The sequence below is a fragment of the Macadamia integrifolia genome, unplaced genomic scaffold, assembly GCF_013358625.1.
Source record: "Macadamia integrifolia cultivar HAES 741 unplaced genomic scaffold, SCU_Mint_v3 scaffold1537, whole genome shotgun sequence".
NCBI classification, from domain to species: domain Eukaryota; kingdom Viridiplantae; phylum Streptophyta; class Magnoliopsida; order Proteales; family Proteaceae; genus Macadamia; species Macadamia integrifolia.
Window position 1 is genome coordinate 28174 of NW_024868249.1, and position 72089 is coordinate 100262.

General features: G+C 40.1%; 2 protein-coding genes, 3 long non-coding RNA genes and 1 other non-coding gene across 8 annotated transcripts in view; 2 read left to right on the forward strand and 4 right to left on the reverse strand.

Moving 5' to 3' along the window:
• LOC122064132 (L-type lectin-domain containing receptor kinase IV.2-like) overlaps nt 1-5418 on the forward strand; it is a 9926-nt gene extending 4508 nt beyond the window's left edge. Inside the window, exon 2 of the mRNA XM_042627841.1 lies at nt 3479-5418. Within this exon, the coding sequence (XP_042483775.1) occupies nt 3479-4552 (1074 nt within the window). The 3' untranslated portion in view covers nt 4553-5418. The remainder of the gene's footprint in view (nt 1-3478) is intronic.
• A 5370-nt stretch (nt 5419-10788) lies between these two features.
• LOC122064130 lies at nt 10789-12413 on the reverse strand. The gene is made up of 3 exons (XR_006135596.1): nt 12360-12413; nt 11547-11729; nt 10789-11011 (listed from the first exon to the last, which is right to left on the reverse strand). It is a non-coding gene; the product is annotated as an uncharacterized LOC122064130 (long non-coding RNA).
• An 11339-nt stretch (nt 12414-23752) lies between these two features.
• Nucleotides 23753-24487, reverse strand: LOC122064133 (L-type lectin-domain containing receptor kinase SIT2-like). Its single transcript, XM_042627842.1, has one exon. The coding sequence runs from the start codon at nt 24485-24487 to the stop codon at nt 23753-23755; it is 735 nt and encodes a 244-aa protein (XP_042483776.1).
• A 3807-nt stretch (nt 24488-28294) lies between these two features.
• On the reverse strand, nt 28295-28401 carry LOC122064134. Its single transcript, XR_006135598.1, has one exon. It is a non-coding gene; the product is annotated as a small nucleolar RNA R71 (small nucleolar RNA).
• An 11898-nt stretch (nt 28402-40299) lies between these two features.
• LOC122064129 lies at nt 40300-50194 on the forward strand. Of its 3 annotated transcripts, XR_006135594.1 has the most exons (6): nt 40300-40434; nt 40519-40668; nt 40751-41250; nt 41334-41398; nt 41470-41558; nt 48929-49372. It is a non-coding gene; the product is annotated as an uncharacterized LOC122064129 (long non-coding RNA). The 3 variants fall into 3 exon arrangements; XR_006135595.1 differs by lacking the exon at nt 48929-49372 and adding an exon at nt 49886-50194 and having other exon boundaries at nt 40751-41398; XR_006135593.1 differs by having other exon boundaries at nt 40751-41398.
• Nucleotides 50195-50878: 684 nt separating this feature from the next.
• On the reverse strand, nt 50879-52981 carry LOC122064131. The gene is made up of 2 exons (XR_006135597.1): nt 52875-52981; nt 50879-51146 (listed from the first exon to the last, which is right to left on the reverse strand). It is a non-coding gene; the product is annotated as an uncharacterized LOC122064131 (long non-coding RNA).
• Between the last annotated feature and the right edge of the window lie 19108 nt (nt 52982-72089).

A 72089-nucleotide genomic window follows, 5' to 3' on the forward strand; every position in this document is an offset into this window, starting at 1 on the left:
AATGAAAAAGATGAGTGGATAGAGTTAAGGGATGTAGAGAACGACACGATCTAGATGTATCTTGTGATTAGGAGGTCACTGGGTTGATGAAGCCGGAGGAAGTCTAGGTAAGTTCAGGAGTAACGGAGTAACAACAAGTCCATATTTTATTTCTTTTTGAGGAAAAAAAAAAGTTATATGATCTTTGGCTATTAGAGAGACTCAAGTTTACGGTACACTTGGATGAGTTCAACATGATATTGATTTCAATTTGAGCTCTATTAAGCCAAAAGAAAAAAAAAAAAGATATGCGATACCTCTCTTTTTGGCTTCGCTACCTCCTTCATTTGATCATATTGTGACTATATTATTGTTCCATAAGGATATATTTTGGTGTGCGCCTCCCCCCCGGCTGGTTCAAACTTAACACTGATGAATGCTCCTTAGGGAATCCTGGAAAGGCTGGTATTGGGGGGTATTATGAGAAATGATAAGGCAGAGATTATTTTAAACTTCAGAAGGTCTATTGGTGTTCAGACAAATTATGAAGCTGAATTTTGTGCTGTTATTTCTGGTATTGAATATGCTAAATCTTATAGGGTTTAGAATCTTTGGATTGAATGTGATTTAGTTGTTATGGTGAATCTCCTTGTTAGAGGCATGGTTCCCTTGTTTGTTCATCAGTCGCTAATTTTCTAGCAAAATCGACTGCTGTTCATGATATTTCTAATCCAGTTTCGTCTTGGTCTTGTAACGCCCCAAGCCTCGAGTAATAGGAATGGTGTTTTCTTCACGGGCAATGATAAAAATATCACTAAGTTCATAATTTAAATTCTAGGGAAAATCTTATAATTAGACCTTAATAAATACACATCAACATTTCTCATTCATTTATCTATAATATCTCAGACATTAAGGATAATAACATTAACATTTCCAACTAACAAAGTACTGGTGGCTACTAACTAAGGAAAACATTTGTTAATTATGTCTATACATTCGACTTTAAATTCACTATTGCACATAACAGGTTCTCACAAGTACACATTACAACAAAATATATACATCTCCATTGTAGTTCCAAATAGTAAGCAAAAATCTGCTCAACTGGCTCTCCCTCTGAGCCATGCCACACCTCTAGTGATCTGGGGGGAAATAAATAATAGAGTGAACTAAACAGCCCAATAAGATAGAACATGGCATAAACACAACCAATACAAAAACATAGGCATCCACAAATCTTTCAAACACATACATAATCTTTTCTTGACTTAAGATATAATAAGTCAAAGCATTTATGAACTACTGTAAAAAGCTTAGGGAGTATTTGAGAAATACTCTTTTTAACTTTAAAACCAAGAATTCCTCCTTTAAGTCATTGAGATAAACTATCAACTGTAATCATAGAGGCATCTCATATATCATAGAGTCACAGTCCAGCCTCATCACCACGGGCTAGGTGGCATACATACGTGAAACCACGGGCTGGGTGGTACATCATATCTCATCCCATCCCAGATGGGCCATTTCGCTGGCTAGGCGGAGCATCCCACGGCTAAGTGAGGAACATAACATAATCTATGCCTCATCCAACACATAACCCATATTGGCAAGGGTTGCAGTCCTGTCACACTCAATCATCATTTCATTTTTTTTTTTTTATGCAGTCCAGTCACATTCAATCATCATTTCATTTATTTTCACTCTATTTCCTTAAATGTATTCTTGCAACATTCTCAAGTACAATCATAAACCACTTTCTGAAATTTTCATTTATATAAACTATACACAAAATCATTCATTAAATCAAACCCCATCCAGAAAAACGTTCCATATTATCATAGCACCATTCAAATTTATTTAAGAAAAATCCATACATGGATTAACATAAGGAAACAAGTGAATAAATACATTGGTGAATTACGTCAAGTTCCACTTACCTGTCAACCCACTTGATCGGTTCACTCAAGGGTACCACTATCTATACATACAAGCAACAATTCTTTTAGGATTCCAGTCTATTTAGAAAATTGAAATAAAATCTAACCCTTCTTATAATTCCCTTAAATACTAATTAATGCTTATTTATTTAACCCATTCTCCAAATCTCCACACGTGTATAGGGTTGTCCCTACTATCTAGGAGCTTCCCATTATAAGGAAACCCAATCGGTTTCATTCTATCACTTTTATTTATATTATATTTTTTTTATACCTTCTCTTACCTTCGTCCCTATTTTCTCTCAACTTCTTCACTCAAGACAAAAGAACAACCTCCCTTTCTCGGTTCCATTCTCTCACTCTGCTTCTTCCTATTTTCTCTCCATATCTCTCCTTCTTTCCCTCTTTTGTTTTATTTTTTTTTTAAACTAACCGAATACTCTCTCCCTCATTCCTTATTTTTTCTCTCTTCCCTCTCTTTCCTATTTTCTCTATTGTTTCTTAATAGATTAAAAAAATAAATCAAAACAATATCAACAATTTACCTAAACCGTCCTCCTCCGTCCTTAAATTTCTCTTCTTCTTCATTTTTTTTTTTTTTTTCACCGCTCACTCTCTGTTCCTCTTTTTATCTTCTTTCCCTTCTTCTGCAAGAGTTCAAAACCGCCTTCTCCTCTATTTTATAATGAAACCTCCCACCACCTTGGCTCTCTCTCTCTCTCCCTCTCTCTAAATCCATTATAAAATAAACCGCCTCTATTACTGATAAGTGATAACTAATAACATAAATTATTAATATATAATATATTATTACCTTAACATGTGGGTGTTACATGCCTGCTCTTATTCAGATGGAGATAGAGAATGACGCTCTCATGCACCATCCTTATAGGCTAGGAGTTCAAGTTTCTCTTCCTAATTTTTGTTTTGCCTATGGGCGCTGTATTTGGTTCTTCCCATTTTTTCATTCTTAATACATATTTTCTGATTTCTAGTGAAAAAATATTGTTTCATAAAGATACTCTTAAACTTGGTGGAAGCTATTTTTGTCCTGTTGATGAATTAAATATGACCAAAAAAATAGTAATGAGGGGGTTTCAATGAAGGTAGTGTCTTGATTACAAGTTAGTCAAGGCAGATGTGGATCAAATAAGAGACGGCACGAAAAGTTTAGCAAGTACACGAGTTACTTCAACTTTTAAGATCACAGAATAACTTATTATTATTACAAAGAGAAAATTCATTTAAAGAGAAACTATACAAGGTACGAGAAAGATAAGTACAAGAAAGATAATGAAGATAAATATTGGATGCGTCAACGCACTCTCATTGACCCTTTGCTGATGTAAAATCTAAAATCTATGCAGCGTAACTTAATGTTCTTCCTTTCCAAAATACTGTTAGGTAATATGAAACTCTCACGGGACCCACCAAGTTCATGTGACTTTCTCACACCCTAAGTCATACGGCATTATCACCTTGCATTACCACAGCATTTATTTCTCATTGACTTTGATAGTGCCAAGTTTCTAACAACATTTATCTCTAACTGACTTTAGTGGCAAGTTTCTAACAAAACTATTAAGAAGAAGTTCGCAGAAGTTCTCAAAGACTGGGAACTTGTATATGGACCTCACAGGTTCAGATATAAAGATCTCTACATCGCAACCAAAGGTTTTCATGACAAGGAGCTTCTTGGTATAGGTGGCTTTGGTAAAGTCTACAGAGGTATATTACCAACCACAAAAGAAGAAGTTGCTGTGAAGAGAGTCTCACATGATTCAAGACAAGGGGTGAGGGAATTTGTTGCCGAGATCATCAGCATCGGTAAATTGCAACATCGAAACATAGTAACATTATTGGGTTATTGCCGACGTAAAGGAGAGCTCCTTCTAGTCTATGATTTCATGCCGAACGGAAGTCTAGACAGGTTCCTCTTTGATCATAAATCCACAACAACAAAGACAACATTGAGTTGGAATCAAAGATTTCAAATTATCAAAAGCGTAGCATCCGCGCTACTATATCTTCATGAAGAATGGGAACAAGTTGTGGTTCACAGAGACGTCAAGTCCAGTAATGTCATGTTAGACAAGGAGCTGAATGCAAGACTCGGAGATTTTGGGCTTGCAAAATTATATGATCATGGAGGAGATCCCAAAACCACCCATGTGGTGGGGACGTTTAGTTATCTTGCGCCAGAATATGCTAGAACTGGTAAAGCAAACCCTAGTGTGGATGTGTTCGCGTTTGGGGTTTTTTTGCTCGAGGTCGCTTGTGGTAAGAGGCCTATAGAGGCAGAAGCATCAGAAGAGTGTATTGTGTTGGTGGATTGGGTGATATCAAGTTGGAATAGGGGTGCAATTCTTGAAACTATGGATCCCAAATTGGAAATGAATTATGAAGTGCAGAAAATGGAGTTGGTGTTAAAACTTGGATTGCTTTGCTCTCAATCCAATCCAACTGCAAGGCGATGTATGCGACAAGTTGTCCGGTACTTGGAGGGAGAAATTCAACTACCAGAGCTGCCATTTCTGACTTCAGAAAGTACTGGTGAAATCTCCTTTTGGTGTCCATCTCTTGAGACTAGAATGACATCCATTGTAGATTCTTTGCTCTCTGGAGGATGTTGACTTTTTTTTTTTGTTTTGCTAAATGGATAATTTATTGAGAAAGAAGATAAAAAAAACCAGCAAACAACAAACAAATCACAGAGCAAGCCACGAGGCCCCACCTTCGGCATAGCCATCAACAGGACCTAGGGCCGCTCACTACATAAATCTATACGAGGGTCTAGAAGATTCATCTCTCGCCATCATATCAGAGATATGGCCTGGAAAAACGTCATTGACTGTCGAGCATCTTGATTTTGCAGCTTTCTTGGCTAGGAAGTCTGCCACCGAGTTCCCTTCTCTATAGTTGTGAGTGATTTTCCATGTAATACTTCCCAGGAATTGCCTTAGATGGTTCCATCTCTGCATAGCCATCCATGGAATTTTTCCCTGATGAATTGACATAACCAAAGCCGCTGAATCTGATTCTACCCAGAGGAATGGAATAGCTAACTGTTTTGCTTTCATGAGACCATGCATTAGACCTTCTAATTCTGCTTCATAATTTTCTTTAATCCCCAAGTATATGCTGCAAGACCAGAGACACCTGCCATTATGATCTCTCATGATTGCACCTGCACCTGCATTACCAGGGCTCCCAAGAGAGCTTCCATCAAAGTTTAGCTTGACCCACCCCGTAAGCGGTTTGCACCAATAAACTTCCAGGGGGGGTTTAATGCCCGCGCTAAGAATGTTTAGAGTTTTGATTTTGACCTAAGTACTATTTCCTTATATGAAGCCATCTAGCAAGCCAATGCCTTTTGGGCTTGCATGGACTCAGCAAATTCATGCAGAAGAAGTCTGGCTGTGAGCTTTATTTGTTTAACAAATTGTCTTTTATTTATCAGTGCTGTACTACTGTAAAGTTCAATCGATTAAGTCAATTTCTACTTGTGGGTCATTTTTTGTCTTTGTTGTTAAGTAGGTTAATATCGATCATTGATGACTTCAATTTTTTATTTTACCAATACTTGGTTTTGGCACTTGTCTTTATGGAACCCATCAGGTATTAATCAATGGTTAGAGGACTAGGAGTCTTATTTATGTTTTTTTTTGTTACAAGGTGTTTCTGAATTAAGGAATCAGATAATACAAAATTCAACAAGAATAGATTATTGGATGGTCAAGAAAAATAATGTGAAATTTAATAAGATGGTAAAAAATCATAGTAGTGCACAGATTATATCAATGCCTATCAGATTTTTGAATAGTAAAAAACAGATCTCGGACCTCGTTGATTCCCTTTGTTCTCGTGTTGAGCATTCCCTTTCTCATTTTCAAGAGGTATTATCTTCCCTCCTCCCTTCTCTTATTATTGTCTCTTACCTTACGCCTTGTAGGGTGATATCCTAATCTTCTTGACGATGGAGGGAGATGAAAAAACTTGATTTTTTTAGAGTCACAACCTAAGCTTCAGGGCCTTGGACCTATTAGGGAGTCTAATTCGGATTAAATAATCGAGCTCGGATATTGACTCCATTTGCATAGTCTCTGCATGGTCAAGTAATCTGGTTATGGTTTTGATTTTAATTTTTGATGAACAATTGATCCATCTGGGCTTGGGCTTGCTAGTATGGGACTGGGCTCAGCTAGGTTTTAATGGATTTGAGGATTAGTGGTTTATCTCTAAACAACACTAAATAGTATTCGTTCGGTTGCTATTTATAAAATAGATTATATAATAACAAAATAGGTTTCAATTTTCACCTTCAGTTTTGAGCTTCGAGCGAGAGAGATGATAGCAGGAATTGGAGTTTTCTATTGAAAAAGTATAAAATATACTAAAGTTACCTGTTTACCATTGATTTTCAGTAGTTTAGCACAAGTGCTCATTTAAGGTAGAAAAAATAAACATAAATGATTTGTTGCCACAAATCACAAATAGCTTGAGAGTAATTTGTGATTTGTGATTTATTCTAATTTATTATAAATAGAGATAAATGCTATAAATTATATCAAACACTTGTAAAATTAAAAGTAAGTCAAATAAATAAAAATAGAAATCAAACCAAAGAGAGCCTTAGCTATTACGGGTGAGAAACTAAACATTAAGAATATATTTGTCCCTTTTTTAGTTATCAAAATATATGAAGAACTATTGTTTTGGATGGGCTTGGGATTGCTAGCATGGGACTGGGTTAAGCTGGGATTATCCTGATGGCCTTGACGATTTGTTGGTTATCACTAAACACCACTTAATAAATTGGGCTTCTTCAATAGTAAACATACTAAGCCCAAAGTACACATGGGCTAGATGAAAGCCCACTATGTACATGGTTCTGAGCTGAACGACCCTAAAATTACGAAAAGGTGCAGCCCAATTACAATGAGATTTATGCTGCCTTCAAGGTTTTTTTTTTTTTTTTTTTTTTAATTATATATATATATAATTTAAATATTTATTTATATTTAACGATCCTATACTATCATATTCTATTGGTGTGGGGGGGGGGGGGAGGGAATGAGAGATATGAACTAGGAGGCATGAACCCAAGACTTCCTGATAGAAATAGGCTTCTGAACACCACATGCTACCAAATGTGCTACGCACTTGTTCATGATAATTTAAAGAATTGTTAAGCATGAAATCGATAACATGAAATCTTTGTAGTCTATGAAAAGCTAGTTCGACAAATAGGTGAAAAGAGCAGTAAATAAGAAAAAAGTAATTAAGAATTGGATCCTCTACCTTGTGCCCCAAGTCTCCTATTCATAAGATGGCGGAATGATGTAACCTTAATCCCAATGAGTGATGTAAAAAACAGTCTATTGTCCTCATTTAGAATTATATTGATGGATAGAACCCCAAGTTCATTATGCCACAGAGAATCCACATCCCAAGGGAATATGATAGTTATAACTGGATTCTGTTTTGGTATGATGGTTTATTTTCTTGCTCATATAAATGAGAAGTTATCTACGGATGCAACCCTCCAGACCTAGATTCAGGTTTTCGAGATAGTAAGAGTGGGCCCCTACTGATAGTAATGCCGAAAGTTGGGGCCTCTCTATTCTTTCTTTTTTCCATAATTTTTACACCATTGATCTTTTAATTAAAAAAAAAATCTCTTGCCACACATCCGCAGTCCATTGGTAGGTTGGTATTGGGCGTATCAAAAACCAATTGAACAAACAATTTCCTTCCTTAGAGATTGGATGGTACAAAATTCAGCATGAATTGACGACTCCATCAATTTTTGAACATTAAAATATGGCTTCCAAAAATTCTATAATTACCTTTTTACTAAAAGATTATGTCTATTAAAAGAATAAAATAAGTATTACAAAAGAAGATTTAACCAAATACTCCAAACAGAAAAATCTATTACTTTACTTGTCCAACTTCAACATTACCATCAACAAAGAACACAACTAGAGATCAAAGAAAATGGAAGAAAAAGCCAACTATCGAGACTGATATCTTGGTATTTCCTGTGCATCTAAGCTCAAAGCATCCTAAAACCGACCTCTCTTAATAATTCAAATTTTGCTACAGATTTGGACAAGTAATCAGCTATAGGATTAGCCACCCTATAACAGTGAGTGATTTTCCGCTCAATGATACCCAAAAACTCAAGGAGAACCGTCCACCGTTATACAGACGGTTAAAAAAATATTCTGATTATACTTCCCTTTATTCCTGGAATCATTAAGATTTCACTTCATCAATATTTTTTATTTATTTATTTTGATAGAAGTTTATTTATTGTTTGGATGCATGGAATATGGCATTCCGCATTTAATTGACCCAATTGCGGTCTCCTGCCTTCATGGACCATTTTTTCTTCCTGGTCCTACATTTCTAGAAGACCAATCAAACAAAGATGTTGACAAAAAGAAATGACGATTCCTTTTCAACAAAAATCTTCCAAGGAGGGAAATAATTGAATGACTTTTTTTTGTTTTTTTTTTGTTAATCGTCCGCGAGTTGGTCCCTCCTTTTGATGGTAATACCGAAGGTGGGTGGGGCTGGCTCCGCTTTGATGTAGTTGTATTTGTCTTGTTATAGTTCTTGTGTATTCTTATCCTCTTCTTCTTATTTATTTTTTTTGATAGAAGTTTATTTATTGTTTGGATGCATGGAATATGGCATTCCGCATTTAATTGACCCAATTGTGGTCTCCTGCCTTCATGGACCATTTTTTCTTCCTGGTCCTACATTTCTAGAAGACCAATCAAACAAAGATGTTGACAAAAAGAAATGATGATTCCTTTTCAACAAAAATCTTCCAAGGAGGGAAATAATTGAATGACTTTTTTTTGTTTTTTTTTTGTTAATCGTCCGCGAGTTGGTCCCTCCTTTTGATGGTAATACCGAAGGTGGGTGGGGCTGGCTCCGCTTTGATGTAGTTGTATTTGTCTTGTTATAGTTCTTGTGTATTCTTATCTTCTTCTTCTTATTTATTTTTTTTGATGGAAGTTTATTTATTGTTTGGATGCGTAGAATATGGCATTCCACATTTAATTGACCCAATTGCGGTCTCCTGCCTTCATGGACCATTTTTTGTTCCCGGTCCTACATTTCTAGAAGGCCAATCAAACAAAGATGTTGACAAAAAGAAATGACGATTCCTTTCAACAAAAATCTTCCAAGGAGGGAAATAATTGAATGACATTTTTTTTTTTTGTTATTTGCCTGTGAGTTGGTCCCTCCTTTTGATAATACCAAAAGGTGGGTGGGCTGGCTCCGTTTGATGCGTAGTTGGGAATTGTTAATAGTTCTGTATTCTTATCGTCTTCTTCTTCTCTTTCTTTTTTTTGTATTTTTCTTGATGTATATTGTTAGAACCAAAAAAAAAAAAAAAAAAACAGAGACACAAATTCACACACAACACAGATTTACCGAGGTTCACATAACCCTCTGCTATCACAGATCTTAGAAAAAATCCCATTCGGGTTGTCATTTTTAAAATGGATCAGGAATTCTAGACAAACAGATCTCAGAAAAAATCCCATTCGGGTTGTCATTTTTAAAATGGATCAAGAATTCTAGAAAAACTTAACATATATGATATTTTAGCCACAAAAAAGGACTAATTCTTGGAGAACGACGAAAGAGAAAGTAATAGACACTGGTTCTTGAGTTCCTGCTGTGGTTTCTTCTCTTGGGGAGATATTAGGCTTCACAACAAGAAGATGTTGGTTTCACTTACAATGGATTTCGAGGAGTTAACATGAGCTTGGATGGCTTAGCACAGATTACAAACAATGGCCTCCTCATGTTAATTAGTGTACACCAAAGATTTCCCCTTTGAGAGAGAGAGAGAGAGGCATAAATTGATGTAAGAAAGATTTTTTTTTTGGGTAAAATGTATGAAATAATTCATGATTACTTTTAAGAAGGTCGGCCTTATTTACTTTTTAATTTTTTTACTAAAGGTCAGCAAAAGAATATAAGAATATATTAGAATCAATGTAGATTGAGAGAATACAAACTACCTTTGGGTGGAGATTGATGCATAAGAAGCTTCTGACTGATGATATCATCGAAAGGACATTTCTTTAGTGTCTAAATGCAGCTTGTGTGGCATTGCAGGGGAAATTTTTAATCATTTATTTTTTTATTGTAGGTTCTCCGTGGAAGTCTGGGAGAAATGTTTTGATTGCTTTGAGATATCATGGCCAGGGGTAGAAAAATTCACTACAAAAAAAGTGGTCTATGGCGGCGTTTTTAAATGCCGCCGTAGAGTGTGCAAATCCCGCTATATGTCTATGGCGGCGTTTATAGAAAACGCCGCCCAAACGCCACTATATCCACCGCCGTAAAAGAACTACGGCGTATTTTGAAAATGCCGCCGTAAAATCTCTTCAACGGCATTTATTTATAAACGCCACTAAAATACTTCGGCGGCATTTATTTATAAATGCCACTAAAATATTATGTACAACGGCATTTATCGTAACGCCACTATCATGTTACATCCTCCTTTATAAGAAGGCATTCCAGCGCTGTTAACTAATGAACGCGGGTCCATATAGTGGCATTTATTACTAAACATCACGAAATATAATATATATATATTTTTTTAATAAATGAACATATAGTGGCATGTGTTAGTAAACAGCTAAACGCCACTATAAGAAGTGTTTTTTTTATTTTAAAACAAAAGACCTATAGTGGCATTTATTAGTAAACGCCGCTAAATGTTTTTTTTCTTTTAATTACATATTATTGTTTATTTATCTCATTATGTAACCTGTTGAAGCAAATGCTTACATTCTTTGTTCTCATCCTGGATATCATAAAAGAATTGATAGATTTTCACAAGACAATACACAAGAATCTGATAAATGGCTATCCATTCCATACAAAAGTTCAATTGGAACAAAATAAACCATATTGTCATCATGGAGACAAAAAAATCCCATATCCACAGTACCATAGTAACATAATAAGTTTTTCAAAATAAAAGTTCACAAGTCATGGTAGCTAGGTCAATCCTCAAGTCAATAAGTAGAAGACAAAATCCATACAAGTACCTGGAAAAATAAAAAATACCAGTCAAGTTCTTGTTAAAGATATATAAAAGTTCCATACATTTCACAAGTAGCCATTGTTCACAAGTAGGTTTCTATTTTTTAGTTTTGTTACATAAGGATGTCACCATCCTTATCAGATTACACAGTTAATATAATTTATCTTGTGAAAGTGTGTGACTTGTGAGCTCATCTCCCATACCCTCCTCATTTTTCTCTTCTTTGTTATTCATTTTAGTGTTCAAAGTACTATTCACAATCCTAGAAAAAAAAATAATAATTCCATATGTTGTTGAAAATTCCAAGTTCATGTTCAATGTTGAAGAATCCCAAGGTTTGGGACTATTTCAGCTTACATCTATTAAAAGACTTTTTGGTGTTTTTACCTTGTTAGTCTTAAATCTATTAAATTACATAGGTTTAAAAGCAAGTTGATGGCAGCAAAAACTTTTGCAGGTAAACATTACATATATTTAAGTGCATTGTGAAATCCAAAAAATGAGGATGGAAAGGAAACATATGGGTTTTCAAAACTTACTTTTCTGGAAGGGGCAAAGTTGGATGTTCACGCGAAGCTTCTACAATCTGTGAATAATGAGCAATCTCTCGACTATTATATATCTTCCATTGGCTGAAGGAGTCTCAAATGCTAGAATATGAGCATCAGCAACATCTTTGACATTAACCCATTCATATTTATCATTGGCAAATGTTTGTGCTCCTGCAGCAAATAAAATATTGGCACTAATGTCAGAAGAATGACATTTTTCAATATAAAATATATAGTTGCTAGAGAACTTTCTTTTTTGACAAAAAAAAACACTTTAGGAAACATGTTATCTTAAAAAAAGTTGCAAATCTGATTCTATGCAACATTCTACTAAATGTTATAGAATTAGTTTGAAACTTCCAGTGTCAAATAATAGACTTTCTGCTACCCACCTAAGACTACGAGTGCAAACATAGTTGCAAAGACATACTACAGAAACCAAAGATACTGATTATACTGGTTTTACTGATTATCACAATGTCTTTATCTATTACAACTTGTCATGTGGCAAACATCAGTGGCTCCATGTGATAGACGACCCCACAACCATCTAACTGGTTAAGTTTCGGTCCCAAACAAGTAGGGAACTGTCTTTGTAAAATCCCCAAAATGAAGACTCTTGGATTATCTATGTTAAACTTTGCAAGAGGCTTTGGATAACCCGCATAATACATTCTCATTCATGCCTATAACCTATTATTTGGGATGTATTGGAGGAGAGGGATATAGGAGAGAGAAAAAAGGCTTTTGATTTGGGGGTGGGGGAAGAGAAAAAAGAACTTCAATGATAGGTTAGCATACCATTTATTAAGTTCCAAATTGCTTCAGCACTGGTATTAAGGTTTGGCTGTAAAAGAACTTCAATGATAGGTTAGCATACCTTAGGAAAAAGTTCTTTATTTAGTTGCAGTATACAAAATAGCATTAAAGCAAGTAAAGCTCTGAAGATTCATAGCTAAGTAAAGTTATAAAATGCAAATAGCAGTTAAAACTATTTCAGTGGCTGTCAAAGGAATGAACCTGTGGATCCTTGGTTGCATAAGAAAAGAGAGATGTTGTATGAAAAACACCTCCACACCCATCAACTACAGAATCAAATGAAGAGATGGTTTAACATTAAAAATACAAGCACTTATAACACAGATACAATAAGAAGGGCAATACATCAAGGGCCAATCCATTGGTCCTCTGAATGGAGACCTTGACAAGAATATGTAAATTTATTTCCCCCACTAATTTGGAACTGATTCTAAAACATCAATAGGCACAAATTTCTTCAGACAAAAAACAATTTCTCAAGTATAAGATAATAAGCAATATCTGAGATCACAAAAATCTGGCAAAGTAACCATCAAGGATAGAATGGAATGTGGCATATAGTTCTATCCGCTGGCACATGATACAAATCATATAAAGCAAGGCTTCAAATATCAAGTCCCTGATTTATTTCAATCTTGATCGGCCAATCCATTTCACAGAATTTTAAGGAAAGCAAGATTGTTGATCCTAGAAGCAACTAGGGTAGGATCAACCTGGACTGATACTAATCCAATCTGGCCGATCTGTGATGGAATTCATGGACCTCGAGTTCTCACTCTTTAATATAAAGCATTTCAAAATTCATAGAAATAGTACAAACAATGCAGATAAAAAAATATCAATGGGTCATATCTGGTTCTTTTTCTTGGCCATTAATCCAGCACACTGCATGGTAGTCCTCCTTTCCCTTGAGCAACATATTTCTCCTCCATATTTTGTTTTAATGAAGATATCTTCTAGGGTTAACAACTGTCTTACTAGATTGGAAAGAAGAAGGCATTAAACACATAACATTTTCAACAGGATAATGACATAATTCAAGTGAAGGAAATCATAGAAAGAGAGAAGAATATGCAGAAATAAGCAAAAAGAGAAGATGTATTATACATACCTGAGGACTATAAGAGTCTCTCTGTTTTCTTGGACCTGCAAAGGCTTGCCGGTTAATCCGCTGCTTAAGAGAGAGAGAGAGAACAGAGACAAATTCCAACTAATTAGAAAAAAAGATTTAGGAAAACCCAGATTGGATCAATAATATACCAGTAAAGAACTATTAAAGGAATCCATAATGTATCAAAATCGACCCTATGCTGATAACCTACTGTAGTAAATAAGAAGAAAAACAGAAGATAGGAGGAATAACTGTGCAAAATCCAAAAACCTAGAAACCCCTTCCCCTTTAAACGATTTTCTTTAGACCTGGCACTTGGAGATTTTAAGAAAAATTTTAGCAGGAGAGTGGGCAAAGAGCGACGAGGGAGTAGATTGCAGCAGGAGAGTGAAGAGGAAGAGAACTAGGAAAGTGAGAGAGATTGCAGCGGGAGACTCCATTCTCAGGTGTCCACGAACCATGAGCTTGAGAGACTTTGAGAGAAGTCCATATCCCAAAAATTTGGGCGCGCAAGAGGAGCTGTGAAAAGTAAGGCGGGAGTGGTTTTTGGCTAGGAAAGTGTTTCTATTAGCTTAAATATAGTGGCATTTATTGTAAAACGCCCCTAAAAATTGAGGTTACAACGACGTTATGCGTGATACGCCCCCAAATGGTGTTGCATACTGTGGCGTCTATTTTAAAAAGCCCCCATATTGTTTCAATTTGCCCTCAAAAGAGCAGGGGGGGAAAATGCAAAACCTCATCCTAAACAAAGAAGTGTGTAGAAACGCAACGGGCACGCGAGAGGTCCTACATCAGTACTCCTTGGATTAAACTGCAACCGAATATAAAACATCGTATAGCAACAAAGTGTGATGCAAAATTAAAGGTTACCAGCATTGCAAGTCCAAAATGAACTAGGCCTAACATTGCCTAGTTCTATTATAAAGAGGTTTAACTTGGCCTGGGCTCGGTTCGTTTTAATTCCAATTGCTTTGCTCTATTTTATTTTAAATGTTTTAAGTTGAGTTCCAGTTGAACTGGTGGTCTAGTGGTTAGAGGTGTCAATCGGTTACGCCGGGCCAGTATCGATCGGACTTAGCCGGGCCTGACTTATACCCTTGGACCGTGACCTACCTATTTAAGAAATGATTTAGTCTCGTGTTGGACTTGGTCGGGTTCTCGGCTTTAACCGGTCTTCTCCTAATCGGGCTATGGGCTTTGAACGGGGTAATGTACCAATAAATATTAAACGGCCCTTAAACAGTCTTTAATTGTCTTAGATATAAGATATTTTAATATATTTTATTAAATCATTAACAATTTAAAAAATATAGTACATTTACTTACATTAAATAATAGATATAAAATATATATATATATATATATGTACTCTATTCTATCCCAAAAAAAAATCAAAATATACATATAAATGGTCGGGCAAATGGGTCAAGCTGAGTTGGGCTTGTAAGCGAGCCAGGCCGATTGGGCGCCCATCGGGGTTACCCCTTGCATCGTGTACTACTTGTTTATAAATGGGCCAGGCCTAAGCCCGACTCATTTAGTAATTGGTGCAGGCCGAGCTGGTCTTCAAACGGTCGGGCTCGATTGATCTAACTGGTGCAGGCTTGTGATTGACATCCCTACCAATGGTTCAGTCAAATTATTTTCTTTAATTTTCTTGAGAGCTTCAAGTTGGTTCCACATTATTTTTGGCTTTTAAAATGAATGGTGTAGCTTGTAAGGGGGAACAGCTAGGGGGTTTCCTATCTTATTTTGAACTCTTTTTTATTTTCTATTATAAATAAAGAAAAGGGGAGTGGTGAGCATGTGGCTCAATGGTTAAAACTTGGAAGTTGTGTACATTTGCCCCTCCCAGACCTTGCAATAGAGGGAGCCTCGTGCACAAGGTTCGATAAAAAAAAATGTATATATCTACCCGACAACAAATAGGGCATCAAATCAAATCACAAATCATAAAAGGGGAGATCAACTAGCTAGGGTTGAGAGAGAGAGAGAGAGAGAGAGAGAGAGAGAGACCAAGGGAAGTCGATTTAAGCATGTTGGTCTCCTATAGATATGGTTATAACTTAGGACAATGCATGGTATGGGGCTAGGCAACAAGCGAGAGAAGCGAGGGTTTAAGGGCATATGCCAATTTCTGATATCTTCACAACTTTAATTAGGGAATATCAATAATACATTTTGCTTCTTTATTGGAAAAACAACAAAATTAATATTTTTGTTCCATGACTTGATTTCTCTATGGTAACTTAATAAGGGCATTTTGGTCAACTAGTGTGAGAGAGAGAACGGAAGAGCGGGCAAGGAGTGGTGAGAAAGATTTGATACATGGGCTATAAGAATGTGCAGAGGTTATAAGAATGGAGGAGTGGGAAGGGAATAGGGCTTGACTTTTGCATGGGAAAGGACAGATATTCGATGATGTTAACACATAAACACTACATTATATATTCTATACGGTTGTGGGGTCAGTATGGGCCCGCAGGACTAGTTAGGCCGAAGGCCTGAATACCCGTTGTTAGCAAACAAAAAAAATGCTACGAACATGATTTCACCTTCCTCATTGTGTTATAATTTATAGGGGCATTTTATCAACAAAAGCCTCAAAATATTTTATATACTACGGCATTTAGTAGGAAATGCCTCCAATGTTATTATGTATATAGTAAATACACATGTATATGGCGGCAATTGTTACTAAATGCCTCAAATATTTTTATATACCACGGCGTTATGAAATAAATGCCGCCAAGAGGATTATATACTGCAGCATTTTTCAATAAATGCCCCTAAATACTCATATATACAGCGGCATTTTATTACTAAACGCCTCAAATATTCTTATATACTACGGCATTATTTCCTAACGCCGCCAAGAGGATTATATACTGCAGCATTTTTCAATAAATGCCTCCAAATACTCATATATACAGTGGCATTTATTACTAAACGCCTCAAATAGTCTTATATACCACGGAGTTATGAAATAAACGCTGCCAAATATTCATATATATGGCGGCATTTAGTAATAAATGCCGTCGTATATAATATACAGCGGCGGTCTATACAAAATGCCGCCTATTGAGTTATATAATGGCTTTTGCTAGAAAATGCCGTTGAAGTTTATATTTAATGGCATTGGTAGGAAACGCCGCCAAAGGCCCCCACTCAAGTGCCGCCATTGACCACTTTTCTTGTAGTGATTGTCTGAGGTTATGCAATAAAAAATCAGAAAATGCAAGGTAATGGCGGTGAAGGATCCATGGACAGTGGGTCTAGTTATAGTGGTTGATAATCTTTGGAGGGAGAGGAATGTGAGGCGGCATAAAGGGAGAGTTAGCTAGGTCTCTTACGCAAGTTATTGAAATAATAGGAGGGTCCTACAGGAAGCAAACTTCAATCTTAAAGGTGTGGTTAAAAAGGCAGCGGATCTTATCTACTGTCATAGATAAAGGTCTGCAAACAACACTTAGCAATTCAAAGTTTATCCTTGAAGTCTTTTGGTGTAGACCACGAGGGGCTGGACTAAACTTAATGTTGATGGGTGCTCTTTGGGTAATCCTAGAAGAGCTGGTGCGGGTGGTATCTTGAGGAATGACTCGGGCAGTTTTGTTGGGTTTTTCAAGTGCTTTCTTGGAATCCAAACCAATTATGTAGCGAAGTTTCAAGGTCTTATGAAGGGTATTTATTTGGCAATGGATATTGGATTGGATTCTCTTTGGATAGAATCAGAATCGCCAACAATGGTGATAGCAGTTCAAGATAGTGTGATCCCTTGGCATGCAATGTAGGACTGGATTGCGGTGCAGCCTTACCTTAGTTCCACTAACTAGAAAATTACGCACTGCTTTAGAGAGGCAAATCTTATTGCATACATCCTTGCTAAAGATTTGCCTCTCTAAAGCGGTGTGTAATTTTCTAGTTAATGGTAAAAGCTGGGAGTACAGATTCATATATTTCTTTTCCAAATCATATTAGGAAGGAGAGTGTGCACGATACTAGGATATGACCCCTTTTTGATTTTTTTTTTTGAGGCAAGTTCGTGTTCCCATGTTGATGGCAATGCCAAAGGTGGGGGTCCTTGAATTTACAATGTTTTTTCTCTTTTGTTGCATTTAGTTGCTTGTCATTTTTATTTATTTTAATAAAGTTTGAAAAGTTCTACAAAAAAAAACTACCCTTAGGTCTCTGATCTACCTTCAACATGACCATCAGCAGAAGCGAGACCCAAAGCTCGAATAAAAAAAAAAAAACTACATAGAACGAAATCGTGGCCTACGTTGAGTCCCAGTCAAGATCATTAGATAATAAAAAAAGGGCATTATCCCAAATTGCGAAAACTTGAGTTGGTAGCGGCATGCTTTGCCTAACTTAGGTTTTTCCTCCATTGCCTATCACAACTTGTTCGCTATAGTATTTATCTCGCTATAAATTCCATTTATCTAATGCATGCTACTGACCAACTTATGCATTTTAAGGTCAACCTATTTGGAAAGTGTTTTTTAATATCAAGATTTGACCTTCTCTATTTAGGAAATAAAGATTGGAGCAGAGGAGGAAACCTAAGCTATGTTTCATTAAAGAAGGACAAGGGGAGAGAGCTCCACACGATTTTTGGAGCTCTCCCTCTCCTTGGCCAATCTCTCTCTCTCTCTCTCTCTCTCTCTCTCCATTGTGAGTGTGAGTGAAAGAGAAAATGGATTTTATGAAACTATTTTCTTGGTGAAGAACAACTCTCCTTCATTGAACGAGGATTGAAGTTTCAAAGCATTGAAAGGAATCAATCCCCGTTGTTGCTCAAGTGAGGAAGCACTATTATCAGGAGGAGAACTTCAATTGCAATTTTAAGGTAACCATTCATTCCCTCTTGAATTTACCTTTTTCCTCTTGGATCAGAATGAAAAATTTTCCCACCCGATTCAAATCCACTATGCCATCGGGGTTAAGCCAACAGGAGGTGGGTAATAAGGACAACATACCAGATTCGAAAAGGATTGATGAAGAAAGCTGGATTTGGAAAGGGGAAATGGACTACTGGATATAGGAAGGGGTGTGAGAAGACCATTTCTGGTTTGAACATGAAGGGAAGGGTAAGTAATATTGGTAGATTCAAGAAGGGGAAGGAGAGTGCCATTGTTGGAATCTTGATGGCGAAGCGGATGACCTTTAATGGAATTGGGATGGGATGGTGAAGATCATGTGTTGGAGGTGGGGGAGGAGGAGAACTTGTGCCAGAATCGATTTTATAAGTAACATTAGAAATGTGGGAGTCGGCTTGAGGGGTGGGGTTGGCAAAGCTGGGTTCAGTTTCGGGTTGAACATATTGGCAGGGTATGGAAGAAATAATATGGATATGCAATGGGTTGAAACTGGTTGAGCATTTGGGTCGGTTACAGGGTTAACATTTGGGTCATTGGAGTTAAGAGGATGGTCTAATGGTTGTACCCGGTTGGGAAAAATCCGGGTTAGGGACTTGGGTGGCCTCCGCATTCTTGGAATGAGATGATGAAAGAATAAGATATGGAAGGTTAAGATGAGATGGTGATGGAGGATGACCAGGGATATAGATTGAGTGGCTGAAATTGGGATAAGGATGGAGATAAGGTTCGAACTACAGGAGGTCCAAAGGAGGCATTAAAGGAATGGGATTTAAGCGAAAAAAAAAAAAAAAGTTAATGGGATTTAAAACTTACCAAACTGTAAGTGTCCTTACTAAGTGAAATTTTCTCAAGACCGCCCTTTACTTGTTCCCTACATTAACCAATCTTCTTGATAATTTTTTTTTTTTTTTTTCCTTTTTGGTAGCAATCTTCTTCAAAATTCCAAACTTCTACAAGCGTCTGGAACCAAGGTTTAAAGTATTGGTGTCGATCACCGTATCACTTTAAGACTTAAGACATGTTGTAACAATTTGACTCAATCCTAGTCCTTGGAATCAAGGATTAAGGTACTGGTATCGATCGTCATATTAGAAGGCTAAATTAAGATACGTATGAAAGGGTATCATAACATATCGTATGCTAAGATATGTTAAAGGATCAATGATTATAGTATCAATATTGATTGTCATATCGGTCGATTAAATTTAAGATACGTATTAGAGGGTATCTCATTATATTGGAGATACTTTAAACCATGCCTGAAACCCTCTTGGATTTGTTTAGTACTTTGTTTTTAACAAGATCAACTTCGTATAGGCTGAAAAGGTATCAAGAGGGCAGTTTGGGCTTGTCCATGAACTTTTAGGAATCGGAACCAGAATGGCCGTATCAATGAAATGCATGAACCATGGATAAAATAGTAAAACTTCTAATTTAATGAAAAAGCAGGAGCAAAACCATTCGATACAAGTTGATCTGTGCCAATCCATATTAATATCATATTAGTTTCCAAGATAATCGAGACCCGATTCAATACCGTGCTTTAAATCCATGATTCGATGCTTGGTTCAAGACTCTCCTTTGGCTGATCCGGGCTGAGCACCATTGCTTCGAGTTGTTGGAGTAGTTTTGCCACCACAAGGACTTCTTGTCCCTCTAGATGTCTCTAACCGTGTTGAATCATAATATGGCTCTTCTATTGAAAATAGCTTAGACGTTCAATAATCACATCTAGAAAAAAATAATTAAGTCTTCATTCGACAATGTTGAAATTTTAAATTACTAAAATTCTCATAGAGGAAGACATTAGTTCAATGGGATAAGTTTTGACAAACCTCAAATTTCAAGTTACAAATTTCCTTGGATGGAGAAATTATTTCCTTTTCAATTTGAGACAAGTTTTTACTAATCAGTCAAGATAGAGTGTTGAATGGGGTGTTATCTCGACTATAGATCTACTTCTTTTTTTTGCCAACCCAAGTTTCTAATCAGTCAACAACTACTTCTTCCCTACATTAACTAATCTTCATGCTAATTCCTTTTTTTTTTTGGCAGCAATTTTCTTGATAATTTTAAACTTCCACAAGTGCCTGAAACCAAGGATTAAAATATTGGTATTGGTCATCGTATCACTTTAGACTTAAGCTATGCTATCACAATTTGACTCAATCTTAGTCCCTAGACCCAATGATTAAAGTATTGGTATAGGTCACTGTATTGGTTGACTAAAATTAAGTTATCTATCAATCGTATCAGAGATATGTTAAGATATGTTAAAGATCAAGGAATATAGTATTGGTATCGATCTCTGTATCTGTCGACTAAATTTATGATGTGCATTAGAGGGTATCGTATTGTATCAAAGATACCTTAAACCATGCCAAAAACCCTCTTGGATTTGCTTAGTGCTTTGTTTTTAATGTGATCAACTGCATCTAGGCTGAAACTTCAGTGTGAACATGGCAGTTTAGGCTTGTCTATAAACTTTTAAGAATCGGAACCAGAATAGTTATATCAGATGATTCGCATCAGTATTGGCTGACACCAATCCCGTATCAATGAAATGATATGGATCAAGGATAAAATAGTAAAAAATTTTAATTTTATAAGAAAACAGGGGCAAAACCATTCGATACAAGTTGATCTGTGCCGATCCATGTTAATATCATATTAGCTTCCAGGATAGCCAAGTCTCAATTCAACACCGTGCTCTGAATCCACAATCTGATGCTTGCTTCAAGAGTCTCCTTTGGCAGATCCGGGCTGAGCACCATTGCTTTGAGTTGTTAGAGTAGTTGAGCCACCATAATTACTTCTTGTCCCTCTGAATGACTCTAACCGTGTTGAATCATAATATAGCTCTTCTATTCTTTTTTTTGCTAAAAGATTCGTATTATATTAAAAATGAAAAAAAAAATTATACAATGGAAGAAAAGATCAACAAATAAAAAGGAATGGAACCTTACGCAATAGACCCACCTCCGGCATTGCCATCAGCAGGAAAATCACAAAAAGAAACCAAACCTCGGGAGGAGACAAAAGCACAGCTACATGAATTTGAATCGGGGACGTTTATTTGTGTCCATTTCCAGCTTCATATACATCAAAGGGGACCATACAGACACTGGATTAGTCGCATCATATTTTGCAGCCGTTTCAGCCAAGAAATCAGCAACTAAGTTGACCTCTCGATGGTAGTGAGTAATTTTCCAATCAATGGAGATTAAGTAAGGCCTGAGATTTCTCCATCTTTGATATACAGACCATGGAATAAAACCTTTGGAAAGACGGGTGACCACAGTCACAGTGTCGCATTTGATCCAAAGCTTCTGCACCTTGATGATTCTAGTATATTCCAAACCAAAAATCACTGCCTGAATTTTTGCTTCAAAGTTGGAAGTTATTCCTATGACTTCTCTGAAGTTCATAATAACTTGAGCATTTTCATTCCTAAAAACACCTCTTGCGCCAGCCTTCCCTAGGTTTTCTGAGGAAGACACCAATAAATTTCCTTAGGCTCTCTTTTCTTACCCTGATGGATGGGAATCCCAATCTTTCTAGCACACAGTAGGTCAGCAATAGTGGATGTGCATTCTGTGTGCACTAAAGAGATATAGCGAAAATCACCATTTATCATTTGGAAGCAATGGTTGAAAGGCTTTGGAGACCCATCATGACGCCTGGAATTTCTTTCCAATCACAAGTGATAAGGGACTAAGATAACACCACAGTTCCTAGTCTTCTAAAAGAAATGGATCGAGCTTTCTCTTTCCACCATTTCACATTAGGAAAAAATAATTAAATCTTCATTCGTCAATGTTGAAATTTAAAAATTACCAAAATTTTCATAGAGGAAGACATTAGTTCAATTATTTCAAGTTGGGATAAGTTTTGACAAACCTCAAATTTCAAATTACCAAAATTTCCTTGCATGGAGATACTATTTCATCCTTTCTAAGATGCTTTTCATATTATGAAGGGATTGCTTCAAATTTCTGGTCTGAGTTTGCTGTCTTTTATTTTTTTATTTTTTTATTTTTTTTTTTTTTTTTTTTTTTTTTTTTTTTGCTGCAATAAATATTGCTATGCTTTTGCATTTGACATGGATTTGGTTAGAATGTGACTCGAAATCGGTAGTTTGGTGTATCAAGAACGAAAGGATTCCATGGAGTTTTCATCAACACTGGTTATTTTATAACAGCTTTCTGACTATGATTAATTGGAATATTTCACATTGTTTCCATGAAATTAATGTGGTGGCTGATGGTCTAACAAAGCATGCAGTGGCTAATAGAGAAACTTCAATCTGGGATGCTCCTCCACAGTTTATAACAGAAGATAAATGTTGGGATGTGCAAGGAAAGCCACGTTATAGGTTTTCTTAAGTATTTGGTCGATTATCTACTTTGGGGGTTGTCCTCTCTGCTGATGGCAATGCCGAAGGTGGGGAGGAAGACCTCAGTTCTATAGTTTTTATGGGGCTCCGGTTAGAGCTCTCCATATGCTCTTATTGTTTTATTTTAATTTAATTATATTGTTGACCTTAAGCAAAAAAAAGGGGTGTTATCTCGACTATAGATCTACTTCCTTTTCTGCCACCCAAAAGTTTCTACTAATCAGTCAACAACTTGTTCCCTGCATTAACCAATCTTTTAGCTAAATCTTTTTTTTTTCCCCCTTTTAGCAATCTTTTGATAATTCCGAACTTCTACAAGTGCCTGGAACCAAGGATTATAGTATTGATCGTAGTCTGTTAAGCCTTAAAGTGAAGCTCCACTTATTGCGTATTGGAATTACATTAATTTGGTGCTTCTTTTACAAATTGTGTTTATATTATTGTGGGTATTTTAGTTGATTGAAAACCGTATTGAAATCTTTGGGAAAAAATTGTTGGTTCCGACCTGATATTATTCCTGGTCCACCACGGTATTGATTATAACCATACCTATGGGGGGTGGGGGAGAGAGAAGGAAAATTTAAGTAATTTTGAAGAGCGAATTCAAGAAATTACGGATCAATAACATCAAGCATTAGATGATCCAAACCTTTATCAAAATATAAAAAAATAAATTGTAAAATCCTAAATATACCATGAAAATAAAAGTTACAGGGGCACGCGATCAATTAGCATTCTCTTCCTCACCAAACATATAATAAAAAAAATTAATCCACCTAAACTAGCAAGGGTTTACTTCATTAATTATTCCAAATAATCTGTAAAATTAGATAAAGCTTAACTAACTAGAAATATATATAAATCATACAAAGAGAAAAACTAATCTCGTGGAGGGCTAATTAATTATAAATAGGGAAGAAGAGAACTATTCATGATACAAAATCTTACTTTGAGTTATGATACAAATTATATTATAATCGAGAGATCATCGGCCACTAGAGAGTACAGATTCTGCAACTGATGATGATTGATTCACTGTGCTCCCAAGACCAGTAGGAGTGACCAAAGTTCTGTCATTTGTGGTTGTGCTTAGACTAAGCAATGTCACCTCCGATAAGGGGACCTCCCCCTCCAAATAGCTCACAACTTGTCGCATGTGAGGTCTTGCAGTTGGAATTGAGTGAGAGCAAAGGAGTCCCAGTTTTAACACCACCTCCATTTCCTGTACAGTATAATCCATTCCCAGTTTAGGATCCGCTATATCAAGAATCAAGCCCTTACTCCAACGTGAGAGAACCCAATCCACCAACACCACACTCTCTTCTGATGCTTCTGGCTCTATAGGCCTCCTACCACAAGCAACTTCGAACAAAAAAACCCCAAATGCAAACACATCAACACTCGGATTTGCTTTTCCATTGCTACAAAGTTCTGGTGCAAGGTAACCAAGCGTCCCCATGACATGGGTGGTTTGAGGAATGGTTCCATGGTCATATAATCTTGCAAGTGCAAAATCTCCTAACCTTCCATTGAACGCCTTGTCTATTAAGACATTACCAGACTTCACATCTCTATGAACCACAACTTTTTCCCATTCTTCGTGCAGATATAATAACACGGCTGCCACGTTTTTTATGATTCTAAATCTCTGACTCCAATTGAGTATCATCTTTGTTGTTGTCTGATCAAATAGGTACTTGTCTAGACTCCCGTTAGGCATGAAATCATAGACTAGAAGGAGCTCTCTTTTATGTCGGCAATAGCCCAAGAGCGGGATTATTTTCCATGTTCCGATTCCGCAGTTTACCAATACTGACAATTTCTGCAACAAATTCTCTTTCCCCTTGTGTAGAATTTGTAGGATACTCTCTTCACCGCAACTTTGGCTTTGGATCTGGGTAGTACACCTCTATAGACTCTACCAAAGCCACCAGTGCCAAGAAGCTCATTGTTCTTAAAGCCCTTGGTGGCGATATAGAGATCCCTATATTTGAACCTGTGAGGTCTGTAATCCAGTTCCCAGTCCTCAAGCACTTCGGCAAACTTTTTCTTCCTTTTGACTATAGATTTGATGACGAAGATGAGGAGTAACAGCGAAGTGACACCGATCACAGGTATTCCAACACTAAAAATTCTAGATTTCCTTTTAGGTTGGAAACGAGGAAGCTTAGGAAGCTGGGAGAGTGTTAGTTCTTTCGTTTTCCCATTCATCTTAAAACTCCAACCCAACACATGATTGGATACATCCAAGCTGTGAGTAGAAGATGAAAAGCCCACAAACATAGGATCTATGACGATTGGAGAGAGATCAATGTTATAGGACAGAAGTGGGATCGTTGGTTTAGGGACATCAATTGAAGCTAAAGTAACATTAAGTTGCTTTTTTGGACCAGAATATTCTACTCAAAGTTGCATAGCTTGTCCACTGAACAGGGTCAGGTTCACATATCGATTCTCTTGATACTAAAATAAGAAGCTGGAGCAGATTGAGCAGATCTCAAGTCTTTGATATCAATACCAACATCGTTTCCATTGATGTCATTGAATTCCGCACTTCTGTAGCAATCCAGCTCCACCGCGATGATATGGTAGGATGATCTGCCAACGTTTGTTGATACGAACCACATGCGTGATGAGAAACGTGAAGAGATTCTCACGCCCACGTTGGCCATGTCCATACAAACCGCATGCCGATCACAGCGACAAGGAGACGACCTGCAGCCTTGGGTGATTGCGTGTAAATGGTTAGGATGTGGATATGAGGTAATCAATTGTGTTAGGATCATTGATGAGCACATTTATGTGTGAAATCTAGGGTAGTAAAACATACATTTTACATATTTAGAATGGAGCTACCTTGGGTTTTACTCTCTTTTTGCAGGTTTTATATTTTCAAGGCCTTAAGGACTATCGGGAGCCATATCTTCAATTTTACACGTAAAGAGGTCCTATTTCTTTCCATGGTTGCGAAGAGGACGAAATTCTGAGCAAGATGGACGTGTTCAATTAAAAGTACACATTCGTTTGGTCACCCGTACAAATGATTATTCTTTTTCGGGTCAGAAAAAGAATAATGGATCAGAACTGAACCGAGATGCAGAACCAGCCCGTTTGCAATTGTCCCAGAGGTACAAGGAATACTCCAAATGCCAACAAGGATCGATGGACCACATCCTTAAGTGATTAAAGATTTGTTTTTGGTAACAACAACTACCCAGCTTAGTTGGTGAGCTATGGTGTACAAAATTCTCTTGCTCACCAAGAGGTCTCAAGTTCGAATCTTATGGTTGTTTTTTTTAGAAGATTTTGTTGAAGATTTTCTGCTTTAGAAGCAAGCAAAATCGTGGAAGGGTGCACAAGAAAAAAAGAAAAAAAAAGAAAGCAAAATCGTGGAAGCAAGAAGAGAAGAAAAAAAAAAGGAAAGAGAAAAAAAATGGGAGAACCAAAAATTGTCCAAATCTTCTCTCTCCTCCACATCATCACCAAAGATTGTCCAAATCACACAAAGGAAGAAAAAAAAAGTCGTCCCTAGGAGAGAGAAAAAAAAAAGAAGAAAAATAAATTAGAAGAAAAAGGAAAGAAAATAAGCAAAAAATTTTAGGAAATTTCTCAAAATTTATTTCTCTCTTCTCTCTCCTCCATCTTAGCACTTTTGGACTCAAAGATCTCACAATCAATTGTGGGTTTCTCTCTTTTAGGAAAGAGAAAATTGTTACCCTACCTCTCCATTCCCTATAAATACAACTCATGTAAGAGGAGGAGACACAATTCATTCTTCTTCTAGTTTTTTTTTTAGTTGCTCTCTATCTCCCTCTCTCACTCTTTGGTTTTAGTTCTTCTCTATTTTTGCTTTAATCACTTTTGTAATAGTTTTTTTTATTTCAATTAATGCAAGTACTCTTTTATTTTTATTCAGTTCTTTTTATGTTTATGATTTATGCAATTGAGTTGTAATTTTTTAAGTTATAGTTCTAAGCTTAGATCTAGGTGACAAGATCACGAGCCGTGGAGCAATTTTTTTTCAAGTTCAAGCATTGATTCAAGTAAGTAGGCTCCTTCAGTAGTCTTCTCTCTCCCCTCTCATTCCCTCTTCTGACTACCCTTTCTTTCTTAATTTAGGATTTTTATTTTCAGTCGTTACATTATTTCTATCCCTTTCCCCCAAGGTTCATGGCTAGTGTATGTGTTGGCTTTGCCCCTCCTGGCCATAGAACCATCAATTTATTGCTTTTATTTTAATTGTCTCCCTTTCCCTAAAGCCAAGTAGAGAAACCCTTGTAAGAGTAACTCTCTGGTCATGTAGGGAAGCTCATATTATGATGCATCCCTCGGGCTAAGTAGAGAAACCTGCTTGTGAGTCTCTCTCTAGCTTTATCCCATTTCTTTTACTTTATTTTTATTTCAGCATTTTTTTTCCTTTATTATTATTATTTTTTTTAATTGCGTGGGTTGTTTACTTTTAGTTATTTATTTATTTAATTTTTAATTGTGTGGCTTGCATCTTTAAATTCTTAGATGACGAATGGTTAGGACGTTATTTTTAGGACGGTAATTAGAATTAGATCACAACCATTAATCAGTTCACTTTCGCATTATTAAAAGAAATAAAAAATAAGGTGGCTGTTCTCCCTGTGTTCGACCCGTAGCTACACTGATTCGTATGCTTGCGGTTACATTTTAAATCTCAAACAAGTTTTTGGCGCCGTTGCCGGGGAGACAGTTCCATGTTATTTTTCACTTTCTTTTGGTAAATCGGAGTGCTTTGTTTGCTTTGTTTTATATTTTTCCTTTTCTTTTATTGAATTTCTGAGAAGAACAACTTGTAATAATAGTTGTATCAGTGGAGGTCGCCATGCCTCACAGTATGATAAAGACAGGTTTCGCCCTGTAGCAGTACCTCAGGAATTGACCTGAGCAACCCCGGATCCCTGCCGGTAAGCTCCCAAAAAGCAAAAAAAAAAATCAAAAAAATCATCAAAAAGTTTTTCTATCCATTCTTTTGTGCTTGTCTTACTTTAGTTGTGGGTAGTTTTTCTGTTGCATGAGTGTTAAGTGGGTACGTAATACTAAGAATCGGTTAGAAAGAAGAGATCCAACAAGTAGTGACCCTATACATTTGCTCTCTTTAAAACCCTTCAATATGGGAGACCAACAGCAAAACCCTTCACCTAAATCTCTGAAAGATAGGTTCTACCCTGCTAGAACAGCCCAACCTTCATGTATAGTTCTACCACAAGCCCAGGGCAATAATTTTGAACTCAAATCTCAATACATCACTATGTTGCCCCACTTCCATGGGTTGACCTCTGAGGATGCATACCTATTTCTAAGGGAATTTGAAGAGGTATGTGTTCTAATTAAGATCCAACAGCTTTCTGATGATGCTGTTAAGCTTAGGTTTATCACTTTTGCATTGAAAGACCAAGCTAAGAAGTGGTTGTATGGATTACCCACAAATTCCATAACCTCATGGGAACAGTTCACAGTTGTCTCCTTTAAAAAGTTTTTCCCAACTCACAAGACCAATAAGCTTAGAAGTGATATCCTTCAGTTTAGGCAAAAGCCTAGTGAGTCATTTTCCAAGCTTATGGAGAGATTCAAGGATCTACTCCAAGAATGCCCTCACCATGGCCTAGACCTATGGCATTTATGTCAAATAATTTATGAGGTTATTGATTACCCAACTAAACAAATGATAGAGTCTATGTGCCCTGAGGGATTCACATCCTTTACAGATGAAGGAAAAGCATGGGAATTTTTACTTGACTTAGCTGACAAAACCCGTGAGTGGAAATCAACCCAAGAGAGTGAAAGAACCATAGGAGGAAAAGGATATTTTGTGGATGGGATAGTAGCCAAGGAAGCCCATTTGGATAGCCTAATCAAGAGGATTGAGGCTATTGTTCCTAGAGAGCCATCATCAGTCAATTTTTTTAAGATTTGTGCTTGGTGCCAGTCCCCTGGACATGTCATAGAAGAATGCCCTAACACCTCTGGGGGCACTTCTAATGATAGTGTTAATGCCTTATACCAAAATAATCCATATAGTAACACATACAATCCAGTATGGAGAAATCACCCAAATTTCTCTTGGAATCAGGGCAACCAAGTAGGACCTTCCAATTTCTATAATCAAGGTCAACCTGGACCCCAAAGGCCTCCCTTTGCACAACAATCTTTTTCTCAAAATACTTTTCCTAGGTCAAATGTAGGACCTCAGGCGAGTTTTCCTAGGGCCCCTCTTCTATCATCTTATCAACAACCCCCTGGGTTTACCAACACTGGAGAGGCAAGTAGAATAAGTGACTTGGAAAAAAATATGGCCCTCCTCATGACAAGCCATCAAAATCTTACGAGAGAACTTACCCAAGTTGTCTCAATTATGCGTGAGAGGGAGAAAGGAACTTTACCCAGTCAACCAGAGCCTAACCCTAGGCATCATCAGCCTGTTAGTTTACAAGGACCAACTAATGCACCACTGAATATAGTACAAGGTCAGACTCAACAAGGGCCCTCTAACCAATGTAATGTTGTTTATGCCCTTAGGAGTGGTAAAGAGTACCTACAGAGCGTTCCTAAATCTTCCCCATCTATTACTCCTGTTAACTCTTCTTCAATTGAGGACACAAATGTGCCTCTTGTTCCAGGTTCGTCTGATGAACCTAAAGATTTTTCTGAAACTAAAGATGATTTGGTTGAGGAAACCAAAAATGATTCTTCTGAACAAGGGCAAATCCCTAGCAGTCCTTATGTTCATCCTGTCCCATTTCCTAATCGCTTGGTAAACAAAAGGAAGACTGCTTCCATGGACAAAATTTTAGAAGTCTTCAAAAAGGTAGAAGTAAACATCCCTCTTTTGGATGCCATATCCCAGATCCCCGCCTATGCAAAGGTACTGAAAGATTTGTGTACTCACAAACGTATCACTAGTGTGCCCAAAAAGGCGTTCTTGGCAGGTAACATTAGTTTCATAATTACTCAGCCTATAGCAGCCAAGTATAAGGATCCAGGGAGCCCTACCATATCTTGTGTCATAGGCAACACCTATATTGAGCATGCCTTACTTGACCTTGGCGCAAGTGTGAATCTTTTACCTTACCATGTGTACAAGCAACTAGGATTGGGAGAATTGAAAGCCACTGGAACTACTCTTCAGTTGGCAGATAGGTCTGTTAAGATTCCTAAAGGGATGGTTGAGGATGTCTTACTAAAGGTGGGAGAATTTATTTTCCCTGTTGATTTCATTGTGTTAGATACTAAGCCCTTCTCAACCAAGGATGAGATCCCAATAATTCTAGGAAGACCATTCTTGGCTACCAGTAATGCATTAATCAATTGCCGAAATGGTTTCCTAAGATTATCTTTGGTAACCAAACTGTTGAGTTTAACATGTTTAGGATTGGCAAGCAACCACATATGGAAGAAGAGATCAATATGCTTGAGGATTTTTTGGATTTTTCTGATGATTTAGTTACCAACTTTGATATTGATTTTGATTCAGAATTCCAAGAGTGTATGGATGAGTTGGATGATGACAATGAAAATTTCTTTTCTGAAGTCTTGAGTCTTCACACACTTGTGGAGCCCTTAGGACCCCTTTCCAATTTCATTCCCAAACCTTCCATAGTTGAGCCCCCTAAGCTAGATCTTAAGGAGTTGCCATCTAATTTGAGATATGCTTTCCTAGGGCCTGACCAGACTCTTCCTGTAATAATTTCTTCAAATTTGACTTCTAACCAGGAAGAGGAGTTACTTAAAGTGTTAAAAGATAATAAGGAAGCCCTAGGTTGGACCATGGCTGATATTAAAGGTATAAGCCCTTCCATTGTGCAACATCATATACATCTTATGGAGGATTCCAAACCATCCACGGAACCCCAAAGAAGAGCTAACCCAGTGATGATGGAAGCCATTAAGAAAGAGATCCTAAAATGCTTGGATCATGGAATAATTTATCCTATTTCTGACAGCCAATGGGTAAGCCCAGTTCACGTAGTGCCTAAGAAGTCTGGTGTGACTGTAGTTTCTAATGCCAATAATGAGTTGATCCCTACCCGTGTCCAAACAGGATGGCGTGTGTGCATTGACTATAGGAAGTTAAATGCGGCAACCTGGAAGGACCACTTCCCATTGCCATTCATTGACCAGATGTTAGAGAGGTTAGCTGGACATGAATACTATTGCTTTCTTGATGGATATTCCGGCTATAACCAAATCCCAATTGCTTTAGAGGACCAACATAAGACCACTTTTACATGCCCATATGGAACATTTGCTTACAGGCGTATGCCCTTTGGGCTTTGCAATGCCCCTGCTACGTTCCAACGATGCATGATGAGCATTTTTTCTGACATGGTTGAAAAATTCTTAGAAGTATTTATGGATGACTTTTCAATTCATGGAAATTCCTATTCTGAATGTCTTCATCATCTTTCCCTAGTTTTGAAAAGGTGCATATCTAAGGATTTGATTTTGAATTGGGAGAAATGCCATTTTAAGGTTAAATCTGGTATTGTTTTAGGCCATGTAATATCCAAGGAGGGAATTAAGGTAGATAGAGCCAAAGTAGATTTAATTGATAATTTACCACCTCCTCAATCTGTTAAGGATGTTCGGTCCTTTCTAGGGCATGCAGGCTTCTACAGAAGGTTTATTAAGAACTTTAGTCATTTAACCCGACCTCTCACCTCATTACTTGCCAAAGATCAAACTTTTGAGCTTTCTAAAGAGTGCCTAGAATCCTTCAAACAACTTAAGAAGGAGTTGACCAATGCACCCATTGTTTAACCACCTGTTTGGACTGAACCTTTTGAACTGGTGTGTGATGCTTCGGATTTTGCCATAGGAGCAGTTTTGGGTCAAAGGATTAATAAGTTGCCCACTGTCATTTACTATGCTAGTAGGACCTTAAATGATGCACAACTCAATTATACAACCACTGAAAAAGAATTTTTAGTTGTTGTGTTTGCATTAGAAAAGTTTGAGTCTTACTTAGTTGGTTCACATGTGGTGGTGTATACTGATCATTCTGCCCTCAGATACCTTGTTCAGAAGAAGGACTCCAAAGCCCGTCTCATTAGGTGAGTTTTACTTTTGCAAGAGTTTGATTTAGAAATTAGGGATAAGAAAGGAGTTGAAAACCTAGTTGCAGACCATTTATCCCGGCTTCCCAATTCATTGACTGTTGATTCTCCAGTCAACGAGAACTTCCAAATGAACAATTATTTGCAATGTCTAGTGAACCATGGTTTGCTGACATTGTCAACTTCTTAGTTTCAGGTGTGACTCCGGATCACTGGTCCACCCAAGATAAGTATAGGTTTCATTCCCAAGTTAAGCACTTTTTCTGGGATGATCCTTATTTGTTTAAGATATGTCCTGATCAGATTATCCGACGATGTGTTCTTGATCATGAGCAACATTCCATTCTCTCTTTTTTTCATGATCATGTATGTGGTGGACACTTTGGACCTAAGAAGACTGCTGCAAAGGTTCTCCAATACGGATTTTATTGGCCCACTCTTTTTAGAGATGCTTTTGATTTTTGCAAGGCTTGCCCCGCCTGCCAGTCTTTTGGCCGTATCAATAAAAGGAACATGATGCCTCTCAACCCATTTTAGTAGTTGAGATCTTTGATGTTTGGGGCATCGATTTTATGGGACCATTCTCTAATTCTTTTGAGAATTTTTACATACTTTTGGCCGTTGATTATGTTTCTAAATGGATAGAGGCCATACCTTGTAAATCTAATGACCACAAAGTGGTGGTCCAGTTTCTCAAAGAGAACATTTTTTCCCGCTTTGGTGCACCACGTGCAATAATTAGTGATAGGGGTACTCATTTTTGTAATCGGACTTTTGAGGCCCTAATGAAAAAGTATGGGATCACCCATAAGTTATCTACCCCTTATCACCCCCAAACTAGTGGCCAAGTGGAGGTGTCTAATAGGCAGATCAAACAAATCTTGGAGAAAATTGTTAATCACAATCGTAAGGATTGGTCCCTTAGGCTCATTGATGCCTTGTGGGCCCATCGTACTACATTCAAGACTGACCTTGGCCAGTCTCCCTACCGTTTGGTGTATGGGAAAGCTTATCACTTACCAGTTGAGTTGGAGCATAAGGCCTTTTGGGCTATTAAGAAGCTTAACTTTAATTTGTCTGATGCGGGAATTCATCGTAGGCTCCAACTATCTGAGTTGGAGGAACTTAGGAATGAAGCCTATAAAAGTTCTAGAATTTACAAGGAAAAGACCAAAGCTTTCCATGATAAACACATTCTGCGTAAATCTTTTGCAATTGGTGATATGGTCTTATTGTACAACTCTCGATTACATCTTTTTCCTGGTAAGCTTAGATCCCGATGGGATGGCCATTTTATTGTCCATAATGTATATCCCCATGGGGCTGTGGAGATTTTAAATCCAGGAACAAGGATAATTTCGAAGGTTAATGGTCAGCGTTTTAAACCGTTCCTCGAGTTTCCTACTACTAGTAGTGAAGAGGTCATGGATCTCCATGAACCTTTTTACACTGATGACTAACTTTTAATCAGGTATGACCCCCTTGCATTATCTTTGCTTTTAATTCTTTCCATGCATTGAGGACATTGCATGACTTAAGTGTGGGGGAGGGAAACCAGTTTTTGCTTTTTTTCACTTTGTTTTGTTTGTTTTTCTTTTTATTTTTGAGCTTGCTAAGGATGAAGTCCTACTTTGGCTTTTGGGTAATGATCAGACCATTCGGTTGCTTGATGTATGAAAATAAAAGCTTTGATTAAGGTACCCATTTTGAACGTATAAAAAACCCTGTTGAAAAGAAAGAAACAAGCATGTGTCTTGAGATGGGACTTTCTTTTGAAAAATAAGAGACCCCTATTTTATGGTGATGGACCATATGTAAGTTTGTGGGTTCCTTGTACTTTTGATTTGGAGTTGAGACCTTCTTTTTAATTTGGCATGAGTTGATAAATGCACAATTTTAAATGAAATGAGAAATGTGGTATAAAGAAGAATAAGAGTTGATTCCTTTGGAACTAGACAGGGCATTGCGCCTCAGGAAGCGTGGTGTCTTGATTGAAATTCTTTGGGAGGAAACTTCTGAAGTAACTCTAGCATCACTGCCTTTGTGGGCATATGCAAAAAGCGAAGCTACATAGTAACTTGGGTGTCTGGTGTTTGCTCCACCATGTCATTCAGGCCAAAAGTAGTGGAGTAGAATAGAGTTTATTAGTGAAAAAAAAAAGGAAAAAAAATGTGCAAATGTCATTATTGCTTGGTAACATGTTTGGTCAAAAACACTCCAACGCCTTAGTCATTGGTTCCCTATTTCTTCACAAGTGGTTTTGCCTTAAGATAAGGATGTTTTGGAAGAGACGAGGTGAGTTCCAAATTAAGAAATATGCTAGTGCCTGGAATTGATAAAGGGTAATAAAAGTTCAAGTGTGGGGGTTCCTTGTAAGAGAAATTATCTTTGCTCCGGATCGGTATGAACCTTACCTTTAGCCAAAGTTGGGATTTGTTTATTCTGAATTTTGGGTGTATATTCACTGCAAACACCCACGAGACACAACTCGTCCACTAGGGGTGACCTAGGGGGTTTAAAGGCTTGTTGCACATGCTAAGTGCAACCGTGATTCCTACGAAAGTGAGTTAGGTTTTTTGTCTTTATTCTTTTTCTTTTTGTTTTGCTCGAGGACTAGCAAAGTCTAAGTGTGGGGGAATTCTGATGAGCACATTTATGTGTGAAATCTAGGGTAGTAAAACATGCATTTTACATATTTAGAATGGAGCTACCTTAGGTTTTACTCTCTTTTTGCAGGTTTTATATTTTCAAGGCCTTAAGGATTATCGGATGTTATATCTTCAATTTTACACGTAAAGAGGTCCTATTTATTTTCATGGTTACGAAGAGGACGAAATTCTGAGCAAGATGGATGTGTTCAATTAAAAGTACACATTCGTTTGGTCACCCGTACAAATGATTATTCTTTTCGGGCCAGAAAAAGAATAATGGATCAGAACTGAACAGAGATGCAGAACCAGCCCGTTTGCAATTGTCCCAAAGGTACAAGGAATACTCCAAATACCAACAAGGATCAATGGACCACATCTTTAATTGATTGAATATTCGTTTTTGGTAACAACAACTACCTAGTGTAGTTGGTGAGCTATAGTGTACAAAATTCCCTTGCTCACCAAGAGGTCTCAAGTTCGAATCTCATGGTTGTTTTTTTTAGAGAATTTTGTTAAAGATTTCATGCTTTTCACTCACTTAAAGCACTAAGGGCATGGAGGGGATTTCCACATCAAATTAGAAGCAAGGAAAATCGTGGAAGCAAGAAGAGAAGAAAAAAAAAGGAAAGAGAAAAAAAGGGGAGAAATAAAGATTGTCCAAATCTTCTCTCTCCTCCACATCATCACCAAAGATTGTCCAAATCACACAAAGCAAGAAGAAAATCGTCCCTTGGAGGGAGAAAAAGAAGAAAAATAAATTAGAAAAAAAAAGGAAAGAAAATAAGCAAAAAAATTATAGGAAATTTCTCAAAGTTTATTTCTCTCTTCTCTCTCCTCCACCTTAGCACTTTTGGTCTCAAAAGATCTCACAATCAATTGTGGGTTTCTCTCTTTTAGGAAAGAGAAATTTGTTACCCTACCTCCTCATTCCCTATAAATACAACTCATGTAAGAGGAGGGGAGACAATTCATTCTTCTTCTAGTTTTTTTTAGTTGCTCTCTCTCTCCCTCTCTCACTCTTTAGTTTTAGTTCTTCTCTTATCTTTTCTTCAATCACTTTTGTAATAGTTTTTTTTTATTTCAATTAATGCAAGCACTCTTTTATTCTTATTCAGCCTTTTTATGTTTATGATTTATGCAATTGAGTTGTAATTTTTTAAGTTATAGTTCTAGGCTTAGATCTAGGTGACAAGATCACGAGCTGTGGAGCAATTTGTTTTTTCAAGTTCAAGCATTGATTCAAGTAAGTAGGCTCCTTCAGTAGTCTTCTCTCCCCCCTCTCATTCCCTCTTCTGACTACCCTTTCTTTCTTAATTTAGGATTTTTATTTTCAGTCGTTACATTATTGTTATCCCTTTCCCCCAAGGTTCATGGCTAGTGTATGTGTTGGCTTTGCCCCTCCTAGCCATAGAACCATCAATTTATTGCTTTTATTTTAATTGTTTCCCTTTCCCTAAAGTCAAGTAGAGTAACCCTTGTAAGAGTGACTCTCTGGTCAAGTAGGGAAGCTCATATTATGATGCATCCCTCGGACTAAGTAGAGAAATCTACTTGTGAGTCTCTCTCTAGCTTTACCCCATTTCTCTTACTTTATTTTTATTTTAGCATTTTTTTTCCTTTATTTATTTATTTATTTTTTAATTACATGGGTTGTTTATTTTCAGTTATTTATTTATTTAATTTTAATTGCGTGGCTTGCGTCTTTAAATTCTTAGATGACGAATGGTTAGGACGTTATTTTAGATACATATGTTTAGGACGGTAATTAGAATTAGATCACAACAATTAATCAGTTCACTTTCGCATTATTAAAAGAAATAAAAAATAAAGTGGCTGCTCTCCCTGTGTTCGACCCGTAGCTACACTGATCCGTACGCTTACGGTTACATTTTAAATCTCAAACAGTAACCCTATCTATGAACACTTCATACCTATCCAAAAGCCCCAAAAATCCTGTGCGGGAGAGAAGAGGGTCCAATTATGACTTTTTAAATACGAAAAAATCCAATCAGAATGACCATACAGATGGATAGTACTCGGAATTACATTTCCAACGATATATGGTACATCAAAGATGGACCGTCAGATCTCCTACAATCGCTCCTAGAAATTCACCTTGTTATGCCCATCCCCACACCGGCCAGCAAGCCAGCCAGCCCCACATGTACGCTGCACGCACTGGCCAGCCAGTCTCACATGCACACTACGCACGCTGGCCATCTAGCCAGTAGGCCAGCCTTGCACACAGACCACGCGCGCTGGCTAGCTAGCTTGCACACCCCTGCCTCCCAGACCATGCACCCTTGCTAGCCAGCCTGCGTGCCCCTGCCGCCTAGCCTATATGCCCTCTCGTGCCAGCCCACGCACCCCTGCCAGCTAGCCTGTATGCCCCTGCCACCAAGCCCATGCGCCCCTGGATGCCAGCCTGTGCCCCCTACTGCCCGTCCAGCCCATCCACGCGTTCGCTACTTACCAACCTTGCACCAACCTGCGCGCCCACTGCGGCTTGCCAGCCCTGTGTACCCATGCATCCCCCGTGTACCCCTGCCCAGCCTCGTGTGCCACGGCAATGGCCAGAGTTTTTGTTCCACTGACTCAGTGCATGAGGATATTTCTCTTCACCTGCTTGTCTATGTTACACTACCCCGCTAGCATACCCTACTCCACAACCTCCCATTGGTCCAAAAGGAATCTTTTTACCTTATTGGTCCAAAAATATTACCTTTCCCCCCATTAGCCAAAGAAATTTACCCTCCACCCCATTGGTCCAAAATTTCTTACTTTCATCCTATTGGTGTGAAAAAATCACTTTTTTCCTGCATTCGCTAAGGGAATTCCCTTTCCCTCCCCATTGGTTAAGAATTCTATAAATACCCGCCCCCTCCCTTTGGTTTTTCACAACACAACACCACAACATCCAAGCCTCCAAGTGGACATCCTCGGAAGAGAAGCTCTGCCCTCTCTCCTCCCCTTTCCTCTCTTTGAGATTTTTCAAGTCTTCGTAGAGATCTTCATAAGATCCGAAGTTTCAAAGTGTTCTTCGGGCCTTCGAAACTTCTCAATCCTTTTTTCTTTTTTGTGTGAGATTTTGCGTCGAAAAAGTTTCCCCTTAGTCTCCCACCCCCTCTTGAGGTTCTTCCAGTATTTGTAGTGATCTTCGTAAGATCCGAAGCATTCTTCGGGCCTCCGAAGTTCCTCAATCCCTAGGATTAACCTATTCCTAGTGAAAGCTCTGCCAAATCGATGCCTAAGCCTAAGACCCGAAAGTAACCGTTCCTAGATGGAACTCTGTCCAAATATCACCATAGTCAACAACTCTTAAGAAAGGAAGTTGGAGGTCAAGATCATCTTCCCCTGAGCCAAGAGAATCGAAAAAATAGCTCGTGCCGGCACTAATCGGGGTCCCACCCCTCTTAACCTGAAATAGGGGTCAAGCACATGAATAATTTTTTATCCAAATTAGCATAATGTAGACTTTATATTCACTTTGTTTTAGTGTATATAATCATTTAAATTCAGTCAATGTACACATGTGTGATAACTTAGCCATACATGAGGAATAGGAATAATTGTGGAAAATATTCGTTCTGAAGCATCTAGTAGGAAGGCCGGTTGAACCAGGTAGATTGGGTGCCTAACGCCTTCCCAACTCTACAATCTGACATTTACCTTAAATCTCAGGACCAAACCAACTTTTGGGCCCTCTTCTTAGGAATTGGGCCCACCCTCGGATCCTAAGCCCATAACCCTAGGTGGTGACGCCAAACCCTTTTGCATGATCTCGATCCCCGTATTAGACTATCATCAAATTCCCATCTTGAATGAAGAATTTCACTCCCCCGAAATAGACACCCACGTATCTCCAAGCGGCGATATGGCGGTGCGGGGCCCGCGGGTAAGCATACACGACACACCTCTCCCTCATGAAAGAGAAATAGAGGAGGGAGGACAAAACACAAATTAAAGTCTTTTCCCTCCCCAACAAAGGAGGAGAAGGATCTCTCGTCTTCCAGCTGCTACCCTCACATCCTGTAAATAAGCCACAGACCAAGGGTCACACAAGGGGGATGCCCGTTGGTGTCCTACTGTAAATGAGTCAGAAACCAAGGGTCAAACAAAATTGGAGGTGCCCAATAGCTAATCAAATTTGGTGATTTCCCTTGGTGTCCTGTTGTAAATAAGCCAGAGACCAAGGGTCAGACAATATTGAAGGTGATACCCTGCATTATGGTTGTCAACGAAGTTTTTGATCTTCCCTGCAGGAGCTTGAATATCTGGGTCCCAGGTGAAGAAACCATTTTTTGGCTTCTTTTTTTTTTTTTTAATTCATTTTTCCTTTTTCATGAACTCATGATTGACCCACCGGGGGTTTTGAAGAATTATTATTATTATTTTTTTTCCCTACCCCTGTGGGGTTTTTTTCAATTTTTCTTTTACCAACACAGAAATTTTTTTTTTTTTTTTTACTAGATGGCCCTATATGGATTTCTGACAGGCCCGTGAGTGACCTCATTGACCCGTGGATCCCACGTCCCCGTAAAGGGGATGGTCCCCTCTATAAATTGAGGGGCCCTCTCCGGTCTTTTTTATTCCAATCCTCTTGCAATGCGTGTATGCCGCACTCTCTTCTCTCTTCTTCGTATTTTCGCTTTTTACAAAGAAGATTTTCTGATGGTGCCACGTAAGCGCACATGTGGTGCGAAAGCAGTAGATAGGATAGCCGACTCATCATCCAAGAGCGAAGCCGCTACATGGTATATTGGGTCAACGTTAAAGGGGACCAGGACCACATCTACAACTCCACATTGGGAGAGTGGGTAAGCCAAAATTATTTTATTATTTATTATTTTTAATATTTTTAATATTTATTTTTTTTATATTTTTTAATTATTTTTGTTTTTTTTTCTATTTTCATGCAATGCATGCATGCTTTTAGGGTGCTTCTTATGACATGTATGTTTATGATATGTATTTTCAATGTATGAATGCTTGAGACCCTATTGATGCCTATGCATGTTCTATGCCTTATGCTTAGAATATGTTATGCTTAGATGAATGCACGTCCTGATTCTATATTATGCTTCATGTGTGAACTCCTATTTTACATGTCGACGAAGGCTTATGCCTATTTGCGTATGCATGTTTTGTACCTTATGCTTGTGTTTAAATCTTATGGTGCATGTCATGGCTATCTATTTTCCTACTATGCCACATGTATGAACTCCTATACTACATGTCTACAGATGCTTGTATGCTTATGCATGTATCAATGATGCTTATGTTATAATGCTTACGTATTATGATAGGGTCATCCTTCCTGAGCATGTATACCAGAAGTATGGCTATCCGAACAATGTGGGATCCTGGATTAACAACTCTCACCCCAACTACAGCTGACTATCCGCAATATGCCTTCCCGACCCTGTTTTTGGTCGTGTCCGAAAATTGGTTGCTGAGCTGACTAGTGCCTTGGCCGAGTGGTGGTGGCCAAGTACCCATACCTTCACCTCCAAAATCACTGTCACCCCGCCTTGCTTTTACGCATTGATGAGCCTTCCGTTTGGTGACACACATCACCTTGTCCACTCCTTTTGATAGGGAAGCCATCTACGAGCTCTTAGGCATTAATTCTGCCAGGCCCACCATTCCCCTGTCCACCATCCATAACTTTTGGGTACAAAGAACCTGACCATATTTACCCTCAATCGGAGAAAGACCAGTTTATCCGGTGTGTGTTCTTCTACTGGGCTGACCAGTGCCTGTTCAGTAACCACTCGGATAGAATGGACCTTCTTTTCGCCGACTATTTTCGGGACCTCGATAACATTTCGATATATGACTGGGGCGGTGCCACCTACCCTTATTTCTTAAGGATGATGGACCGTCTGGCTTTGGGCGATCCCAAAGTGTACGGGGCTTCCAAAATTCTGCAGGTAAGGACCAAAAAGGTTGGCATATTTTCCAATTTTTTCTTTACTTGCCTTCTCCATCTGACTGATGCTTTCTTTTCTTTACAGCCTTGGGCATATGAGCATCTAGACTTCCTATCTCTAGCTCGGGTGGATCAAGACCGTGATGACTTTCCTCTTCCCCAAAAATGGGGTTTAGGTGTGACCCCCCGTCTTCATCCTATTTCAAGGAGAGACATTGTGAATCAGCTCTCTGAGGTATATCTTTGCTTCTCATTTTTCTTTGTTCATTGCTTTTCTCGTTGTGCTCTTTCCAATGCTTGCTTTTCTACTTGGGCAGGTGAATTGGACTCCATTCCAGTCTGTGACCTTCCTTTTTGTAGCTCACCGAGATGAGGCCAGGCGACTAACAGGTCTTCGCATCTTATTCCAAGGTCCCAGTGGTTCAGCGTGGTACCTCAGGTAGAGAGTCACTAGATAGTTGGTTAACTCAGATGGTCCCTTAGTTCCATATCATCCTCCCTCCGTTCATGCATAATCCTAACGCGATGCCCGAGAACGAGTTCCGGGCGACCTTAGTTGGCATGACTGCAGATCGCTTCACTGATCCGATGGCGAGTTATCAGGAGTTCCTCTAGCAGGAGACCTTGTGCGTGCCACTGACATCTGACGACCCTCGAGCACTTACTCCGAACCTTTCTTAAGCATCTTGATTTCACATTTTGTGAGTGCTTAACCTTGTTTCCTTTTCCAGTATGATAGACCGGTCATCTTTGTTGGCCGGAACATTCCCAGGTCGGTCGATTCCCCCACAGAGGGTTCCATGCACATGAGCATCGGGTTGGTTCATAACATGGCCGAGCATTATTTCTCTATTCCTGGTTTTCCCGGGTGGACTTACCATGATGCGTGGAATCCTGCAGCCCAGGTCATGTTACCAAGAACAACAGTGGCTCTTGATACTGAGTCTCCCCATTCCTTTTGACTTGTAAGCTCCCTTCCTCATTTATCATATTATTTCATTTGGGTGCAAGCCTTGATCCTCTTCTTTTATTTCAGATTTCTCCTTCCGTCTACACCGAATGCCAATAATGATTCAAAGCCTGGATACCTGCCTGTACCACCAGATGGAGCAGAATTGAGACATGGTATTTTCTTATCTCTCATTCTTACTAATGATGGATTCCTGCTAACATGGCCTTATTGTCAGGAGCTATATGTTGCTGATCTTGATGGTGGGAGGTGGAGGAATTCCTTCACCTCACTTCTCCTACTTCCTTCTCTCTTCTCTCTTCTCTCTTTTTTTCTTTTTTTCTCTCCCTCTTGATTTTTCTCTGTGCTTTTTCGTGTCTTGAATGTGGGAGAGGAAGACCCTATTTATAGGTGTCAATCCCTCTCCCTTGGGATGGATCTTCCCTACGATGTCGATGCCCTAAGTGGAAAATGCCCAAGAGGATCTGAGCAAGTAGCTTTGTAGCGGGATGTGTCTAACATTGGCAAAAATCTGGCATTTGTGACATTTCTTGATGAAATCCACATAGTTTGCTTCCATTGTATTCTAATAATATCCAAATCATAAAATCTTCTTTGGTAACATCCTTGCATTCATATGGGTCCACAGAGGCCCTGATGAATTTCTTCCATGATGGTTCTTGCATGTTCTTCATCCACACAAAGTAATTGTATCCCGTCATATGATCTTTTGTATAACAACTCTCCTTGCAGAATGGACTGTGTGGCATATTTTCTCAAAAACTTCTTTTCTCCTTACGTGGCTTCCACTGGGTACTTTCTCTCCCTGATATAATCAATTATAGGCACAAACCATGACCTTCCATCTACTGTGAGGGCATTCACAACATCTTGGTATATAGGCTTGTCTCTTCCTTTTACCATAAATGGTCGGACTTTGGCCATGGGATTGCACTCCACCATAGAAGCCAAAGTGGTGAGGGCGTCAACAAACCGATTATTATCTCTTTGAAAATATTGAAAAGAGATCTTATCAAAATGCTCGATCACTTCCTCCAAGTATTCCTGGTATGGCTTCAACTTTTCATCTCTGGTTTTCCACTTTCCTTGAGTTTGGCAAATGAGAATGGCCGAATCACCATATACTTTGATTCTTCTCACCCCAATGGTTAATGCTATTTCCAATCCCAATGCACACGCTTCATACTCAACAATGTTATTAGTGCAGGGGAAGTTTAGGCAGAAGGATGAGGGCAAATATAACCCCATCGGGAGTCACTAGAAGTGTCCCCGTGCCACAACCTTTTTTTATTGGATTCCCCATTGAAGTATAACCGCTATTCATTAGTCGTTTCTTCTTCAGCTGCGACTATCTCTTCATTTGAGAAAGCATCATCAAACATTCTTTTCATCTTCTATGGGGTGAGTAGCCAAGTGATCTTCTACCACTTGTCCCTTAATGGAATTTTGGGTGATGTAGGTGATGTCAAACTCGAAAAACAGCAACAACCATCGAGTCGTCCATCCCATCAAAGTCGGCTTCTCAAAGAGATATTTAATTGGATCCATCCTTGAGATCAGCCGAACCAGATATGCCACCATATAATGCCTTAACCTCCTTGTTGCCCAAACTAGTGCAGTACAGGTTTTTTCCAGAGGAGTATATCATGTCTTATATTCTAGGAATTTCATGCTCAAGTAACAAGTAGATTGTTCTGCTCCATTTTATTCCTCCTTTTGAGCCAATAGTGATCCCATGGAATAATCTCCAATTGACAAATATAACAAAAGAGGCCCTCCAACAACAAGTGGTACCAAAGCTAGTGGGTTTATCAAATACTCTTTCATTTTGTCGAATGCTTGTTGACATTGATCATTCCATTTTTGGGCTGGTCTTTCTTTAGCAACCTGAAGATCAGCTCGCATAGAGTAGTCAGTTGAGATATGAACCGGCTGATGTACTGGATGCGACCGAGAAATCCTCGTACTTCCTTCTCTATTCGAGGCAGGGGCATCTCTTGAATTGCCTTGATTTTAACAAGGTCAACTTCAATGCCTCTTTCAAGGAATTCCAATAGCTTTCCGATCGTTGTGCCAAACATGCATTTCTGAGGGTTCAGCCTTAGATGATACTTATTTATCCATTCAAAAATATTCTCAAGGTAGGGACATGTCCTTGCCGAATTCGTAGACTTCACTATCATGTCATCAACATAAACCTCCACCTCTTTGTGCATCATATCGTGGAGGATGGCAGTAGATGCCCTTTGATGAGTTACCCTAACATTCTTCAACTCAAATGGCATCACCTTATAACAATATGCTCACCATGAGGTAGTGAAAGTTGTTTTATCCTTGTCCTTGGGGTGCATGCTAATCTGGTTATACTCTGAGAAACCATCTATGAAAGATAGCAAGGAGTGTTTCGCTGTGTTGTCAAAAAGCACATCAATAAACAACAACGAGAAATCATCTTTCAGGCTTGCTTTATTGAGGTTTTTAAAGTCCACGCACATCCGTACCTTCCCGTCTTTCTTATGGACAACATTGGCCAACCATTTGGGGTATTTCAAAACTTGTAGGAAATCGGCATTCCACTGCTTCATCACTTCTTCCTTGATTTTCTCACTCCATTCAGGACACATTCTTCTAGGCTTCTACTTGATGGGCCATGCGTCGGGGTATGTTGGAAAGCGCTGCTGCACTATACTTTGATCGATCCCAGGCATGTCCTTGTAGGACCAAGCGAATACTTCCAAGAATTCCTTGAGAAGACTTGCCATTGGAGCAGCTTCTTGATCGTCTAGGGTAGCACCAATTTTAACCTCTCAAGGGCATTGGTTCATTCCCAAATTAATGACTCAAGTATCCTCATGGATGGGTTGGGCTTTCTTAGGCTTGCATTGTTTTATTAAATTGTGATATTCATTAAGATCATCATCAGAAAATGGAGGCAACTCGTACTCAGAATTAGGAATTTCATTAATATCTGAAAGAGGAATAGCAGACTAAAGATACATAAAGTTGAACTTATTATTCATAGGAAAATAGATGACATCAAAGGACTCAATGACAGGCTTTGTCCGACACTGGTCCAATTCAGTAGTAGTCCATTGGCTTTGTGAATCAGTAGATGCGGTATTGGACCTTCTTCTCTTCTGTGGAAATTGCTGTTATCTCAACCTTATGATGTTTCTCATCCACTAAAATGATCTGACGGATCTTTGGGTATCCTATGCCAATTTTTGCAAGAGATGATCCCCGATTAAGGCTGCTTAGGCCATTAATGATGAATTCCACCTTCTCTAGGTGGCTTCCCAAAATCATTCCTACTCCTCTGTCACATTTAAGCCCATTGTTTGTAACTATTCCAATACAGTTGGTCCTGGCACAATGCACAAAACCCTCATTCTTCTGGTTCTCCTTTCCCAAGTATAAGTGGTCTCTTCGCGGAATGGTTTGGGCTTCAGTCCATACAACTCTTTTGCTCACATATCTTGAAAGAACGTGGAAATATGCCTCTTCATGTCTACTGGTAGACACAAGCACCACACCAACCTTACTTTCTTCTCCCATTCCCTTTTCAAAAGGATTCAACGTTGACCGACTTCTTGAATTAGATTAGCATGGTGGGATCAAGGGGGGAATCTTCATCTTCAGTCATCAAGATCCCCAATATATCAAAGACCTCATCATCTTGCTTTGTAAGATTCTAACTCATGGTGTACCCAGTCAAACTTGCATTAGAAGAATATCTCAAACCCTGGTTGAATGCAGGTCACTACTTTATTAAACCACAGTTCCACATTCCCTCGTGAAATCTTCCCCTTCCTTCCCAAAATACCCATTGAGGGTAGGGTAATATGCTGTCATTAGCCTCTTGTCATAATATTCTTGCTTAAATCCCTAGTACCCCCATACTTCTCTTCCTTCGGCTACCGTTACCTGGATCGTCATCAAAGGCCTAGATTCCCTTCCGACGTGAAGCACGAACCTCGGTTCCTTGTATGTCATCTCTACACCACTTTAACGGTAATGGACCCTTCATTCGGGGTTCAACCTTTTTCCATTTTTTTTGAAGGGTTTCAGATTTAATTTATTTCAATGTTGTTTCAATAAATAGTGACAAGTTCGGGGATTGGGAATCATGAAAATTGGAATCGCCACCTATAATTATGGCCTAGAACTCTCGAGGTGTGGGCCCACTCCATAGGAATGGATCCAAGATAGACTAGGTCTGGTCCAGAGATTAAGGTGAGAGTCATATTATGAAGTTGGGAAGGTGTTAGGCACCCATTTCACCCGGTTGAATCGTTCTTCGTATTAGAGGCTTTAATATGAATATTCCCTAATATATCCTATATCATATACATTACTAAGTATTTAATATACAAAATTATATAAATACTTTGTCAAATAAAAAGTCTATTGTCACCTAGATTGGCCATAATTGAAATAAAGCAATGGGATTAAAATGGAAAAGGTGGGCTAATGATTGGGTGAATTTCTTGTAAGATATGTGCCAAATTCCGCTTGAGTTCAGCCATTTTAGCTTGCATTGACTCCATCGAGTGAACCCATGCTACTTCTGGTGCATCAATGTTGGAGGATCTCTAAGAGTAGGATCATTCTGATGAATCTTGACTGCCTAGTGAAAATTTGTCTAAAACGGATGATTGGTTAGGATATACCCACACTCTGATACTTGGTTTGATGATAACAAACGTATGAAAGTATTTCACAATTTGCCTTCAAGTGTTGTTTTGTAGAGACTTCATATCAAAGATCTAATTTGATGAATGAAATAAAGAAATGAAGATTGAAGTCATCAAATGAAGAGTATTAACAAGTTCATACCAATACTTGAAGAGGATCAACACAATCAAAATCAAGTCAATCTGATGTCAGACCAGAGCTTTATGACCAAAATACTGACAATTGGATAGAATTTCAGAACCTTGTCAAAACTAATTCTGGCTGAGCCTGTAGACAGTTAATGGCTAAAAGCCCCGGACAATCGACACCTGTTGGGACGATGTGTCTGGTCGACCAGTGCTAGACCTGCTGGCTGACAACTGGCTCTAATGGCTATATTTTCCCAATGGCTCTTTAGTGGTCGACTGGCGACCAAAGGTGGTTGACCGGTAGACCCAAAAAGTGATAGTTTGAGTGAGATTTGTTGCCTATTTTTGTCCTCTAATCTCACCTATAAATACCCCTAATGCTTCTCATTAATTAAAAATTAATCCTAACTTTGGAGGAACAATTTTTAGCAATAGAAGTGATATTAGTTTATACCATCTCTTGAGTTCATGTTCTTCATCTTCCATTCAAGAGGAACTTAAGGCTCTCTACAAGTCTTCATCTACATCTTGGCATTTGCATTGCAAGCATTAAGAAGATTTCAAAGATATATCCTCTTACATCATTGTATTTTATTCACAGACCACACAAGAGGTAAATCTATACCTTTCTATTTCACTTAAAATTTATTTTTGTTTAAGAGTTCGTTTAACTCTAGAATTGGACTCCTAACTTGTTTACACATTGTTTTAGACCGTACTTAGACAAGTGTGTAGGACCCTCTCATCCTTAAGATATTGTAAAGACCTTCTCATGCTTGAAAGAGATTGTAAGGACCCTCTCATCTTTGAAAGAGATCTGTAAAGGATCTTCGTATCCTGAAAAGATTCTGTGAAGGGTTTCCCTCCCTACCTATTGTACTGAAAGGGAAGATCTAGTGGAATACCTTACAAGTGGAGCTTGTAAGGAGTAGACTAGACTTGGATTGAGTTGAACGACTATAAACCTTGGTGTTGTGTGATTGAGATCATTTTTACTTATTTTGCATTTTTTATTGACAACCACATTTGGGATTATTAATCGAAAAGGCTTAAAATTCACTAGCATAACCTTTTCTCCCCCTTTAGGTTATTTTATGATGCTGGACTTAGGCAAGTCAATCTGTTACCCTAACAAGTCCGCTTAAACAGCGGGAAATCTTTCAGCACTCAAATTGATCCATTAAGATGGCTTGATTTTAGATCCTTTTTATATATTTTTATTTTAGCACTCAAATGATTCACACAAAGTTAATTCACGTGACGATAAGGGTTTAACTCTAACTTGAGTTCTTGGGTAAACCCATATCAAGGCTCTTGGAAACAAATACAATAACTTGATGAAGAGCATTCTTATAAAATATTCTATGCCATTAGGTTTTACTCTCTATGATTTACCCCACTTGATGACCCTTTCCTCCGGATGTCAATTGAACGCATCTTATTGATGATTCAGAACCCCATACAAATTGATGGGAATCATCCTAGATTTATACTTATTGAACCATTGAGATGACATTACTTCCGGAAAGGAATCCTTAAACGAAACCCACTTGAGAAAGCATTTTCCCAAAGACTCGAATACATTATAAGAAAACTCAAACCTAGATCACAAGCAAATATGATTAGTTAGTTTGTCGCATTTTTAGGGGTTCTCCATCTATTTCCTAGATGATGCGAGGATGTAGTGGGTACAATAGGACCGAACCGGCTATCCTTGATAGGATCTTTATACTCAAAGTACGTGATCCTTTTATACACCCGAAGGTATGGTGCTAAGGGTGTAGCATCATTTCCCATTACTTGTGACTACGCACGAGGTTAGACAACTAGCCACGGGGGTGGGTGGAACCGTGCCGTGAGTGGATGTAAAAAGTGTAATGCAAAAAGTACCACCGCCCTATCTCAGAATGCCATAAAGTGCACAGGCCTCCTGAGGATGCTGGCACAATAATGAGAATCTTCATCGTACAATCTTGCCTTAAGCATTTTTGTACAGGAAGTGGCATCATTTGATCTTAGAATACTTAGTATGTCATGCACGGACCTCCCTGAGGGTGCAGGCACAACAGTGAGTTTCCTCATCATATGATTTCACTTCGAGCATGACGCATGATGTGGTTAGAACATACAATTATAAACATGGGCTAGCCAAACATGTCTTCAGACAAATAAATTAAAGATGGATTTCTTGCATTTAATGGTAGCATCTAACGTTGGAAGTTTTACAAGTTCCCAATGTAGTCACCACTGTAAGGGTAATAGACCCTTTATTTGGGGTTCAACCTTTTTCCCTTTTTTTGAAGGGTTTGAGATTTAATTTATTTCAATGCTGGTTCAATAAATAATAACAAGTTCAGGGATTGGGAATCATGAAAATTGGAATCACCACCTAGGATTAGGGCCTAGGCCCCCTAGGGTGTGGGCCTGCTCCATAGGAATGGACACGGGATAGACTAGGTCTAGTCCAAAGATTAGGGTAAGAGTCATATTATGAAGTTGAGAAGATGTTAGGCACCCACTTCACCTGGTTCAATCGGTCTTCATGTTAGATGCTTAAATATGAATATTCCCTAATATATCCTATACTATATACATTACTAAGAATTTAATGTACAAAACTATGCAAATACTTTATCAAATAAAAAATATACATTAGTCATACTCTATTGAGAAATTATACCTGATCTTGATCCCCTTTTCAGGTCAAGAGGGGTGGGCCCTTGTTGATATGCGAGAGATTTTGATGAAGGCTCCCAACTCAAGTGGGAATGATCTCATCCGCTTGCTCCTCTTCTTTGGAGAATCTAGGCCTTTGATGACACCTCAAAAACCTGGCACACTTCTTAAGAATCTCTAAAAATTTTGGCAAAACTTTCACATGTAAAAATGAAAGTTGGGCCTAATTAGGCAGAATTTTGACTTCAGATCAAATGTCAGGCTAGGACATGTCAAATGGAAAAGTGGGCCTCTTCTTTCTGTGCACTATCCCATAGCGTGGATTTTGAGCTCATTTTTTGCTCATAAATATTCAAGATTTGCAAGGAAGGATTTTATGTCCAATTGCAAACTGGGGGTGTTCTGGAAATCCTTATTTATGCCATTCACGCACCATCAGAGAATACTTAGAATCAATTTTTCAATATAAAGCATGCTAAAATCAAGTTCCATAAGATCATTCATGATTTCTATGAAAAGGTCTAGGGTCAGATTAGGGTTTTAGGTTGGATTGTGTTTTAGGTTACTGTTGGATCTAAGTTATCACAAAAGGCCAAGATTTTCTTCCAATGTAGAGCACAAACCTTGATCATATCAGGTTTGTTATCATTATTGGGGCGGGTGGCAAAATGGGGTGTCTACAAGTACCAAATTACATATGTAGGGCTCAATACGCTCCCTAGTCACAATTAGCTTATATCGATGTGCGACCAATGGTAAATTTTGGGACAAAGGGTAAAACCTATGTTGTAGTAGCACTAAGACCCCATTTGGACTTAAGAGTTATTGATAAGGTTCATGTGATAATAATCTGGGTCATATGTGTTGCATTCATTTAATCTTATTGATAGGTGTTATTGAATTCATAATTATTTTTGTTTGCTTGCGTGTCCACCCGTCACAGGGCTTCGTGGAAGCTCACCGTATTTTTTGAATGTTTTTAGATAGTGATTTAGTTGTCCCCTCCGATGCTAATATGGAGACACCAGCTCTACTCGGTGACTGGTTGTGGCTAGAGGAGTTAGTGGAGCATAAGCAGGGTTGTGTTTGTGATGATTGTGCTTACGAGCTGCTCTGAGGATGATAGGAGTCATTCTTACTTTTGATTCTTTTGTGTAATAAGTGATGTATTTCTATGTTGATACATGAAATACGTATTTATAGGGATTAAACATTCATTTTATGTAAACATGATACATATTGATAGAACTTCACCAGTTGTACTATCCTTACTAATTATTAATCACTTGTGGATTTCAACTTATTTCATATGTTTGTGATATTAAAGTATTGCATTGGGATCATTGTTGGATATGAGGTCTTGTTGAAGTCACCAGCCTTCAGGTAACTGAATGTGGGGTGCGACAAGAAGAACGCTGACTAGATAACATTTCATCTTTTACTCCTCTCTGCCTTTTACCATTTAAATTTGTTTATTGTTTAAGACTTTTTTGAACCTATATTATGCGTAAATGTTTCTTTTTTCGAGCACTATGCTTGATTGTTAATTTTTAACTATGAACTTTGTTTTATGTATTAATGCATCGATTACATTTCTCCTTACCATGAATAATATATGTCATCTACCCTAGAACATATGTAGGAGAAACCATGCATAAATTCAATTTTTTAACATGCTTATCTCTTCCTGTCATATATTGATAGGAGTACTTTTCTTTTACCCATTTTTTGTTGTTGGAAAAAGGGGGAGAAGAGGTAGAAATGACAATATCTTTCTTCAATGCAAAGCGTCACTCCCCAATCCCCATTATGGGATACCATAGCCATGAGTAAGAAGCTTACCCATCTTACACCCCTACCAAGATCTCTGATAGCAGTACCTTAACATGAACAACCACACAATGCCGAACCACAAGCCCAATAGCAGCAGAATTAGAGTATATAATAGTAGAATATAGTTAGACTGGGGTAGTGTCTAATGATAACATATATCTATAACTGAGTTATTCAAGTCACCTATGTCCATGCCTTACATATGTTAAATCCAATAAAATACCATTAACCAGTTCGGTATCAGAATATCAAAAAGACACCTAGCCTCTCAAGATGTTGAATAGGCACAGGTGTCACAGGCACAATCTTGTTCGTGCTCTTCTGCTTCTGTCATCCACCAGTCGATCACTTCGTACTCAGGTGCAGAGGTAGAGTCATATCCCATCGGTACCACAGTACCTGCATCATTATCTAAAAAGTAGTATATATGAGGGGTGAGCTCCAACTATCTCAGTAAGGGGTGGGATTTATGCACACCCAAACACACATATACAAGTATATAATCCATGATGACATGAGTACAGAAAGTAAACACGTAGTCCATGATGTGAATGATACAATTCATTTGATTATTAATCCACCTAGCATACAACTAAGTCTGTTAAATGCTACTATGACACATTAAGCTGTATCCCTAGTGCCGAAACTCGCACATCAATCACCCAGCGATGCAAACCCTAGTCATGATTAGGAGCCTTCCAGTCCCAAAATGCTACCATCGGTTATCCAGCAAACCCCTAATAACCACCTCCCGGCAATCACTGCTCCTGAATCACCATCGGCCACACCAGATTAATTCTTGCCTTCGGTAATAATCACATCGTACCACGGGTGTGCATTTCAGAAAGGTTCATCGAACATACCACTATTGAGTTATTCAACACCTTACCCCTTGTTAGCAATGGGATGTAGCATAGGGAATGTCACCTAATCACAAATTTTTTATATGCCTTGCATAATGATACAGTTAGTATGGAATATACGATACCAGAATCACCATCAGCCGCAAAGTGTAATTCACGAATATATACCTATCTAGCATACAAGCAATTGAGTATGGGCTACGTAATACCGGAATCACCATTGGCTACAAAGCATACCCATTTCCAAGTATAGCCCTAGAGTACACAATACCAGAATCACCATTGGCCACAAAGTGTAATCCACGACTATATCTAATCTAATGCACATATACAATGCATGAATGCAACATCCACATGGCAATCACGGTACCAGGACCACCTCAGCCACTCCAGATCCCGTCACACATCTCAATATCACATATCCAATATCCACATTCCGTAACATAATGAATCAATATAAATAGCACGCTCGCATTTATCAACATAGTCATGTCTATAATTAAATAATCATTTAACTCCCAAACATATGTGAGCAATTTCTGAATAGTATACACTCCACAAAATAAAATCAACCATCCCTCACCTCGGTTGTACTTGGAGAAAAGAGGTTCTGAGTATGTCACCGGGTGTTCAACTCACTTTCTATCTCATTTTACATGCACGTTTCTATCCTAGGTACAAAGTTAATTGGGCATTAATGGGTGTCAGAAACATCAGAGGGAGACCCATAAGGTCTTCCCCCAAGGGCATAAGTATTGTCATTCCTGACAAATTTGGGAGGGTCACCGGAAATATGCATTGAAACAAGGCTGAAATCCACCAAAAACATCAGACCTATTTCTGGTGACTTTAACAGAAGCTTCCTAAGAGCCTGGACTCCACCAGAAATATGCCACCAAATCCTGCCTAGGCTGTTTCCAGTGGGTTCATAAAAATGAGCTCAAGGATTTAGGGCCTTCCTACTCGGGCCCGATTGTCGGGATTTATTCTTTGGAGTTTGTGGGGAATCTCCCCGCCTCCATTATGATCTAAAGAAGTTCCAATTCTACTGATCTGTTTGGGAGATACGACAATCGAATAGTGGAAACCCTAACTAGTTATTTGGTCACAAGTGTTGCAGGAGTTCACCTAGCTTGGTTGAAGATTGACAATGACACCAGGGGAGTGAAATGACACTCCCCTGAGCTCTAAGAGGTGTCAGGGTCATGGTTCCCTTCCTTGCTCAACTATACTAGGTAAAAAATAAAGAGAGAGTAGTAAAGGGTGCAGCACCTACCTCCAGTAAGATTCCAGTAGTGGGATACGAAGCCAGGAGTCAAGGTGAGCTCCTCCCTCCTCTTCCTTCTTCCTCTCCTTCCTCCTCTTCCTTTCTCTCTTCCTTTCTCCCCTTCCCACATTTTGAACAAGTGAGAGGTGAGAAATGAACTCACCTCCCCTATTTATTGTAAGTGATTTGTTTAGGGCTTGTTTGGCTGGCCCTTATCCTATCCAAGTGGGTTAATCTAGCATTCGGACACGTGGGCCCACCTCCTTATACGCATGGGTGATACAAGTCATGAGGAAGGTGTTGGAGAATATATGGGGTCATCCAGGGCTGCTCATGATGTAGGTGGTGGGGCTATGGGCAACAAAACCCAGCAGCCTATTGGGCCACCAGATTTAGGGTCACCCGATCCTGCCCAGGTGTTTTCGGTGGTCAAGGCAATGTATTGACTTGAATGCTTGTTGTCCTCACTTGGTCATTCTATGGGTGTTTGCCCTAGTTGTGTGTACAGTCCTCTAGCAATTTTAATACATTCCAAGACTTAAGTTGGGAGGTGTAGGGTTACTTACCGCTTAGGGTCAGAAGGTCTAAATCCCCTCCAGTTGGACTGGCATAAAATGCATAAACAAGTGAGATCATCCTTTCCCTTTTTGCAATGAGCTGTCACAAGCCAAAATCCATTGGTGCTTTTTATCTTTGGTCAGAGAACAATCCAAAAATTTCAAATTAGACTGGGTTAGGGCAAGGATGTAACATCCCCCCACCTTATAAGAAATTTTCCCTCAAAATTGAACGTACCAGGGTATTGCTTATTCATTTCATCTTCTAGCTCCCAAGAGGCCTCTTGCCCCAGGTGGTTCATCCACTTCACTTTGACGAATGAGACAGTACGATTGCAGAGGATGTGGTCCTTCCGATCAACAATCTTCTTTGGGATCTCTATGTAGGTATAATCTTAATCCAACTCATGGGGTATGTAAGCCAAAACATGAGTCTGGTCAGGTATATACTTCCTCAGCATGGATATATGGAAGACATTATGGGTGCCCTTTAATTCGGAGGTAGAGCTATCTGGTATGCCATCAGTCATATCCTCTCCAGTATATCATAAAGTCCCATGTATCTAGGACTCAGCTTTCCCTTCTTGTCAAACCGCATTACCCCTTTGACTGGGGATATTCGTAAAAATACCTTGTCTCCCACATCAAGTAATGCCGCCAAATTTTCAAGGCAAATATTATAGCTGCCAGCTCTAAGTCATGGGTAGGGTAATTCTTTCCATATTCCTTCATTCGTTGGGATGCATAGGCAATGACTTTCCCATGCTGCATCAGTACACATCCCAATCCCATCTTGGAAGCATCACTGTACAACCATACCACTTGTGCTGGTTGGAATAGTCAAAATCAGAGTTGATACCAAATTTTTCCTTAGCTCTCTAAAGCTCTTCTCACAGGCATCAGACCACTCAAATTTCACACCATTACATGTGAGTCGGGTCATTGGTGTAGAAATGCAGGATAAGTTCACAATAAATCTCCTATAGTATCTAGCCAATCCTAGAAAACTACGAATATCTACCACATTCTTAGGAGTGTCCCACTCAAAAACTACCTTCACTTTTCCTAGGTTAACCTCTATACCCTTATCTGAGACATTGAGGCCTAGGAATTCCACTTGTGAAAGCCAAAACTCACACTTGCTATAATTGGCGTAGAGTTGCTTTTCTCAGACGTAATACCAATCTTAGGTGAACAACATGTTCCTCTACATTTTTTGAATACACCACGATATCATTTATGAATATGATCAAAAACTTATCTAAGACATCCTAGAATACCCGGTTCATCAAATCCATGAAGGGAATTAGTGCGTTGGTCAACCAAAATGACATCACCAAAAACTCGTAATATCCATACCAAGATCTGAAGACTGTCCTGTTGACATCCCTTGATCTTGAGCTGGTGGTAGCCCGATCTAAGGTTAATCTTAGAAAATACTTTAGTACCCTGTAGCTAATCAAATAGATCATCAATCCATGGCAAAGGATACCAGTTCTTGATTGTTAGCTCGTTAAGCTCTCAATAATCAATGCACAATCTCATACTTCCGTCCTTTTTGACGAACAGTAGCAGTGCTCCCCATGGGGACACACTAGGTCTAATGAATCCCTTCTTTAAAAGATCTTGAAGCTGTAGTTGTAATTCTTTCAATTCTATGGGGGCCATACGGTAAGAAGCCTATGACATGGGTGTCGACCTTGGGAGTAATTCTATCACAAACTCTGTTTCTCAGTCCAGGGGCAATCTCATCAAATCATCCGTAAACACATCGGGAAATTTCCTTACCACATCCAATTCAGTCAATGGCTTGATCTCTACCTTAGTATCCGTCACAAATGCTAAATAGCCTTGACATCCTTGATCTAGTAGCCTTTTTATCTAGAGTGTGGATATAATAACCTTCTTAGGTTTCTTAGGTTTATCTCCCTTAAAGGTGAATTCTTCTTCATCACGGGGTTTGAAAATTATCATCTTCTCTACACATAGCACATTGGCTCTATAAGTGGACAACCAATCCATCCCTAAAATCACATTGAAGTCCGTCATATCCAACTCGATTAAGTGTGCATTTAAATTATATCCATTTACAGTTACCAAGTAAGGTTCATATACATAGTTCAAACCCAACACACTTCTTGTGGATGTGCTAATGGCCAACACTGAGTCAAGCTCTTAGGTGGACTTTCCATCTTCTTCACAAACAACGATGACACAAATGAATGGGATGCCCCTAAGTCAAATAAAACATGAGCAGGTAGTAATGATATCAGTAGGGTACCTGTCACCACACATGGTGTAGCTTCTGCATCCTCATCTATCATAGCAAACACCCTTCCTCGGGGTCTCTGGCCCTATGGTGGTTGTACTGGCCTGTTGTTTCATATGAATGTTGGGGCCTAGGTGGTAGAGTATAAGGTGTATCACCCAACTGACAGTGGGGGCATGTCCTAGCTAAGTGACCCTGCTGGTCACAATGAAAGCACCTAGGGTTTGAACACATAGACTGAGATACACCACTAGAGTAGGAGGACTGGGAGGCTTGGCTCGCTTATGGTTTTCTAAACTGGACTGAAGTTGGGTTAATATAAGGGCCTCTGGAATGTTTGCTTGCTCCCTTAGAATCAGTTGACCCTATGCGTCTCTTTCCCATTCCTTGTTGTGCTGGGAAGTTATCTCTATGCTGGTCCTCAATGGACTTGGCCACTTGGACCACCTCAGCATATGTCAGTAATTTCAACCCCACTATTGTTGAACTGGTACTTGGCCTTAGCTTGATCACTCTGGATATGTTCTGGAGCAAAGTAGAATAGCTCCTCAAAGTGCTGCTGATATTCCAGTACCGAACGAGACCTTTGCACTAAGTGTGAAAACTCACTCTCTCTCCTGTCTCTGAAGCTCTTTGAAAAGTAGTTACTAAAGAATGTCTCATTTAAGTCTTCCCAAGTGGGTTTTGGGTTGGCTGCCCCCAGAATGGGCTCAGTAGCCCTCAACCAAGCATCTGCTTTGTATTAGAGTTGATAGCCCGCACACAGTATCTTTTGCTTATCGGTGGACCCATCAACCAAAAAACTTTTTCCATGCCTCCAATTCACCTTGATGGTAACAATTGATCTTGGCCCACATTGGAGAAGTATGGGGGGCCTAAGTCTTTGAAACTTTTCCATCATCTTCCTTAGATCAGTCCACCCTTCCACGTGTACTTTAGCTTGTCCTTGACTTTGACCTTGTAACTACCCTTGTACTTGTTCTGCACTTACCCATGCACTTGCCCTTGCACCCCATCGGATGTTTTAGGGATAGTCGATCCAGCAGGGATTGGGGTTGGCACTAGTGGAGTAGGGAATGTGGGTGGTGCATTTCAGGCTACCATGGCTACTTGGATCCGAGCATTGATCCCGATGTGATGGTAGCTGCCAAAGATGATGAGATGTCTCTCTTCCCTTAGGGGGTAAATGACTTGCATCCCATCCTCTCTCCTCTCTTTCTCTTTCATGTGAGGGGAGGGGTTCGTGTTGTGTGTGCTTTTCTTGTGGGCCCCACACCACTGTATTGTCGCTCGGGGAGACGTGGAGGCCTATTTTGTAAGAGTGTGAAATTCGTCATTTGAGACGAAGGTTTGATGATGGACCAATATGGGAATTGAAATCATACAAATGGGGTTTGGAGTCGTCACCTAGGGTTATGGGCCTAGGACCCGAGGGTAGGCCCAATTCCTGAGAAAAGGACCCAAAAGTTGGTCTGGTCCAGAGATTTAGGGTAAGTGTTAAGTTACAGAATTGGGAAGGTGTTAGGCACCCAATCTGCCCAGTTCAACCGGTCTTCCTACTAGATGCTTAAGAACGAACATTTTCCATAATTATTACTATTCTACATGCATGGCTAAGTTATCACACATATATACATTAATTGAATTCAAACTACTATATACACTAAAACAAGGTCTATATAAAGTCTACATTATGACAAGTTGGTTGAGAAATTATACATAAACTTAACCCCTGTTTTAGTTCAAGAGGGGTGGGCCCTTGATTAGTACCAGCTCAAACTATTTTCCATGTTTCTCTTCGCTCAGGGGAAGATGGTCTTGACCTCCAACTTCCTTTGAGAGATGTTGATTGTGATGGTATTCGGATGGGGTTCCAACTAGGAATGGTTACTTTTAGGTTTGGATGTGGATAGAGCTTTGACTAGGGAAGGCTATTTTTAGATTTAGATTTAGACAGAGCTTCGGCTAGGGAAGGCTTGGGATGAGGTGGTACACTGGCAGAGCTTCCGAAGAGGATAGGCTAGCGGAGGGCTAGACTGAGGTGGCACTCTGGCAGAGCTTCCGTTGGGGATAGGCCAAGGGAGGGCTAGGTTGAGGTGGCACTTCAACAGAGCTTCCACTGGGAATGGCTATTTCTAGAAAGATTACAAGGGCACTCAGACAAGGCTTCCACTGGGACTGCTATTTTTGGAAAGAAACAAATTAACCTAAAAATGGACAGAAGATCTCCAAAGTCCCGAAGAACACTTTGAAGATCCAAATAGAGTTCCGGATCTTAACAAAGATCTCTTCATAGACCTGAAGAACCTCAAAGGGGGGGTTTCTATTTCTAGTAAAACTCAAGAACACTCAAAGGAGGGGGTTAAAGAACATACTACTTTTGACAAAAGCTTAATTGAACTAAGGACTTGGATTGAAGATCTTCAAAGTCCCAAAGAACACTTTGAAGATCCGAATAAGATTTCGGATCTTGACGAAGATCACTCTGAAGACCCAAAGAAAATCAAGAGGGGGAGGGGAGGAAATTTTCACTACAATGAAGTGAGGTGGGATTTTGGTGTGTTTTTTTCCAAAGGAGGGGGGTTATTTATATTTTTTCCGACCAATAGGAAAGGGGTAAACTCTCCGTCTGATAGACAAAAAGGGGGGTCTTACCTAAAGTGGGGGGAGAGGACCTTTATACACTGGGTAAAAGAGGTCTTTGGACCAAAATGGGTGGGGAGGGCTTTTGTCCACTAGGTAAAAGAGGGGTTTTTGGGAGAGAGAATTACTAGCAAAAAAGGGATTTTTTTGTTTCAAGTGGGTGAAGGGGGAATCCCTTCACCTATTGGGCCAGTGAAAAAATAATCCTAGCCATTGCCGACAACGTGCAAGACTGGGCCAAAGTGCATAGGGCAAGTAGTGAGCACAAGGTCATTGGTGTGCAACGCAAGGCTCAGCACCATGGCACGGGCAACAACTGGCAAAGGGGGCACAGGCATGGGTAGTAGATGGGAAGTTTGGGCAGTAAATAGTGCACGCGTATGTGTAGACTGGCCTATTGGCTAGTGCGCTCATGCATGGGCTGGCCTGCTGACCAGCGTGCACATGCTTGGGCAGGCTTGCTGGTCACACATAGGCACAGGGTAGGGGCATAGGCCAGTGGGTGGGGGTGCGGGCAGTGTGGTGTGGGGCTATGGGACTGTGAGGCACAGGCACAGGCATTAGGGTGTGGGGCCACAGGCCTGTGAGGAACGGGCATAGCAGTGGGGGGGTGTGAGGCCATGGGCAGTGGGGTGTGGGTGCGGGTGCGGGACTGCAGGCCTGTGAGGCACAGGGGCCCAGGTAGTGGGTGCGGGGCCACGAGTATTGGGGTGCTGGGGCACAAGCAGTGAGGTACGGGGGCATGGGTTAGCTAGTGTGCATGGCATAGGGGTGGGCTGGTGTGCATGAGATGGGGTGGGATGGCTAGGGAAGCATGTGCTACAGCCATGTGCTACTACCTAAGGGTAGCAAGCACGCGTGTGAGCTGGCCTGCTGACCAGTGCACGCAGCGTGCGTGATTCATGGATTTTTTTGGTGATGATTATGGGAGATTTGTCGGTCTGATTTTGATGTGTTATATATCATTGAAATCATATTCTCGATCACTATCCATCCATATGGTCATCTTGATCGGATTCCTTCCTATATAAAAAGTCAAAACTTGACCCTCTTCTCTCTCGCGCAAGGGTTTCTAGGATTTCAGGTCCAGAAGTGTTTTCGGGTTATGTGGGTAGATAAGGGATGAATTTTAGGGTGTTTGGGGTAGGTATGGGATTTATCTAGGTTTCCAGCGGGACTATTCATGTGTGCGGTGGCATACATGTGGGAAATTGTAATTTTTCTAAAATGATCGAGGGAGATCTGGTAGTCCGATTTTGACGTGCCATATATTTTCAGAATCATATTTTTGAGTACTATCCATCAGTATGGTCATCTTGATCAGATTCCTTCATATATAAAAGTCAAAATTAGACCCTCTTCTCTCCCGCACGGGGGTTTCCCGGGTTTCAGGTAGGGGAATGTTTCCATTGTCATCTCTATTGATCAAAAACTGAAAGTTGCATCCAAGATCCATACTTCATTATAGCTGAAGGAGGGTCACAAAATTGGGTACCTACAAAATGCCCCTCTTTAGCCGAGGCCTGTGCCAATGGTCGAAGGGCAAAGAAAAGAATAACCACATTTTGTCACCCAGAGCATATACTGCCGTCATCTTGCTCATTTATGACGGAGTTGAAAAATACAATAGATAATATCTTTAGATTTTTAGGACTTACCTGGGTTGCCAATTGTGGAAAGGAATTCGCTGCTCTTCCAATCCTGTTAGAAGATGTTGAATTGACGTTTTGCAAAGATTTGAGCCCTCCCTGCAGAAAATGTCAATACATGAAGAATGTTCTTCCTAGGCTGGACTTCCATTCTCCAGTCCTAGGGATTTGTCCATCATTTGTAGAGATTTGAGCCCTCCCTGCAGAAGAGTACATGAAAAATGTTCTTCCTAGGCTGGACTTCCATCTGACAGTCTTAGGGTTTTGGTCTATGAGATCGAGCCACTCGGAACCAATTCAAAGGGATTGGGCAATTTGGGGTCGGGTTAACGACATTGGGCCACCTGGGGCTAGATAAATACGATTGGGCCACCTAGGGCCGGTTCAATGAAATTGGGCCATTTGGGGCCGAGTAAATGCAACTGGGCCACCTGGGGCTGGGTCAATGAAATTGGGCCATCTGGGGCCAGGTCCATGAAATTGGGCCTCCTGGGGTCAGATAAATGCAATTGGGCCACCTGGGGCCGGGTTAATGAAATTGGGCCCCCTAGGGCCAAGTCAATGAAATTGAGCCACCTGGGGGTAGGTAAATGCAATTATTTCTCTTCTTGACTTTTCCTTAATTCTTGATTTTTGGAATCTTGTTCTTTACTTTTGATTTGGAATCTTTTTTTTTGCTTTTGATTTGGAATCTTTTTCAATCTTGAATTTTGATCTTTACTTCCCTCTTATGATTTTTATTTTCCATTTTTTATGTGAATAGGTTTCACTTACCACATAAATTTCTACCGTTCCTTTAATTTTTACTTCCCATTGACATAATTTGCAACTACCATCAAAATAAATTTTAATTTGGTATTTGGTACTTTGCTTTGCACTTTGGATTTGGAATCTCTAATTTTTTTTTTTTGGGGAAAACGAATTTTTTCTATAAAATGGTCCCCTTCCCTTGTCCATTCTTCATTCTAACTTTTCTGAGTGAAGTGAGTTCCTGGAGCCCTTTGGTTTTCCTTGAAATTTTCCTTCTTGTTCTTGAGTTCTTCATTTTGTTCTTGGAGTTCTTCATCTTACTCTTGAAGTTCTTGAAGATCTTCATTTTGTTCTTGAGGGAGGAATTATTTGAAGAATTTTATATTTTTGTGGGCTTTTATGCAAATTAGGAAAATTTCTGGGGCTTCTTGCAATTTCTAAAAATATGGCTGAAAGGAGAAAGATAAAGACTTTGGGAGAAGTCCAATTCAAGAGTTGCAATAGTCCTTCCCATAAGGATGAGAGTCTGGCCGACTGGTACTCCAAGCAGACTCTTCACAACAATCAGAATTACATATTCAACTCCATATGGGGTTCCTGGGTAAGTCTTTACATTGTATTCATTATTTTGATTATCTTTTACTTTTGTTTTGTCTTTCTTTTTATGTTGTTTTGCTTTTTGTTGTTTTTTTTTTCTTTTTATGCATTCTTTATTTCCATTAGCATGCGGGGAGGGAACCACCTACCTTGGCTTCGTATGGCCATCAGAACATGGTTTAGTCATGGCATAGGATACTTCCTTGTAGAGTGAAGGAGATGGTTGATGCATCCTACTTGTGCTAGTTAGCCCTTGTAGAGACCCAGAAATTCAACCCAGCACTGGTGGGGGCTCTGATGGAGTAGTGATGGCCGAGCCCTCATTCTTTTTATCTTCCTATTGGCGAGATCACCATCATGCCCCTGTGCTTCTATGCCTTGATAGGCATTCCATTTGGGGGTAGATCTATGACCCTACCCAAGGTTCCAACTATCAAGGAATTCACAAACCTGACCGGCATTACCATTGCGGCTGGCTAGACACACATCTACCTAGGGGAGATTAGTGCCTGATGGTGGAAAGTTGGCCTGGGTGAGAACCCAGGCAACATGTCTCAGGTGGCCCATTCCTTCTTGCTGTTTGTTGTAGGTCAGTGCCTCTTCAGTGACCTCCGAGGGAGAGTAGATATCTGCCTGGTATTCTTCCTCTAAGATCTTCGTACGTTAGATTCTTGGGACTGGGGTGGGGCCACCTATTCATATCTCCTGCGGTCCCTAGACTTGCTGTCATATGGAGACAGGGGCCACAAGGGTGCATGTTACATTATTCAGGTAACTTTCTTTCTTGTACCCATTTCCTTTCATTCATTTGGATTGCATTTTCTTACTTTAGTCTCTTCAAACAGCCCTGGTGCTTTTAGCACTTAGAGACCACAGCAGTAATACCCTACTTCTTAAACCCGGTCTGATTACACGGTTGACCTGGTTTAACTATACAGGACCTGAACCGGAGAGAGTTAGAGCGGGCTCCTTATGGACTATGATGGCAAGGGTGACCTTAAACACCGGCTGGCCCAATAAGTCCGAGCCAGTGCCAGAAGAGACGGGAGTACCCAAGCCGTGTACATGCACCTATCATAAGGCAATGTATGGATAAAGCAAGTATTGTAGCTGTATATTAAGGTATATACGTATACTACATCGTATGCCAGGGGTGGGGCTCGCGCCGAGGCCCGAACTCTGTCAAAATTTCAAGTTTTGGCCCTCAGGTGGGCGGACAGGTGGGCGCACCCACCCACCTGAGTGACCCATCCATGTGAACTATTTAGTTATTTAGGAAATATATATATATATACATATAGTATTTATGATTTTCTTTTCTTTTCATTTATGACACTCGTACGTTGGTGAGGATAGTAAAGAGGAGAGAGAAAGGAAAGGAAAGAAGAAGAGAAGAGAAGGAAGAAGAAGAAGAGAAGGATTTCAGTGGCACCGAAGCTTGATCTTCCCATTTCGGCACCGGAAGAGTGATCTTCAACTCTAGATCTACATTTAGAGGTAAGCAACGTTGGGTTCCTTGAACATTCACCATACCCAAGCATAAACCCTTGATTCGAGTAGGGTTTCTTGAGATCTTGTAAATCCCCTTTGAAATGATGAATCTAAGGTTTGATAGATGATTTATGTGTTGATCTTGAAGGATTTGAAGAGGTATTGAAAAGGTTGGAGAAGTATTATGGATTTGAAGTGATTTTGGGGTTTTGAAGGTGTTCTTGAGCAAAGAAGGTAAGATGGTTTCCCATCACTTGAATCTAACCTAGATCTAGGTTAGAACCATCCTATAAGACTTTGAAAGTGTGAAGAATGGGTTGGGAAAAGCCCCCATTTGAATCCTCAAAGAATGGAGGAAGTTGGGAAGAAACAGTAGTTTTCCCACCAAGACCGGTGGGTAGGACCGGTGGGCCATCTGGCCCGCCTGTGAGCACCCACCTGAGAGGGCAGGGCCTTCGAGCACAACTGACGGGCCAGACCGGTGGGCTAATCGGTGGGCCACCCTGCCCGCCTGTCTTAGCTGGGCCCCCTGGCCAACCGGTGGGCCAACCTGCCCGCCAGTTTAAACTAGTGGGCCAGACCGGTGGGCCAGACAGGTGGGCTGTCTGACCCACCTGTGAGGCCCCAAAGGTGATTCTTACGTCCGATTGGACCCAAATCGGACGTGCGACCTTCTTTTAACGTTCTAAACATGATTTTGTCATCGGATCTCATTAATTTTGATCCTAAAATTGTGAAGTACTAACCCCGCTCAATCATGTTAGGTTCACCAAATCCTACGCTTCTCGCACTGGATCTCACCCGTACCTAACGGGAATCCTTGTACACCACAGGTAAGTGGGGAGAGGACGTTTGGCCTTGTTTTAAGGCATTGTTTGGCATTCATTTAAAGGCCTTGTTTCAAAGCATTGTTTGGCATTCATTTAAATGTATCTAGTCTAGTCATGCCATCATGAATATGAAATGTAGATTAGTCATCCTCACATTGTTATGCATGTGTGTTATGTTACTTTCTAAATGCCAAGTGATGAGATGCTTATGTGATGAATGTGACATCATTGTGCATAATGCATTAATAGACTAGATGCCATAGTCGGCTTGGACACGAATGCATTGGTGGCCCGTGGTATGGGACGCGGTGGCACTATGCAATCGTACTATTGTCATATAGGAGCATGCGGTTTAGGATTTTCACCGTCCCGTGCTACGACCCTTCCCAACAGGGGTTAAGGTGTTGGGTTACCCTTTGGGGGGAAGCAGTGGTCGCGGTTGTCGGGTCACTGTGGCGGTTAGACATAACGCCCGGCGGGTCATTAGGACAGTCGGCAACCCTGGTGGTATATTCAAGAGGGCCAATCGTACTGCTTTTAAATTACTGGAGTCAGCACCTTTAGTTTCAGTCATTTACATTTCTGTTGAGAGCCGGTGGTCAGCATGTTTTTACTTTTCCGAGTACTCACGGTGGGCCTTCTCCAACAGCCCTATGGGCGTACGTGGGATGGAGTTCGTGGCTCGTACCCGGAGTATACGTGCACTGTGGTTGTAGTAGCACTAAACCAAAGACTTAGTAATGTTGCTTAGGTGGATGTGATTTAAAATGTATTGCATGGCATGTAGTGCATATGATTGTGTTTTGATGTGTGGACTGCTGTGTGATCCATCTTACCACTTACTGAGCTAGTGAGCTCATCCCACGTGTACACCCCTTTTTAGATAATTTTGCAGGTCATACATCTGAAGAGCACGGGGTGGGTCCCACAGTCGAGTTCCCTGAAGGGGACTGGTGGGCCCCTGAGGAGTTAGAGCACGGCACTGATTGCTCGTGTGAGAGTTGTGCTGTAGGACCGCAGTTTTGATGCCGAGCTAAGCTCCACTTTTGTGGCTGAGCTGAGCTCTACCATGTGATGCCGAGCTGGGCTCAACCCTTGTTGCCGAGCTGAGCTCTAGCCTTTGATACCGAGCCAAGCTGTGTACTCTGATTATTTTGATGGTTTCCTTTATGTACTTGATATGTGAATTGTACTTTTATTGTGTAAATATCATGGCTTCGGGCCCACATGTATATAACTATTGTATCACAATTCGGGTATCAAGTATCATGGGATTATTCACAGGTAAAACTTAGTCTTCTGCTGATCTGATGAGTTTTTATTAGTTGTGTGTATGTTGTGGTGGAATACAGTATCAGATGATCCTGGCAGATTTGGGTTAACCGGTGTTAACTCGGTCACTGGCCCGGTTCAGTGTGAACGGGGTGTGACAAACAGTGGTATCAGAGCATGATGCTCTGCTCCACTCACAGCATACCATTAGAATCCCGTAGACTCTATAATAGGGAAATGGGAGTGGGTTAATATAAAAGCTTTAAAGAGTAAAAGCCAAAGAATGAAGTATTAAAAAGGGTTGCATTAGATGTTGCATTCATGGCATACGTGGGAGTAGATAAAAGGTAAATAAGTTGGTGTTATAACCTATATAGTACTAGTTTGACGAAATTTCAGCAGCATAATGGCGTAAAATGGGATTTCTAAAAATTTACACACAAACACCTGATAAACAACAGATAATATGATATAACAATGATCACAAGTAGCAAAATACACCATAACTAAACTACACAAGTATTCCACATATAAATTCACCACAAAAATCACTATCAAAATATATTATTCTACAAATGATTCCAGTTACAGTGCAAATACAAGGAATAAGAAGAAATGAAATATACAACAAAGTCCACAAAAAGGAAAATAGATAAAAGGTGGTGTGGGCGAGCTAAGCCCTCACTGATCATCGTCGTCGTCATCAATGATCACCACGTTCGCCGGAGGCCTAGAGTTGACGTCGAGGCGGTGGTCGTAGTAGTCAAACCTCGCGTTCACTAGCCGTACTGCCCTCCGTAGTCGGCCAAAATCTGCTAACATGGCTTTGGCCGTGGTGCTCAAGTCCTGGCCCAGTTGGAGAAAGGAGTTCTCCAAAGTAGCCTGCCTCTCCAGGATGCATTCCTCCATGGAGGCACTCTCGCCCAGCCTTCTCAGTAGCTGAACTTGGCCATCCTGCAAGGCCCGCATGGTGGACATCATGCCCTCGAAGTCGTATGCACCACCCTCAGGTGGTGGGGCTCTCTGCTGTGTGGCTGCAGCTCTGGAGGGACTAGGATCGGGGCCTCTCGACTCTTGAGGCATGTCACCACCCACCAGATCATCCTCCTCATCCTGAGGAACGTAGTCCTCATCCACCCCGCTGGACTCTTCCTCCATGTGGACATCCTCCATAGGGGTAGCCCTCCTACCCCTACCTCTCTGAGCTCCTGCTCTCGAAGGTGTATCCATGAGGGTATGGAGACCCATCCTCAAGAGGTTACCCCTGTCGAACCTATCAGCTGGAGTCTTCCCCTCCTCGTCGCTCAGGTCCACCCCGAAGACCTCGAAGATCCTAGTGAGGATCCTGCCATAGGGGAATCCTCCATCCTCAGGGTGGGAAGTGTGGTGCTCCATCGTCTTAAGAATGATGTACGGAAGGCACAAGTGCTCGACACCTCCATCTGCAATGGGTCAAGTGCAGAGGGGCCCCGCCCCAGTTCCGACATCTTAGATTCGTTGCTTCAACTGCCATTCATATGGACATTATGCAAAAGACTGTCGGGTCAGACTAGCCTTGCCCTCCAGTCAGCCCTCTGTGTACCGACCTCCTTTAGCTCGGGGGAATCAATCGCAGGGAAGGATGTATACTCTATCAGCTGAGGAAGTTGAGGCCAGTACAGAAGTAGTAGCAGGTACATTTTAAATTAAGAAATTCATTATGATTAATATTAATGACCTGCTGAAATTATATGCATTGTTACACTAGGTATCCTACCCATATCAGGCATACCAGCCTATGTTTTATTCGATTCAGGAGCTACTCATTCATTCGCATCTAAGAGATTTGCAGAGAAACTTAGGATGTCACCCAGGATCCTAGATCACGGAATGATTGTTAGTATGCCTACGGGTAAAGTTACATAGTTGAAGGAGGTGTATGGGCCGTGCTCAGTGGAAATTAGTGGAAAGAATTTTGATGCGCAACTCATTAAGTTCAATATACAGAATTTTGATGTTATACTGGGTATGGATTGGTTGTCGGCTCATCGAGCTAATGTGATCTGTGCTGAAAAGCTGATTAGGGTGACAAATGACGAAGGGAAAGAATTGGTATACCGAGCAGATAAAATGAAAAGGGTGAGGAAGGTCCTTGTCTCAGCCCTTCAAGCGGTAAAATTGCTAGAAAATGGATGTCAGGGTTACTTAGCATCAGTACTTGATGTTGATGCAAGGATTACACCTCTAGAAGAGGTAAAGGTGGTTAAAGAGTTTCCCGATGTTTTCCCAGATGATCTGATGCATTTACCACCGGATAGAGAGTTGGAGTTTGCCATAGATTTGACTCCTGGAGCAGCTCCAGTATCTAAGGCTCCATAAAGGATGGCACCAGCTGAATTGAAGGAGTTGCAGATGCAGTTGCAGGAATTATTGGAAAAGGGGTTTATTCACCTAAGTGTTTCACTTTGGGGTGCCCCAGTGTTGTTTGTCAAGAAGAAAGATGGCAGCTTGCGTATGTGCATCGATTACCGGGAATTAAATAAGCTAACCATTAAGAACCAGTATCCATTGCCATACATTGATGATTTATTTGTCCAGTTGCAGGGAGCCAGGGTATTTTCAAAGATAGACCTTCGATCAGGCTATTATCAGCTCAAGATAAAGAGCAACGACATACCCAAGACAGCATTTAGGACTTGGTATGGTCACTATGAGTTCCTAGTGTTATCTTTCGGGTTAACCAATGCACCGACAACATTCATGGATCTAATGAATCGAGTATTTCAGGATGTGCTCGATAAATGGGTAATTGTTTTTATTGATGACATCTTGATCTACTCCAAGATCGAAGAGGAGCACACTCAACACTTGAGAATGGTGTTACAGAGGTTGAGAGAGCAACAGTTGTTTGCCAAGTACAGCAAGTGTGAATTCTGGCTTGAACAAGTTGGATTCCTAGGGCACGTAGTGTCTAAAGTCAGAATCGAAGTAGATCCTGATAAGGTGAAAGCAGTAGTGGAATGGGAAAGCCCCAAGAATGTCACTGAAATTAGAAGCTTATTGGGTTTGGCTGGATACTACTGGCGTTTCATCGAGAATTTCGCCCGAATTTCAGCACCAATGACTAAATTAACCAAAAAGGGTGTGAAATTCGCTGGGCAGAGGAATGTGAGAAGAGTTTCCAGGAATTGAAGAAGAGGTTGGTGACGGCCCCGGTGTTGACCATCCCTGAAGACACAGGGGGAATGACAGTCTACACTGATGCTTCCAAAGTTGGTTTGGGTTGCGTTCTCATGCAACGCGGTAAAGTAATAGCGTATGCATCCCGACAACTAAAGGAGTATGAGAAGAACTACCCCACTCATGACTTAGAACTAGCCGCAGTCATTTTTGCCCTTAAGATTTGGCGACATTATTTGTATGGGGAGAAGTGTGAGATATACAGTGATCACAAAAGCCTGAAGTACTTCTTCACCCAGAAGGATTTGAACATGAGACAGAGGAGATGGCTTGAGCTCATGAAGGATTATGACTGCGACATTCAGTATCATCCCGGCAAGGCAAATGTAGTGGCAGATGCATTGAGTCGGAAGGAACAGACTGTGTCACTCTCATGCTTAGCAGTCAGCCCATCACTTGTGCAAGAGGCAATGCTAATGGATGAAGCCCTCTTGTATGAAGGAGCAACCTTAGAATTGGAACGTCAACCAGAAAACCTTAAATGGTTGACTGTATCCTTGACGGCTTTACAGGTGCATCTGGCTATTAGGCAAGAAGTAATAATGAAACAACCGTTGGATCCTGAGTTGCAGCGGATCAGAGTTAAGGTTCAAGATCAAACAATGAACGACCCAGATTTTGTTCTAGCCAGTGATGGGGTATTGATGTTTCGAGGTAGACTGTGTGTACCCGATGATTTGGATATACAAGATAAGATAGTGCGAGAAGCATATAGCTCCGAGTACTCACTTCACCCAGGAAGTACCAAGATGTATAAGGACCTCAAGCAAAATTACTGGTGGCCAAGCATGAAAGTCACAATAGCTCTGTATGTGGCAACTTGTCTCACATGCCAGAAGGTAAAAGCTACGAGGCATCGACCTTATGGTACCCTTTAGCCACTCCCAGTACCAGAATGGAAGTGGGAGAGGATTACAATGGACTTTGTCACCGGACTACCATGTACACCTAAGGGAATGAACGCGATATGGGTGATCGTTGATCGGCTTACCAAGACTGCTCATTTCATTCCCATCAAGACCAATTTCTCCATGGGCAAACTAGCACAACTTTACATGGACAATATAGTGCGCTTACATGGAGTGCCACTGAGCATTGTTTCAGATAGGGACCCAAGGTTCACTTCTAAATTTTGGAAAAGCTTACAGCGTGCCTTGGGATCACAGCTGAATTTGAGTACGGCTTTCCACCCACAGACTGATGGTCAATCGGAGCGAACCATTCAGATATTAGAGGACATGCTCAGGGCATGTACAATGGAGATGGGTGGCAGTTGGGAAGACTATATACCTCTTATGGAGTTTGCCTATAACAATAGTTACCAAGCTACAATTGGGATGGCTCCGTATGAGGTGTTATATGGTAAGAAGTGTAGAACTCCTTTGTATTGGGATGAGGTAGGCGAACGTCGAATGTTAGGACCTGAGATGATACAGATGACTTGTGACAAAGTCGACGTTATTCGAGAACGGATTAAAGCAGCTCAGTCCCGACAAAAGAGCTATGCGGACACCCGTAGAAAAGACATTGAATTTCAGCCAGGAGAAAAGGTATTTCTCAAGATATCTCCTACTAAAGGGTTGCAAAGGTTTCACAGAAAGGGGAAGTTGAGCCCAAGATACATTGGACCATTTGAGATCTTAGCCCGGGTTGGCTCAGTAGCCTACATGCTTGCTCTGCCACCTTCACTTGGGGATGTTCATAATGTATTCCATGTATCCATGCTGAAGCGATATGTTCATGACCCCTCTCATGTATTACCCGTGGAGCCAGAATACCTTGAAGCTGACATGACCTATACAGAACAGCCAGCTGAAATTTTGGACCGGAAGGTCAAAACCCTTTGCAACCGTTCCATTTCCTATGTAAAGGTGCGATGGGCTGATCATTCACTTGAAGAAGCATCTTGGGAGGTAGAGGATGAAATGCAATCCAAGTACCCTCATCTTTTTTATCAACCAGGCACGTAATTTCAAGGATGAAATTTTTCAGAAGGGGGGTAATGTAATACCCTACTTCTTAAACCCAGTCTGACTTCGCGGTTGACCCGGTTTAACCATGAAGGAACCGAACCAAAGGGAGTTAGAGCGGGTTCCTTATGGGCTATGATGGCAAGGGTGACCTTAAACATCGGCTTGCCTGACAAGTCCGAGCCAGTGCCAGAAGAGACGGGAGTGCCCAAGCCGTGTACATGCACCTACCATAAGGCCATGTACGGATAAAGCAGGTATTGTAGCCGTATATTAAGGTATATACGTATACTACATCGTATGCCAGGGGTGGGGTTCGCGCCGAGGCCCGAACTCTGTCAAAATCCCAAGTTTTGGCCCTCAGGTGGGCAGACAGGTGGGCGCACCCACCCACCTGAGTGACCCATCCATGTGAACTATTTAGTTATTTAAGAAGTATATATATATATATAGCATTTATGATTTTCCTTTCTTTTCATTTATGACACTCGTACGTTGGTGAGGATAGTAAAAAAGAGAGAAAAGAAAGGGGAGAAGAAGGGAAGAGAAGGTAGAGGAAGAAGAGAAGGATTTCAACGGCGCCGAAGCTTGATTTTCCCATTCCGGCGCCGGAAGTGTGATCTTCAACTCCAGATCTACATTTAGAGGTAAGCAAAGTTGGGTTCCTTGAACATTCACCATACCCAAGCATAAACCCTTGATTCGAGTAGGGTTTCTTGAGATCTTGTAAATCCCCTTTGAAATGATGAATCTAAGGTTTAATAGATGATTTATGTGTTGATCTTGAAGGATTTGAAGAGACATTGACAAGGTTGGAGAAGCATTGTGGGTTTGAAGTGATTTTGAGGGTTTGAAGGTGTTCTTGAGCAAAGAAGGTAAGATGGTTTTCCATCACTTGAATCTAACCTAGATTTAGGTTAGAACCATCCTATAAGACATTGAAAGTGTGAAGAATGGGTTAGGAAAAGCCCCATTTGAATCCCCAAAGAATGGAGGAAGTTGGGAAGAAACAGTAGTTTTCCCGCCAAGACCGGTGGGTAGGATCGGTGGGCCATCTGGCCCGCCTGTGAGCACCCACCTGAGAGGGCAGGGCCTTCGGGCACAACCGGCGGGCTAACCGGAGGGCCACCGTGCCCGTCGATCTTAGCAGGGCCCCCTGGCCTAACCGGTGGGCCAACCGATGAGCCAACCGACGGGCCAGCCTACCCACCGGGCCAAACCGGTGGGCCAGACAGCCCACCTGTCTAACCCACCTGAGTGGCCTCGAAGGTGATTTTTCCATCCGATTGGACCCAAATCGGACGTGCGACCTTCCTTTAACGTTCTAAACATGATTTTGTCATCGGATCTCTTTAATTTTGATCCTAAAATGGTGAAGTACTAACCCCACTCAATCATGTTAGGTTCATCAAATCCTACGCTTCTCGCGCGGGATCTCACCCGTACCGAACGGGAATCCTTGTACACTACAGGTAAGTGGGGAGAGGACGTTTGGCCTTGTTCCAAGGCATTGTTTGGCATTCATTTACTCGTATCTAGTCTAGTCATGCCATTATGAATATGCTATGTAGATTAGTCATCCTCACATTGTTATGCATGTGTGCTATGTTTACTTTCTAAATGCCAAGTGATGAGATGCTTATGTGATGAATGTTGACATCATTGTGCATAATGCATTAATAGACTAGATGCCATAGTCGGCTTGGAAACGAGTGCATTGGTGGCCCGTGGTATGGGATGCGGTGGCACTATACAATCGTACTATTGTCATCTAGGAGCATGCGGTTTAAGATTTTCACCTTCCCGTGCTACGACCCTTCCCAACAGGGGTTAAGGTGTTGGGTTACCATTTGGGGGGAAGCAGTGGTCGAGGTTTTCAGGTCACTATGGCGGTTAGACATAATGCCCGGCGGATTGTTAGGACAGACGGTAACCCCGTTGGTATATTCAAGAGGGCCAATCGTACTGCTTTTAAAT

Bases quoted from the DNA above. Each gene is read 5' to 3' on its own strand.
- LOC122064133 (XM_042627842.1), bottom strand. From the start codon at position 24,487: ATGCCTAACGGGAGTCTAGACAAGTACCTATTTGATCAGACAACAACA.